This window comes from Podarcis raffonei, chromosome W (genome assembly GCF_027172205.1).
Source record: "Podarcis raffonei isolate rPodRaf1 chromosome W, rPodRaf1.pri, whole genome shotgun sequence".
Classification (NCBI taxonomy): Eukaryota; Metazoa; Chordata; class Lepidosauria; order Squamata; family Lacertidae; genus Podarcis; species Podarcis raffonei.
The window spans coordinates 23,569,454-23,640,919 of NC_070620.1; the positions used below are offsets into that span (position 1 = coordinate 23,569,454).

Consider the following 71,466-nt stretch of genomic DNA (forward strand, 5'->3'; position numbering starts at 1 on the left):
ATTCTTGTCCCAATCTTTTATTTATAAGTAATTTTCTATGTGCTCTAGTCACATGCGTCTCTTGTAGGCAAATCAAGTCCAATTGGTCTTTTTTTAATGCATGAAATATACTTTTCCTTCTTCTGGGGATATTTAGACCATTACAGTTCCAAGTTAGAAGTTGCAGAGCCATGATGGGGCTATTTACTCTTTCCTCCTACAGCTCCTAATTGTTGTTCCTCTTCTGTCGGTGGTTCCGTACCCGTGTCTAATGATCCCTTGCTTAAAGGAAGTGGCCCTTGTCCCGGAAACACCTCCTTCTGTAGGTCTTCTTCGTGTTCTCCTAAGAACTTGTCTTTATCACTCACTGTCTTTATTCTTCTTTTCTTCCCCTTATATTTGAGAGACAAGCCTTGAGGAAATTCCCACCTGAATGGTATGTAGTTCCTTTTCAGCAGTATCACCAAGTCCTTATACAGGCCTCTTGCGTCTAAAATGTATTTAGGAATGTCTTTAAAAATCTCAATATGAAAATCTTCAATCTGAAGGGTTCTTTGGTAATGCAAGTTCAGTATTTTGTCTCTCTTCTCCTTTGATCTCAAAGTTATTAAACAATCTCTCACTCTGTTCTTCCTCTGCCTTGTTCCCAATCTGAATGCACTCTCTATCTTAAATTCTTCCTTATCCAGTTCCTGCTTCCAAAAGTTAGAAAATTCTTTTGTCAAAAAGTCCACCAAGTTGTCTCCTTCACTTTCCGGCACCAGTCTAATTCTTAAATTCCTCTCCTTCCGTTGCATCTCCAGCATAGACAGTGCCAAATCATGCTCATCCAGTTTCTTGAGCACCGGTGGAAACTTTCCCTCAGCAGCAGTTGCAATTTCTTTAGCATCCTCAGCTATCTTTTGCGTAGTAGATGATTCCTCCAGTAATTTTCCAATTGCTTCTCATTAGAGTTCACTTTATTTCCAAGGTCAGTTATACTTTTCATATTTAAATCAATTTTCCCTGAGATTTCTTCAATTTTCTTATTTGTTTCAGCAACTTGTACCTTAGTCTCTGCTCCTTGCTTTTTTAGCTCCTCCAAGGAGTCATTTATTTTCCCAAGTGCTTTAGCAAGTGCTTCGTCAGAGAACATAGTTTTCACTTTTGTCTTTGGGACAGCTGCAGTTCCAGAGACTCCGGATGCAGAAGCCCTTCTTTGCTTGGAAATATCAATTTTGTATTGTCTGCCGGATCTCAAAGTTGTTTCCTGTGTGTCTCCTTTCTCTTTACCATCTGCCATAACAAAATCTTACAGTCAAGGTCATTCCCACACTCTTGTGCTGTCAGACAAAAGTTCTAAAGTTTTGAAGTCCAATTGTTGCTGAAACAATTCACAAATCCTCTAGAGGGCGCAGAGCGAATTCCTGCATTCGAACCAGTCCCACAATCTACACAAAAAAACACACCCTCAGAGCCCTCAAAGTCCCTTTCAAATGGTTTTAAAAAGATCCAAAGCAATACTGTCCTGCATAAGTCTTTACAGTGCAACAAAGTAAAGTGTTTCCAAGTTGAGAGTTACCAAAGTCAGTATCTCAGTTACTTTTTTACCTTCATGTAGCAACAGTCCTTAGCCGGTTTTCTTTTCTCCGGCAGTCCGATCCCAGGTTTAAGAGCAGCGGTATACAGTCCAAATTCTTTAAAAAAGCAGGGAAGTACTGTAAAATTTTCTTTCCCCCTCTCCTGCCTTCGGGGGGGGGGAGTTCTTTTTCCTTTTTAACGGTGGATTCCTTAACTCCCACCAGTCTCCTGTATAGGGTTACAGCTTAGATGTCTTTTGCTTTAATCTTACTGCAGAACGGAAAGCAGACTTCCTTTTTAGTGCTTGTCCGTCTCGGTGCCCAATTTCTTCAGTTTTAGCGTCCAATTAATCTTTAAACTTTAATCCTACTCACGGAAAGTTGTTTCTTGTTAATCCAATTTTCAGAAAGAAATCAGCGCTCTCCGCTAATGGCGACGCGGCTTCACTTCGTAGGCTGGGTGAAAAACGACTCTCAGCAACGCGCCGCACACCCACAGCTGTTCCGTAGCCTTTAAAAAGGCTCCTTCACAGCGTCGGGGGGGGCGCAATGGTGCCCACCGAGTCTCCGGTTCACAGGCTTCGCGCCTGTGATTTTTAAGGGTCCCCGCTCTGCCGTAGCCGCAGGACCCGAACCCACGAAGCAGATCTCCCTCGGGAACTCCGGGGAAAATCCGCCATTAAGCGCTGGCGCTGACCGGAAGTCTGTGTGTCATTGCTTTGTTTGCGGCTCTGATCGACACCTGCATCAAGAGTGTCCAAGGAGAGCAAAGGAATCTGCACAGGATGCCTCCAAGGCTGTTTCCCATGGCAACCAGATAAGAGGGGGAGCCCAGCGTGGGAACGCGAGGAGAGGACGTGACAGAGGACGTGAGAGAGACAGCACTTTGCATCATCTTGCTGCATCTATGGCGATGATGATAGACAGCTCCAGTGAGGTCAGCATGCTGCGCTGGATCATCGACAGTGGTGCCAGTCATCATCTGCTGCTCTCTGGTGGCCGAATGTGAAACTGCAGAGCTGTTTCGACTGGAAAAGCAGTCACACTTGCAGATGGGTCGCAGAGTCAGCTAATGACTGTTGGAAATACCTTTGTTCCTTTTTTACAGGCGGAACTGGAAGCCTATGTTGTGCCAGGAATGCAATGTTGTCCGCTGTCTGTTTATTCTCTTGTTACAGATGGCTATAAGGTTAGATTTGAAAATGATGTCTGTTCTATTTCCAGGGGTGGGAAGCACCTGGTTAGTGTTGAATGTCAGAACAAGGCTCTTTGTTCTGGAAACACCTCAAGCACGTAAGGGTGACACTGAGACAGCACAAGCCCAGTGTGCTAACGTTCCCACTCACAATATGTGTCAGCATTTGTGGTACAGGAGAATGTCGCACAGCAATTGGGGGTATGTCAAGAAGCTGCCAGAATGCACTGAGGGATGCAAAATAAAGGCATGTGATAAGTTCCTGGGTTGAAGAGCTTGCAAGAAAGCTAAGGTTAAAACGTGCACTTATTCCTACCTCTGACAGGGTAACCACAAAACCTTTTGAGCTGGTCCATGCAGATTTATGTGCCCTATGCCAGTTGCAAGTCTGGGCGGAGCTAGGTTTGTTCTCACTCTGATTGATGATTTCCCCCAAAATGGTTGGTTGATAACTCTTAAGGACAAGAGTGAAGCTGCCAACATGGTAAAAGAGAGGATCACTGCAGTGGAACTACAATTCCCCCTGAGGGTGTGTAGTTTTCAATCAGATTGCGGTGGGGAATTCCCTGGGTCTGCTTTGCAGGGTTTCTTTCGCCAGAAAGGGATACACCACAGGCTGACAGTCGCAAATTCTCCACAGGAGAATGGGGTTGCAGAACGTCGGAACAGAACACTGCAGGCAGTGGCAGAAGCCATGCTGTTTGATGCAGGGTTGCCACAGCGCTTTTGGGGGGAAGCGTGGAAAGCTGCAAGCTTCACGCTGAACCGCTCATACAGTTCAGTTGTAGGGAACATGCCCTATTTCCTGCTGCACAGTAAGAAGCCCAAGGTGCATCTTTTCCATTTGTTTGGGTGCAAGGCTTGGGTTCTTGTGCCAAAGGCCCAACGCAGGAAGGGTGGCCCAAGGTCTTGGAAAATGATCTTTTGTGGGTATGAACCAGGGACTAAGGGCTGGAGATTTGCCTATCCAGAAGGCAATCAGTCAAGGGTTCTAGTCAGCAGGAGTGCTGAGTTCTGTGAGCAGAGTGCATGGACACGCATCCATGGGAATCCTGACATTCTCTCAGAGAGTCTGTTTGACTCTGCTGAGGAGGGAGAGGTAGATACTGAACCTGCTGCTGAGGATCTGGTCCCTGACCAGGAGCAGGAACAGGGAAGGGCATCTCCACAGGCTATTAAAAAAGAACCTCAGAGTGCACCTTCATCTCCCACCAGTCCAGTGCAGAAGTTCAGAAGACGCGGTAAGTCTGAGGTGGAGTCTTCTGATGACAAGGACGCACTACACTAGCTGGCCCCAGTGGGTCAGAGGAGGCACCTGAAGTAGTGCTAAGGCGTTACACACACACTACTAAAGGTAAGTCACCCGAGAGGTTTGAGGTCATTAGTGTGTGGGTTGGTTTGGTGCAGTGCGAACCAGAGAGTTTTGAGGAAGTTCAACAGTTGCCTGAAGCAGAAGCCAGGAAATGGCAAGAGGCAATGGGAAAGGAGTTGAACTCAATGAGGTCTTTAGGTGTGTTCTCCACCACGAAGCTGCCAGCAGGCAAGCAGGCCGTGAGCTGTCACTGGGTTTACAGGATTAAACCCACAGCGACTGGAGAACCACAGTACAAGGCTAGGCTAGTGGCCAGAGGGTTCACGCAGCAGAAGGGGCTGCATTACACTGAAGTGTATGCTCCTACTTCCCGGAGTGAAACTGTGCATGCTTTTAACAGTAGCTGCACAAAGAGGTCATCATGTGGATCACTTTGATGTGGATGTTGCTTATTTGAACTCAGACCTGAAGGAGGATCTGTACATGCTACCTCCTCCAGGGTTTGAGGGCAATGAGCCAGATGTAGTGTGGAAGTTACACAAGTCCATTTATGGCTTGAAACAATAGGCCAGTAATTGGAACATGTGTCTGAATGATGCTCTGCAGAGCATGGGTTGCCAGAGAAGTCTGGCAGACAGCTGCCTGTACCTGAAAGGGTCAGGAGAGACACAGGAGCTGGTCTTGGTGTTTCTGGATGACATCGTCCATGTGGCACAGACAGGGAAACAGGTGCAAGGTTTAAGCTCAAAAACCTTGATCCAGTGAAGGTTTACCTAGGTGTCCAGATAGATAGGTCTGAGGATGGAAGCTTTTTGTTCAGTCAGAAAGGCAAGATTGAGAAGTTGCTTGAGAAGTTCAGGATGTCTGAATGTGCAGGGGTCAGAACACCCATGGAGACAAGCTACGTGAAAGACAGTCCGCTTGGGGAATGTGCTGAGTTTGAAAACGCTGAGATCTTTCAGTCAGCTCTGGGTAGTTTGCTTTATCTCTCCCAGTGGAGCAGACCAGAAATAGCATTTGCTACCAATCTGCTCAGCAGGGAGGCTACAAAGCCAAGTGTGAGTGCCTGAAATGGTATCAAGAGGGTGCTGCGTTACCTGCAAAATACCAAAGATTTCTGTCTCAAACTGTCAGCTGAGGGTGAAGCACAGCTCACGTGCTGGACTGACAGCGATTGGGCAAATCTTGGAGACAGGAAATCGGTGTCTGGGATGGTAGTGAAGTTTGGGGAATCTCTAGTTGGGTGGAAGTCCTAAAAGCAAAGTCTTATTGCACTTTCCTCTACTGAAGCTGAGTTCAGTGTGCCATCAGAACTCTGTAGGGAACTAGAATTTTACCGGTGTTTGGTCTAAGAGATCTGTGGGGATTGTTGCCTGCCCATCACTGTTTGGGAGAACAATCAATGCTGTTTGAAGTTGGCAGAGTCTGGACAGTTTAAGTCCAGAACCAAACATTTGGACATACGTTTCCAGAATGTGTGTCAGAGTGTCCAGACAGGCTTGGTGAAGCTGAAGTACTGTCCAAGTCAGGAGAATCTGGCAGATGGGCTTACTAAACCTTTGAGCTTCCAGCGTCATGGGGAGTTCTGTGAAGGGTTGTGTTTGGGGTAAGTGGTTGTACTTACAGTTCCCCCAGTGTACAGAATGAGAGGGAGTGTGAGGAGAATCAGAGCTTACAGGGTTAATAGTTCTATGTGTCGTCCTGCCCACTGGGAGGTGTGTTTTGTTCACATATGGGGAATGTTCTTTGTGTGTGAAGTTACTTTCGGTTTACATCTGATGAGAGGGCATTCCACAGGGCGGCCCCAACTACAGAGAAGGCCCTTTGCCTGGTTCCCTGTAACTTTGCTTCTCGCAGTGAGGGAACCACCAGAAGACCCTCAGAGGAGGACCTCAGTGTCCAGGCTGAATGATGAGGCAGGAGACGCTCCTTCAGGTATATTGGACCAAGGCCATTTAGGGCTTTAAAGTCAACACCAATACTTTGAATTGTACTGGGAAACGCACTGGGAGCCAGTGAAGATCCTTTAAGATTGGTGTTATACGGTCCCGGCAGCTACTCCCAATCACCAGTCTAGCTGCTGCATTCTGGATTAGTTGTAGTTTCTGAGTCACCTTCAAAGGTAGCCCCATGTAGAGCGCATTGCAGTAGTCCAAGCGGGAGATAACCAGGGCGCACACTACTTTGATGAGACAGTCTGAAGGTAGGTAGAGTCTCACCTGGCGTACCAGGTGGAGGTGTGGATCACCCTTGTTGATTCTAGGTAGCCTTAGGCAAGTCACTCTGCCTTGGCTCCCTAGCAACGTGGAGACAATGAAACTGATTTCTAACCTGTTTTAGGATTCCTGATATAATTTGCATGTGAAACACCAGCATTGTGCTTATACAATAATGTTATTAATGCAATTGCCTTCCCTCATTGCTGCAGGTGGAGCACACGGCAGTCTCGAGTAGCGGCGGCAGTGCCCAAGGGTTTGAGGCAGAGGGCACCATGGAAGAGGAACTTGAACCTACACTTAAGGAGCAGCCCTGCGAGCCAGACTGTGATGAGAAGGCCTTGAAGGGCAGCGATGCCAACCCAGGCAAAGTTAGGGAGGGTGGGCTCACAAGGCCAGAGAGCAGTGGCAGCCCGGACGGTGCACGGCTGTCTGCTAAGGAGGCGGCAGAGGTCTCCCCTGCTTTCCCAAAGGCTCTGGAGAGCGAGTATCCAGGGAAGGAGAAGAGCACCGCAGCTGCTGGCACAACCCTTACAGCTGCCACAAAGGCTGCCGCCACCATGGCCACCAACAGCTGCAGCACTTTGACCTCTGCCCCAGCCACCTTCACCTTGAAAAGCATCTGTTTCTCCACTTCTCAGGCCCTTGCTATGCAAAAAATGGCCCTCTCCTTCCCACCCGGAGCAGTCCTCACCCCCAGCCAGCCCCTGGTTTACCTCCCACCTCTTCCGAGCCTGCTTGGGGTCCCTTCTGCTCTTGCTCTGCCTATCATGCCCTCCTTCCCACAAGACCCCTGCCTGCCTAGTCTTCTCTCCCCCTCTGAGCTCTGCTCTTACCCGTATGCCTTCTCCGTGGCTAGGCCTTTGGCCACAGATCCCAAAGTGGCCCCTGTGGAGACAAGCCAGCTGAACTGCCCTGCCCCGTCAGGGGAGAGCAGGACCCCTGCGGTCACTGGACCCTCCTCTGCTGTCGATGGCTCGGACCTCTTGCCTAGCACGCCTGCCTCGGCAGCGGCAGGTGCCAGCACTGTGCCACTGTCAGTCGCCACCAGCGTGCTTGCCAGGGGCCCGGCAGGCCCAGAACAGCTTCCCTTGGGCATCCTGGCCTCCATCTCCCCACTGAAATCCCCCCCACAGCTGGAGCATGAGATGGTCTCCCCTGAATGTAGCGAGATGCCCCTTGACCTTTCCGCCAAGTCAAACCACCAGAAGCTGCCTCCTCTGAGCCAGCGAAAGATGGCCCCGATGCCTGTGTTGACCCCGGTGCACACCAATGGCAAAGCACTGCTCACCACAGTCTTCTCCAAGCCTCAGTGGGTAGCTCAGGCCATTGGCGGCCCAGGCACCACGTCACCCTTCGTCATCTTCCTGGAGTTCCTCCGCAATAGGGAGCAGGGCTCCTGGGTGAAGAACTCGACCACCCTCATCAGCACCATCCCAGGCACCTACGTTGGGGTGGCCAACCCAGTCCCAGCTTCCGTGCTGCTGGGGAAGGATTCTGGCACCTGCCTTGGCAGGGACTCCCGCCATCTCGCCAAGAAGGAGCTCATTTCCATTGTTGACCAGGGAGAGCCTCGCAGTGGCGGGCTGCCTCCCGGGAAGAAGAGTGGTGGAGAGGGGCCGCCTGACTCCGCAAGGCAGCTCCTTCATGCCTGGGGTGTCCCAGGGGCCCAGTTGCACCCTTCAAAGGAGCTTGCCATTTGGAGCCCCAGCCAGGGAAGCATTTACCCTTGGTGCTCAGTCAACGGGAAGCCTGCCAGCCCCCAGCTGCTGCCCTTGGGGTGGTCGCCTTACCATCAGGGCCCTCTGCTTTCCATCGGCATCTCAGCAGCCGGGCAGCTGTGCCCGAATCAAGTTGCCCCCTGCAAGCCAGTTGGTGCAGGTGAGCTGGCCACGTTCCCTGGTGTGCAGCTGATAGAGTCCTCCGCAGTGGTCCAGAAAGCCCCCGAAGCTCCCTCTCAGGGCAAGGGTTGTAAGGCAGCCTTGCTGAACACTGCCAGCCCTTTGTGCATCTCACCAGCTCTTCAGACCAGTCTCCCAGACACAAGGGGTTCCGAGGGTCTCATTCCAAAATACGACTCTGACAGACTCGAGGCTGACTCAGCAGCAGAGGCCACCCCGCAGCCCAAAGCTCCCCCAGAGGGCTGTAGCCGCAAGTGCCCCGGGGATGCCAAGCCTAAAAACCAGGTCTTGGCTGCCTACCTATCTCATGGCCTTTCCTTAGCTAGCCAGCCAAGTGTGCGGACGACATCTGAGACGCCTCTCCCAGGGAGCAAGCGCAAGGACTGGAAGTGCAGCAACGTACCTCGGGATCAGCTGGCGGCAGAAGTCCCTCTCCGCAGTGTGCACCAGGTTGATCTCAGCCGCGTGAAGAAGGAACGAGTGGAGCCAGAGGTGCTGATCACCTCTGCCGCTTGTCTGCATGCTGGGGCTGCCTCGAGAAGCCCTCCAAAAGCCAAGCTCAAGGGGGTGGCCCACACTGAAGTGGAAGAGGGCTTCCCCTGCAAGTCCAAGCGGCAGCATGACGGGCCAGACCGCCTGACCCACAAGAAGCAGAAGTGCAGGGGCAGTAAGGAATCTCAGGCTCCCTGCAAATCGGACAGCCAGAACCTGCACACCCGCAAGGTGAGTGACTTGCCCTGATGTGAAAACAGGGCTCACACCCAGTGTTTCCTGGAGCAGCATCTGAGGGGTGGCATGGGTGAGATTGGGCTGAGGGTTAGGGAGTCCTCCGGGAGGACTAGTTTCTTGCTGAGGACAAGGAAAAAGATGAACTAGGATTGAAAGATGTTGGAAGTAAGCTCCTGTAGTGCTGATGGAGTTCCTGCAGAGCTGCTTCCAATACTACAGGAAGGAATCTTGCCTGGACAGCAGACAGAACCAGGAATTTCATGTGATACCACTGTGCATCTTAAATTATTTTGTGACTCTCCCTCATGAGAAGTGCTTGTTTGTTGCATGAGAGCACTATTAGGATCAGTGTCCATTGTTTACACGAATGTCCTGGTTGGTTATTTTTTATTCAGTTTCTTATTTTCACTGTATCTTACCTAAAAGACAGAACGGATCCAGGGAAAATAATTACATGACGAGATGCCTCTGATATTACATTTTAAAATGTAGTTTGTCCTCTATACTTTAAAAAAATGTAGCCAGGTTGAATCTCTGTGTTGGAGGTGAAGCTGATGTGTGAATCCCAGATGTGGTCTTGGAAGCGTTTCTGGTTTTGTCTGGTGGTTCCAACCTTACCAGAATGCCTTGGGCTTTCCCCTGTGTTAGACTTTACTTGCATCAGAGGTTGTTTTGTGCAGCTAGATGGAGCATGTGACATCAGAAGAGGCTCAGAGGCACTTGGTTGTGTCATATGGCTTAGGGCAGGTCTGTTTTAATTGCCCCAAGTGTGTTCCCTGTTGCCAGCAGCTGCTTGATTGAGACACAGCCATTAAGAAGCCCTGGCTTCTGATTCCTTTCAGAGTTCAGTTCAAAGTGGCCCGTGCTGATCATTTTAAAGCTCCTGCATGGCTTGGAACCCAGATTATCTCTTAGACTGTCTTCCTCCATACCACTGTGACTGAAGTTCACTTCTGTAGCCTTTCTGAGGGTGACCTGCCCTTCAAAGGCTAAGTGAGTGGCAATAAGGGCAATGAGAGACCTTTTCAGGTATTCCCCTGTGTGTTTGTGTGTGTGTGTGTGTACATACATATATACACACACATATATATATATACACACACACATATATATACACATACATACACACACAAACATATACAAAGGTACAAACTTAAGTAAAGGTAAAGGTACCCCTGCCTGTACGGGCCAGTCGTGTCCGACTCTAGGGTTGCGCACTCATCTCGCTTAAGAGGCCGGGAGCCAGCGCTGTCCGAAGACACTTCCGGGTCACGTGGCCAGCATGACGAAGCTGCACCAGCGCCGCACACGGAAACGCCGTTTACCTTCCCGCTATAAAGCGGTACCTATTTATCTACTTGCACTTAAGGGTGCTTTCGAACTGCTAGGTGGGCAGGAGCTGGGACCGAACGATGGGAGCTCACCCCGCCGCGGGGATTCGAACCGCCGATCTTACGATCAGCAAATCCTAGGTACTGAGGTTTTACCCACAGCGCCACCCGAGTCCCATATATATATATATAAACACACTTCTCCCCAGGTGGCACCTGATTTGATGTCATTTCAGCACCAGCTAAGTCCTTTTCCATTTTCCCAGGTTGTTTTAATTTTAGTTATTTATTTTTTTACCTGTTAAGCAGATTGGGGTAGTGATGTCACTGCTGTGCTTTTTAAAAATCTGCTGGATCTTCTTAGCATTTCGGTTCCAGAGTTTTATTAAGTTTCATTTCAATTGCAAACAGCCCTGGGGACATGGGAGTGCTGGAGGTGCGGGATGTTGTTGTTGTTGTTGTTGTTATTTAGTCGTTTAGTCGTGTCCGACTTTTCGTGACCCCCATGGACCAGAGCATGCCAGGCACTCCTGTCTTCCACTGCCTCCCGCAGTTTGGTCAAACTCATGCTGGTAGCTTTGACAACACTGTCCAACCATCTCGTCCTCTGTCGTCCCCTTCTCCTTGTGCCTTCCATCTTTCCCAACATCAGGGTCTTTTCCAGGGAGTCTTCTCGTCTCATGAGGTGGCCAAAGTATTGGAGCCTCAGCTTCAGGATCTGTCCTTCCAGTGAGCACTCAGGGCTGATTTCCTTAAGAATGGATACTTTTGATCTTCTTGCAGTCCATGGGACTCTCAAGAGTCTCCTCCAGCACCATAATTCAAAAGCATCAATTCTTCAGCAATCAGCCTTCTTTATGGTCCAGCTCTCACTTCCATACATCACTACTGGAAAAACCGTGGCTTTAACTATACAGACCTTTGTTGGCAAGGTGATGTCTCTGCTTTTTAAGATGCTGTCTAGGTTTGTCATTTTTTTCTCCCAAGAAGCAGGAGTCTTTTAATTTCGTGACTGCTGTCACCATCTGCAGTGATCATGGAGTCCAAGAAAGTAAAATCTCTCACTGCCTCCATTTCTTCCCCTTCTATTTGCCAGGAGGTGATGGGCCCAGTGGCGACGATCTTGGTTTTTTTTTGATGTTCAGCTTCAGACCATATTTTGCGCTCTCCTCTTTCACCCTCATTAAAAGGTTCTTTAATTCCTCCTCGCTTTTGCCATCAAGGTTGTGTCACCTGCATATCTGAAGTTGTTGATATTTCTTCCGGCAATCTTAATTCCGGCTTGGGTTTCATCCAGCCCAGCCTTTCGCATGATGAATTCTGCATATAAGTTAAATAAGCAGGGAGACAATATACAGCCTTGTCGTACTCCTTTCCCAATTTTGAACCAATCAGTTGTTCCATATCCAGTTCTAACTGTAGCTTCTTGTCCCACATACAGATTTCTCAGGAGACAGATGAGGTGATCAGGCACTCCCATTTCTTTAAGAACTTGCCATAGTTTGCTGTGGTCGACACAGTCAAAGGCTTTTGCATAGCCAATGAAGCAGAAGTAGATGTCTTTCTGGAACGCTCTAGCTTTCTCCATAATCTAGCGCACGTTTGCAATTTGGTCTCTGGTTCCTCTGCCTCTTCGAAATCCAGCTTGCACTTCTGGGAGTTCTCAGTCCACCTACTGCTTAAGCCTGCCTTGTAGAATTTTAAGCATAACCTTGCTAGTGTGTGAAATGAGTGCAATTGTGCGGTAGTTGGAGTATTCTTTGGCACTGCCCTTCTTTGGGATTCGGATGTAGACTGATCTTCTCCAATCCTCTGGCCACTGCTGAGTTTTCCAAACTTGCTGGCATATTGAGTGTAGCACCTTAACAGCATCATCTTTTAAAATTTTAAATAGTTCAGCTGGAATATCATCACTTCCACTGGCCTTGTTATTAGCAGCTTTCTAAGGCCCATTTGACTTCACTCTCCAGGATGTTTGGCTCAAGGTCAGCAACCACACTACCTGGGGTGTGCGAGACATCCATATCTTTCTGGTATAATTCCTCTGTGTATCCTTGCCACCTCTTCTTGATGTCTTTTGCTTCTGTTAGGTCCTTACCACTTTTGTCCTTTATTATGGTAATCTTTGTACGAAATGTTCCTTTCATATCTCCAATTTTCTTGAACAGATCTCTGGTTCTTTCCATTCTGTTGTTTTCCTCTATTTCTTTGTATTGCTCGTTAAGAAGGCCTTCTTGTCTCTCCTTGCTATTTTTTGGAAATCTGCATTCAATTTCCTGTATCTTTCGCTATCTCCCTCGCATTTTGCTTGCCTTCTCTCCCCCGCTATTTGTAAGGCCTTGTTGGACAGCCACTTTGCTTTCTTGCATTTCCTTTTAATTGGGATGGTTTTCGTTGCTGCCTCCTGTATAATGTTGCGAGCCTCCATCCATAGTTCTTCAGGCACTCTGTCCACCAAATCTAAATCCTTAAACCTGTTCCTCACTTCCACTGTGTATTCATAAGGGATTTGACTTAGATTGTATCTTACCGGCCCAGTGGTTTTTCCTACTTTCTTCAGTTTAAGCTTGAATTTTGCTATAAGAAGCTGATGATCTGAGCCACAGTCAGCTCCAGGTCTTGTTTTTGCTGACTGTATAGAGCTTCTCCATCTTGGGCTGCAAAGAATATAATCAATCTGATTTCGATGGTGCCCATCTGGTGATGTCCACGTGTAGAGCCGTCTCTTGTGTTGTTGGAAAAGAGTGTTTGTGATGAGCAGCTTGTTCTCTTGACAGAACTCTATTAGCCTTTGCCCTGCTTCGTTTTGAACTCCAAGGCCAAACTTGCCAGTTGTTCCTTTTATCTCTTGATTCCCTACTTTAGCATTCCAACCCCCTATGATGAGAAGAACATCCTTCTTTGGTGTCACTTCTATAAGGTGTTGTAAGTCTTCATAGAATTGGTCAATTTCAGTTTCTTCAGCACCAGTAGCTGGTGCATAAACATGGATTACTGTGATGTTAAAAGGTCTGCCTTGGATTCGTATCGAGATCATCCTATCATTTTTGAAATTGCATCCCAGTACAGCTCTCGCCACTCTTTTGTTGACTATGAGGGCCACTCCATTTCTTTTACGGGATTCTTGCCCACAATAGTAGATATGATGGTCATCCGAACTGAATTCGCCCATTCCCGTCCATTTTAGTTCACTGATGCCCAGGATGTCAATATTTATTCTTGCCATCTCATTTTTGACTACATCCAACTTACCCAGGTTCATGGTTCTTACATTCCAGGTTCCTATGCAATATTTTTCTTTACAGCATTGGACTTTCCTTTCGCTTCCAGGCATATCCGCAACTGAGCGTCCTTTCGGCTTTGGCCCAGCCGCTTCATCAGCTCTGAATCTACTTGTACTTGTCCTGCTGTCAGCTTTGTTCCGGAGCTGACAGAGGCTGGGAATCTAAGCAAGCCGAGGGGGATAAGGACACTGGAATGCGGACTGGAATGTGAGAGGGAGGAGGGGCAGCTGAGTGGCAGAACTTCAGAGAGCAGAGAGCAAGCAGAAGATAAAAAAGCTCTAAACACCAATCTTAGCTTTAACACCTCCTGAAAACTCTTGGGCTCTGCAATTACACTAAACACATTTGCAGTATCTGGAGAAAAACGCACCGGAGGCACTCCTTTGTTTTGTCTTTTAGATCTTCTGGGAGAAAATTTTTCTTCTGACCCACTTTCCTCCTCAGAACTACGACCTCTCTTTTGTTGCTTAGCAACTGGTCTCTGGCTAATTCCACTTTCTTGAGAGCTCTTATCTGAACTTTCCTCCCCCTCAGACTCTGATTCTCTATGTTTACCTTCAGAGTCATGAAGCTCCTGGGAAGGTTCAAACCAAACCTCAGTATTGGCATGTAGTCTCTCCCAGCCACTATGTTCACAAAAATTGGCATTCCTGGAGATCACAATGCCATTTGTCCCTTCAGCAAAGCGGAAACCTTTTCCCAGCTCCTGGTAACCCACAAACACTAACTGTTTGGTCTTAGGATCTCCCTTCTTTCTCATTTGTTTTGAAATTAATACCCAGGCTTTTGATCCAAACACATGCAAATGGTCAATTTTGGGGTTTTTCTGAAACAATTTAAAGTACGGAGTTGTACCTATTGTTTGATGAAAGAGCCTATTTTGGAGATAACACGCGGTGAGCATGCTCTCCCCCCAATAAGACATGGGCAAATCAGCATCATCAAGCATGGCAAACATCATATTTTGTAAAGATCTGTGTTTTCGCTCTGCAACGCCATTCTCCTCTGGGGAAAAAGCGTTCGTTTTTCTATGCCCAATGCCACGCTTTTGTAACCAATCTCTAAAAGCATTTGACATAAATTCACCACCTCTGTCCATCTGAATCCTTCTGAGTTTAATGGACAGAAATCTTTCCACAGATGCCACCCAGCCTTTAAACTTAGTGAACACGTCGCCCTTATTCTTCATGGGAAAAACCCAAGAGTAACGCGTGGCGTCATCCACAATTGTTAATGAAAAACGCGATCCACCCCTGCTTACAGCAAATGGACCAATTACGTCCATGTGAACCAGCTGTAGCGGTGACTCACTAACTCTGTCACTTCTGGGGTAAGAGACTCTGTGGGTTTTAACCTTTTTATAAATATTACAATCAAGGTACTTGTTACTGTTGGGATACTGCCAGGGAGATAAAGTCCATCTGAGCCCCCAAGCTCGGTGCCGGACGATCCATCGACCTCCCGTAGTCACGCAGTTCCAGCAATTTAGCGACACTAAGCCTCAGGCTTAGTGCACACTCTAACAGCAGAATTCACACAGCAAAAAGTTGCACAGCATGAGAGCAGAACAGCATATTTACAGGTTTTATTTGGCGTAGGTCAGAACATGAGAAGACATGACCGTCTGCTCCGACTGCTCAGGCAAAACAGCCGAAAACGAAAGGAACAGACAACATAAACATCCTGTGAGACAGGAAATGCGCAGGCTGTTATACAAACATCCTGCTCCCTTTTAAGGTGGAACGGAAATATCCTAACAGTTACAACTCTTTAAATTACCCCCATCAGCCAATTCAGACATTTTTAGTACACTTTTCCAGCCAGCATGCCCCATTTTCCTATGCAATAAGTGCACACAGTTGTCATGTATAGCTTTGTTATTCACTGCAGGCTGAGATTTACTGACTACTGCTGCAACTTGAGATCCTGCTTTAAGCCAAAACAAGCCTCCCTCTGACTTAGCAGTGCCTAAAATCTCACCAGCCTTCTTAATAATGCAACTGTCTTCTTCAAAATGCACTTTAAACCCAGCTTTTAGCAAACAATCTACAGACATCAGATTGCTCCTTAATGAAGGCACACAAAGTACATTTTGCAGGCATTCACGAAGACAAGGAACAAAAACTGCACCCCCCAAAATCACTTCGGAAGTACTTCCGTCTGCTAGAGCCACCTGGCTGCGCTGTGCTGAGTTCTTGGAAACAAACAATTCATCTGAAATTACGATGTGCCGAGACGCTCCCGAATCGACCACCCAGACAGCTTGTTTCTCATCAGCAATCTTGACCTCGGTGGTCACCAGCTGAGCCGACTGTTTTCGTTTGAAGAATTTCTTTTTGCGCTGCTGCTGCTGCTGATCTCGTCTCTGCTCCTGCACCGGCCACTGAGACTTGACCAACTCCGGACATTGTCGTTTTAGATGCGCTGAAGACCCACATCGGAAACAACGCCTAACAGCAAACGCTGACTCCTCACCGGTACGCTGCTTTTGCTTCACCTGCCTGTAGCAGCCTCTGTAGCAAACGACCTTTCTTGCCTCTTCTGCCATTCTTCAATCAAACGCCCAGTAACGTAACTGATTGATAAATCACGCTCCTGTATGCCTTCTAGAGACAAAACTAAATTATCCCAGCTTTCCGGGAGAGAACTCAAAATAATAGCCACCTTCTCCTGCTGGTCTAACGCACAGTCTCTTTCCTGTAGCGCAGCAAACTTTAACTGTAAACTGTGTAGGTGTTCCTGCATTGTAACCCCAGGCTGTAACATTGCCTTGTACAATGCCTTGCGAATGAACAGCTTGGAAACTGCTGTCTCACGCACATGGAGTTCTTTAAGTGCTTGCCACACACCTCTAGCTGTCTTGATTCCCCTCACATACGGCAACTGGGAATCTTCCAGCCCCAAGACAATTGTGGCCCTTGCTCTTTGGTCTTTATCGAGGTCTTCATCATCAGGCTTCGCAGGAAACTTACTCACCACTTGCCAGAGACGATCCCTCTGCAACACTGCCTGCATGCGTTCCGACCACAGCAAGTAATTGGAGTCATTCAGACGCTCAAAAGCCATCTGAACTGGTTGTGAGACCATCTTGAGAGCGATGTCCCTGGAACCCGGAACCAGCTACTCACGACCACCGAGAGAGAAAACAGGAACCACAGCACCCAGCACTCACACGCTGCAGCTGTTGTCCTTGTGTCCACTGCGTCACCAGCTCACAACAGTCAGGAACCAGCCAGTGTCCATCTGCTGCACCAACAGGAACAACAACTTCTGGAACTACTGGAACCAACACCGTTGATGCTGACACCACCACAACTCAGGCTGGCAGCACGATACCCATAACCTCATGGAACTTTGAAGTATCAGGCATAGCTCTAATGGCTTTAGCCCAAACGTAGCAGAGTTTTCCTGCACAGCGAAGAAGCTAGTTGAGGTGGAAATGACTAGTCAGCTAGACTCAGAATAACTATTTACAGGATTTATTAAAAGGAAAAAATAAAACCAGCAGAGTTTCTGCATACAAAACAAAGCAAAATAAATCCTTTCTTTCTCTCTCTCTCTTAACCATACACAGCACTCCTACTCCTAACACACCAAACCCAAACTGTGCTAGCATTCCTAGATAACAGAGTTGAGTGCTGGTCGTTAACCAATCAGAGTAAGTAGTTTCTAGGTCAAGCAGACCTTGGCTTTCTGCCAAGAGTAAATTGACACTGCCTTGAGTTAATTGTGTGAAGCCAGAATCTGTAAGTTTTCATGAGAATCAATTAACAGAAACTGAACAGGAGAGAGGCTGGGAATAGCTAACCGAAAGACTCGAAGGCAGGAAAAGGTCAGTAAGAGGAGGGAAAAAGAACAGAAGCGGAAGGGTCTTTTCCACTGTTGGAAGAAGAGGAAGGGGCGGAGTTTAGACTTGGCAACTGCTAACTTGGAGTCAGACATGGAGTGAAGGAGCTCCGGAGTGATTTTTGTGTTTGAGCAATAAACCTGAGATAATTACTGCTGGTTTCTCGCTTCTGTGGGAGAGCCAAGCCATTACACCTCCGCTCTTCCTCAGTAGCATGTTGGATGCCTTCTGACCTGAGGGGCTCATCTTCCAGCATCATAACTTTTATATGCCTGTTGTCTTTGTCCATGGAGTTTTCTTGGCAGGGATACTGGAGTGGCTTGCCGGTTCCTGCTCCAGGTGGATCACGTTTGGTCAAAACTCTCCACTATGACCTGTCCATCTTGGGTGGCCCTGCATGGCATAGCTCATAGCTTCTCTGAGTTATTCAAGCCCCTTTGCCATGGCAAGGCAGTGATCCATGGTGCGGGGTACAAACATGGAAAAAATAACGTGGAACAAATCTGGCAAAGACCTCTTGCTTCTTCTCACTGCCAGTGTGTCTCTTCTGTATCCACAGTGGCGGAAGTATCACCGCTCCCACGAGGTCAGCAAGCAGGAGAGCCAGTCGGGCTCCACAAAGGAGCATGGCAGACCTCGTGTGAAGCGCAAGCGCCGGAAGGCAGCTCCAGGGCATCATGGGCACAGCTGCGAAGAAGGTACAGGAGCCGGGTCTGCGCTCTGACGATTGCCTTTCCTAAAAGTGTCCAACATCCATGGAAGACTCTTTTACGCTGGTCCTGTAGCCAGCAAGGGTCTCTCTCTGCTGGGCACAGTCCATCTTTGCCTACCTCTTGAGAGAGGGATGATCAAAATGGGTGTGAGCCACCCTTAAAGGGCAGAGCTGCTACCTGCAGTGTGAGGAGTTTCTGTCCACCCTCTCTGGGATATATGAGGCCCGTTCTCTGAATTTCTGGCTTGCTTCCTTAAAATACAGTAGCGTACCTACATCAAGCCTATTAGATAACTTAAATGTAGGTTTTTATTTTATTTATTTAATTTTTTTGCAATGTCATCTACCTCAGTTTTTGTTTGTGCAACCACGGCAGGACCACTTGCCTGCTGAGCTGGGCATGAGGGTACAAGCTGATGATAATGCAAATCAGAACACAACTGTCCTTTGGGTTTTGCAGCTGTTCAAATTTTGCAATACAGCTCGTAGCTAAAAATAAATAAATAAATAAAGATTTTTTTTGGGGGGAGTACCAAAATATGTTTTAAATGTGTATTTTAGGTGACAGGAAGGGCAGGATAGAAATGAAAATTTTAAAGTATATTTTCCGATTAATGTGGAAGTGGGACAGAGCAGACTGAATGACTGAACCCATGCACAGTTTGATCTGTTGTGCCCTAATCTCGAGTTGTGTGTCTGAAAATCCCCTTTTGGGTTTGTGGGCTCACTTTCCCAGCTTCACACCTGCTCGTGGCTAAGATCTCTGGGGATGGGGGCAGGACGGAAGATGTACAGTTTCCCTGGACCAATAGTTGTATTTTTCCAAATGGCAGTTTAGTTTTCAGAGCTCTCTTCTTTTTTCTTTTCTTTCCCCCCAACCAAACAATCCTCCTCAGCTTTTGTTGAGAAGAAATCAAAGAACAGTTTCCGGGACTTCATTCCTGTGGTGCTGAGCAGCCGCACATACAGCCAGTCAGGTGAGTGGCTGATTCCTTCAACCTGGGGTAGGGGAACCTGGCTATTTTTCAGGGAGTTGTGGTCTGTCTGAAACATATGCTTGTGTGTTGTGTAAAATCTTCTTAGCTTAGCTGCCTTGGTCCCCCAGTCCCTAAACAACCATACAGAAAGAGACAAGCAATATCTGTGCTTTGGGTCAATTTAATTTTGAAACCAAGTGTGCAGGCTTTTGAGTTACACAGGTCTCTTCCTCAGAGTGAATTTGGAAGAAAAATCAGCACCTGGATTTGCTAATTGTTTTGTTGTTGTTGTTACTTGTGAAATGAATTATATATTAGGGGATTCTGAGAGGAAAAATTGGGCACAAAAGAGGGAGGTGTTGCTAAAGCTGAGATCCCGAGGTGTAGTGCTTAATTCTGATTCAAGAGTGGGGGGGGGTCCTTTCCTTTCCTTCTTCCTGTAGGAAGCATGGGAGGCTCTTCTGTTAACATGTTGGAGGAGTGTGGCCAGGAGATTCTACTGCCGGTGGAAGAGGAAGAAGAGAATGTCGAGGGAGAGGATGAACTCACCCTGAGGCATCGCAGGCTGAGAAAATCCCACCACCTCTCCCCCCACTCCGGCTGCAAAGACAGAGAGCAGTCGCGGTCAGAGAAGAGCAGTTTCCACTTGCACAAGGGTCAGGGGATGCTGTTGCAAGTGGATGCCACTCAGCAGCTGTGGAGCTGCAAGGAGGCGGAGGAGGAGAGCGGCCACATCATACCTACGGGACTGCCTCTCCCGGTATGCCCCACGGAGAGCCTCAAGGTCCATAAATAGCAACACCCTAGACATCCCAGGCCCTAAGGAAGTCAGATTAGCTTCAACCAGAGCCAGGGCCTTTTCAACACTGGCTCCGGCCTGGTGGAACGTTCTGTCTCATGAGACCAGGGGCCTGCAGTATCTGATTTCTTTCCGCAAGGCCTGTAAGACAGAGTTGTTCCGCCTGGCCTTTGGCTTGGAATCAACTTGATCCCCTCTCCCTCTTTCATTTTTCCTTTCTCCTTCTGTGATGGAACTCCTATTTGGGGACTGCCCTGGTTTTTTTCTGGCCCACGTAGGACCAGTCTGGATAGTTGGATAGTTGAAGATTTGACGTTTTTATCCCCAAAAAGTTTTGATTTGAGTTTCTACTGAAATGAGGCTGAATTTTAATGTTGTATTTTAATCTTTTGTTTGTTTGTTTGTTTTAAATAAATGAATTTTATTAGTATTTTCCACACAACAACAACAACCCGAAAGATATCAAAAGATAACAATACACAACTCACAAAAATCAACATTCGAAAACTAAAAAAGACAACAAAAACAAAACAAAAAAACAAACAAATCCATATTGTCAGAGCTGCCCTAGGTCCCAGCTCACAAAGGACCAACGCCGCTTCTTTGTTAAGTATAAAAGTCTTTATTGAAGTTCAGTTTCACTTCCACAGCCGCAGCGCGCAGCCCTACGTCTCAAACTCTAGACCGCGGAAGCTCCATCTGAATCTCCTCCCCCCTGACACCAGTTTAAGATTCTAGCCTTGCTCCACCTCTTCCTTTGTTCTTTCCTCCTCTGGGTCCGCCTGTCCGTCGGGGTCTCGCCCTTCCTAGACTCTTCTGACGCTGAGTCCCCTGAATCTTCCCCCTCCCTCCGGCGGGCTTTAGGACCTGGTTCCCAATCCGGGTTTCCTGCTGTCCCGTGCGCCTGTACATTTGAACTTGGCGCGCGCGCCCAGCCTGCCACCTTCCTTCTGACCATTACACTGCTGTCACTGCTCCCCCCTTCGGGGAGGCTAGCTGGAACTGACCCCCCCTCCGTTTCCCCACTTTCCGATGGAGGTGTGGTCAGCCCTGACTCACCTTCTCTCTCTCTTTTTTTTTTTTATTAAATATTTATTGGTATTTTCAAGAAACATGTAACAATCAAAAACAAAAAATAAACAAAATAAAAAAACACAAAAATACACAACAGAAAAAAAGAAAAAACACATAAAGTTTCAGATACTTATTTTCCTTAACCTTATTTCTCAGACCTCCTCACACCTCCCCTTCTTGTATTCCAATTTAAATTGACAATTCAGCAAGTCCTTAACTTATTTCTTCACTTTAGCTTGAACATTTGTTCTAACATACTATTATTTTACTTTACTTCTTTTTTCCATTCCCTCAATTAATTTTTACCAGCCTTATTTTCAATTAATTTAAAAAAAAAAACCAATTTTACCTTATCAAATTTACACATCAATACTTATACCTCATTAATTATTCTTAAACCTTTTTCCTAAAGTCGACCAAAATTTCCCTTCCACGATTTTCCCAATTTCCGTACAGCTAACAAAATATAAAAAAAAACAACAAAGCAGATTACACTTATGTACCCTTTGGATTCCCAACCTCCACCCACCCCTTTCCCGGTTCCAGTCCCCAACCAATATCCATCAGTCTTTATGTTATTTAGCCTGGAGATCTCACGTCCGAGGCCCTTATATCTCTCTCAGTTCCTTTCTGCCGGTCTCTTTGATAGTCCTTGATGTTAAACCCCAAGTCTCGGAGAGGCTCCGGCCCAACAGGATCCATGTTGCTTCCAGCCAGACCTCCGTACTTGAAAACAAAGCCTATGGGGTACTCCAACTCTTGTTTCAAATTTCTTTCAAATCCACATGTCCCCAAAGCTCCAACTTTCACCTTCAGCAAATCTGTAATCCTCAGGTCTTCAGATCTCCTCCAAAGGAGATCTCTCCATTTTTCAAACTCCCATTCAGGCCAGGCTTTCCACATCCACTTTTTATTATCCTTTTTTATCATCATGTCAGGCCTCATATTGCAACTCTCCTTTGACTCCTGCAGAATTCCAGCTCCTCCTTCATTTTCTTCAAAAACAACATATTGCTCCATCGTGTCTACACTTTCAGTTTCCTTTATTTGTTCAGTTGAATGGGCTTCCTGTTTCAAGTCCTTATCAGGCTCAAAGCTCTTATTTACTGTCAAGTGTAGTACTGAAACCTCTGTAGACAAAGCATTGTACTCATCTTGTAACTTTCCCAGGAGAACAAATGCTCTGTCCAATTCTGCTTGAATTTTACATGCTCCAGCCATTTTTGTAGTGTAATGTCCCTAATACCCCTCTAGGGGGATTTTAGTTCCTTAATATTCCTTTCAGCTCAAAACCAAAAGTCCAGTTATTTTGTATCAGCCCTCCTTATTTTCAACAAGTTATACCGAATAAACCAGCAGAAACAGCAGAAACAATGTTCTCTTTTTCCAGCTGACAACTAGCTGACTGACAGCTAACTTGACAGCTGTCAAGCTCTTCAATACAGCAGGCTTTCTCATGGGACGTTCCCGGGTCTAGGGGGGGGTGAAACTTCAGCTCCCAAAATTCTTTTTATCCTCCAGTATATCTTCTTATAATGTCAAAACCTTGAAGTCAAGATCTTTTATTAAAAAACAAGAAACAGATTCTCTCGACCTTAGCTGCTCGGTCCTTTGCTTTAAATTGTTTACAAAGAGGGGGGGTGGACTTCCTTTTTAAACCCTTCCCGCTCGTTCCAGATCCAAAATAAAATTTTTTTAAGGTTCCAATCTCCGTATTACTCACGGGTTGATGTTTTAGAGTCCAATCGATCCAAAGAAGAAGCTGGCGCTCTCTGTCAATGGCTTGCGGCTTCACTCCGTAGACGAGGGAGTACTCTCAGCACCACGCCTCACCCTGTCCCCGTTCCGAAGCCTTTAAAAAGGCTCCGTCCCGGATTGGGGGGGCGCAAATGGTGCCCGCCGAGTCTCTGTGTTCACAGGCATCCGCGACTGTGATTTTAAGGGTCCCCGCTTCGCCGCAGCGGCCAGACCCAGACGCTACGGAGCTGATTCCCTCCGGAGCTCGGAGGGAATCCGCCATTAAACAATGGCGCCAACCCGGAAGTCCTCCCTGACTCACCTTCTCTCCCCGCTGGAGGAGACGCTGGTCCTGACACATGTGACTCTTCCCCCCCCCCACTACGCTCTGGTGGGGAAGCTGGTCCTGATCCCCCGCTGCTGCTTTGGGAGTTCCCGCTGGCCCCTTGCTTCTGGTGCGTCCCCCCTGGGACCCCCCTTGCCCTCACCATCGGCGCCCCCTTCTGGGAATCTTCTGATTCGCTGGAGAAGCTCATGGAATCTCTCGGGTCACTGTCATACTCCCCTACGCTGCCCTCGGATTCCTCCCCTTCGCTCTCCATTTCCTCTCTCCCCTGTGCTTCTGCTCCTGAGCCCCTGACACATATCTTACAAGTTAATATTATAAACACTAAAACAACAACAACATGTGTAATGGTTCTAGGGGTTGCTCGTGCGTAAGCCGGCGCCAACACCTGGCTGGGTTGCCTGAGTGAACCTTTCCTGTCTGGACAGCCACTCACCCATGGCTGTCTCAATCGCTGGCAGAATCCGTCAGTGGGCGTTTCTTAAACTTCTTCCAGCAAAGAAGCTCTTTGACGCCCAGTCTCCTCCTACTCTCCCTGCGTGGAAGCCTTCTGCGCAAGGAGGGCATAGGCAGCGGAGGACCCTTACTCTCCCCGCTGGTCCCCGGCAAGGAGTCATGTGACCGCCTCGCTGATTCCCCCATCCGCCCCCCTTCTCCACTGGAGCTACGCTGATTCCCTTCCCCAGAAGATGGGCTGCCTCTCCCAATCCCGGGACGCTCTCTGGGATCCCTCTGGAGCTTGCTCTCTCCCTCCGTCACTGATGGCAGTTCCCTGACAACATGACATTGACTTCCACCAATCCCACAGTACCTCCTTTATCTCTCATTCTGTCTTCCTGATTTCCTGTTTTCTTTATCCTCTCTATCCTAACATCTAGATATAAATCCTTCTTTCATATCCTTTCACTTCACAAGGTTATTCCAGACTCAGCCAGATTTCTGCCCTCGAACCTTGACTTTTGAGGTATTCATTTAGGCACTCCCATTATTTTTAACTTCATTTTTTGGTTTTTGTCTTATTATATCTGTCAATTTGGCTAATTCTAAGTATTCTGAGAGCTTACATAGCCACTCTCCCCTAGTGGGTAGCTGATTCCCTTTTCAGTACTTAGCCACCAGGATTCTTGCTGCAGACGTTGTGTATAAGAAAAATCTAGTTTTGTCTTTTGGAATATCGTCATTTAAAATTCCTAAAAGGAATGCCTCTGGCCTTTTACTATATGATATTCTTAATATTTTCTTTATTTCTTTGTGGATCACGCTCCAAAATTTCCCAATTTCGGGACATGTCCACCACATATGGTAGAAGGTTCCTTTTTGTATCTTGCATCTCCAGCACTTATTATTATATGTTTTATTCATTTTTGCAAGACTTTCTGGTGCCATGTACCACCTGTGATACATTTTCATATAGTTCTCTCTTATTAGGTAACATGCTGTAAAATTTATATTTTTTGTCCATAGTCTTTCCCATTCATTATATTCAATTGGGTGGCCCAGATCTTGTTCCCATTTTTTAATAGCGTCTCCTTTTTCCTCCTTTTCTACTTCCCCATTTTGTAACAGTTTATATATTTTTGAAAGAGTCTGTTGGTTGTTATATAAAATTTCTTTTTCCCATGCCGAGATTTTTTTATCAAACCCTTAAGCTTACTATCCTTCTCAAATATTGTTTTTAATAGAAAATATTCTAACCAATTCACCCCCCTCTCTTTTAATTCTTCAAATTTCTTTACTGTTGGGCAATCTTTTATCTCTTCTATGAGTTCCCTATATGTTAGCCAGCTATCTTTCATGTTGCTTCTATGCAAGGCTGATGACTCTATAGCTGATAACCACCAGGGAGTTTTGGCTGTTACTATTGTTTTATTTCTTTCCCAGACTTCAAATAGGGCCTTTCTCACCAAATGATTAGTGAATCCTCTATGTGCTTTTATTTTATCGTGACCCAGATAGCCATGCCACCCGAAAACTTTGTCCCAGCCCTCCAGGTCTAAGATTTCAGTATCTGTCAGTAACATCCAATCTTTTAGCCATGTCATGCATGCAGCCTCAAAATACAGCTTGAGGTTTGGGACTGCGAACCCGCCCCTTTCTCTAGGCTCCATCAGTACTTTGAACCTTACTCTTGGCTTCTTACCTTGCCAGATAAAATTAGAAAGATCCCTTTGCCAACCTTTAAAACATTTTGTCCTGATAATTATTGGGATCGTCTGGAAAAGGAAGAGCATCTTTGGTAGAATTGACATTTTTATCAAGGATATCCTTCCCCATAAGGGCAAGTTCAATTTATTCCATTTATTTAGATGTCCTTTTATTTCCTTCCACTTCTTCACATAGTTATCCTTGTACAAATTGGTACAGCGGTGCCTCGCAAGACGAACGCCTCGCAAAACGAAAAACTCGCAAGACGAAAGAGTTTTCCATTTTTGAGTCGTTCCACAAGACGAATTTCCCTATGGGCTTGCTTCGCAAGAAGAAAGCCCATAGGGAAATCTCCGGGGACCTCTTTTAAATGCTGGCGGTGGGGAGCAAAGCCTTTCGCCCCCCTCCGGCCTTCAGAAGAGGTCCAGGAAGGCTGGCGAGGGCCGAAAGGCTTTGCTCCCCACCGCCAGCATTTTAAAAGCGGTCCGGGATAGCGCTGCGCTTTCCCGCTATCCCGGACCGCTTTTAAAATGCTGGCCATCGGGAGCAAAGACTTTCGCCCACCGCCGGCCTTCAGAAGAGGTCCTGGACCGGGACCCCCAGCATTTTAAAAGCCCCCGGGACAGCGGAGACTTCTCCGCTGTCCCGGGGCGATCTTAAAATGCTGGCGGGCGGCAGCGAATCCTTCGCTGCCAACCCCCAGCATTTTAAAAGCCCCCGGGACAGCGGAGACTTCTCCGCTGTCCCGGGCGATCTTAAAATGCTGGCGGGGGGCAGCGAAGCCTTCGCTGCTGACCCCCAGCATTTTAAGATCGCCCCGCTGTCCTGGGGGGCTTTTAAAATGCTGGCGGTCGGGAGGAAAGCCCTCCTGTCCCCGGAGCTTGCGGGGTGGGAGGTGGGGAGAAGGGCTTTTCTTCCCACCGCCAGCCTTCAGAACAGCCTTCTGAAGGCTGGCGGTGGGAAGAAAAGCCCTTGTGTCCCCCCCCCCCAGCCTTCAGAAGAGGTTGGGGGACAGACTGTCCCCGGACCTGGTCTGAAGGCGGTTTCCATAGGAACGCATTGATTGATTTTCAATGCATTCCTATGGGAAACCGTGCTTCGCAAGACGAAAAACTCGCAAGAAGAAAAAACTTGCGGAACGCATTGATTTCGTCTTGCGAGGCACCACTGTATTTTTATTTGTGATCTAGATCCCCAAATACTTAACTTCCGTGGTAATTTTAAGGCCTGTTACTCTCTCCAATTCTTCCTGATCCTTTACCCCCATATTTTTCGTTAATAATTTAGATTTTTCTTTATTTAACTTAAAGCCTGATACTTCTCCATACTCAAACAGTTTCTTTAGTGCTTCTGGTATACTTTCTTCTGGGTTTTCTGTAGTAATGATTACATCATCCGCAAACGCTTTAACTTTATATTGTCTATTACCTAGACTAATCCCCTTGATTTTTGGGTCCTTTCTTATCGCTATTAGGAGTGTTTCCAGCGTCATAATAAACAAAAGTGGGGATAGAGGGCATCCTTGTCTGGTGCCTCTTTCAATTTAGAATTCTTCAGTTATTTCATTGTTAATTATTAACTTAGCTTTCTGGTTTTCATATATCGCTTTAATACCATTCGAAATTTTGTTCCCAAGTTTCAAACTTTCCACAGTGTGGACCAGAAAATTCCAGGCCACACTGTCGAAGGCTTTCTCCGCATCTACCAGTAACATTGCCACCTTCTTGCTAGGTTTCATATCAATATATTCTAGAAGATCAGTCACTATTCTTGTATTATTTTTTATCTGTCTTGTTTTTAAGTTGTATTTTAATCAATTGTTTTTATACTTGGTGTTAGCCACCCTGAGCCCGGAATTGGTTGCGGAGGGCGGGGTATAAATAAGAAAAGGAAAGGAGAAAAAAAAGAGAGAACGAAAAGGAGGAGGCAGAAAAGCTGGAAGTACCAGACTGGAGAGTACTTGATAGAGCGGGAGAAAGAGGAGCACACGAGATGTTGCAACAAGTGGTGGAAAATGCAAGCAGGTAGCGAAGGGGAGCCACTGGGAACGGCTGCAGGGCAGGGATCCTCAAGGCGGCGGCCCTTGGTGCAACTTCTGTGCTGTCAGGCTAGTGTTACTTGGCCCTGTGGCAGCTTTGCATTTAACAATTCACTTACTTGCCATGGGCAACCAGGAATCCCATGCAGGCGAGTGAGTGGACTCACAAAGGAGGCATGGACCTTTCTGCCTCTTCTCTGCCAACCTGCTTTGCAGAATGCAATTTTTAAAGAAAGCATTGCCAGTGTTTCTTGCTGGCCATGGGGCAGGCTGGTAAATAAAAAACACAAATTTGTGGGCTGTGCCAGCCCATGCCAATACCTGTGACTGGGAGGGTTGTAAGGGACAGAGAGGGAAACATCGTTCACCCTGTGTGCCCCCACTGCTCACAATGGTTGCCAGCACTCTTAGTTTGCCCACCATGTTTCTGTGCATGTGCAGTAGTTTCCCATGGAAACAGTGTGAACTTGGGACTGGCAGTCTCCCTTCCTCGGGTCATCTGAGGTTTTGCCAAGCATTGACCATGCATTTTGAACCATGTGGTGCAGTCTGAAATTTGTGATCCTGCGCCAAGTGCTGCACACAGCCCTGTCTGTGCCTGAAGCACCCCTGGTGGACACCCATCCAACTTCACCTCCCTAGAGGTTGTCCAAAATAGACCTCGCCAGCTTCTTAGCCTGCTTATTTGTTGCTGAACGGCTGTGAAGTCTATGGAGTGCCCTTTGAACAGCTTATGCTGCAGCCGTCTCCTCCCTAGAATTTAAAAGGCAGTGCTTTACCAGAGAGGAAATAACAAGCAATTGTTGTCCCTCTTCTTTCTGGCATCTTTTTTAAAAAAACAAAAACAAAACCCTTTTAGGCCATTGGAAAGAAGAGGGACAATTGCTTTTGCAGGCTTGCCAAATTAATCCCACTGTCGGTTGCAGGAAGGCATCCCTCTTCAGCCTGAGTGAGGACAAGTCTTCCGTAGTGGCACGGAGCAAGGCACAACTGTCCAGTTTGCCAGCTGCGGTAGTCACCAGGGCTTGGGCTCTGCTAGCACGGGTGGAAAAAGCTGCAGAGTGCTTCGTGAAGAGCTTAAAGGCCTGGAAGCCTTAAGGGAGGACAGGGCCGCATGTATTGTGGGAAAGTTCATTAAGCAGGAGGAAACCACGTAGAACTTCAAGCACAGCTTCCCTTTGGGGCGATTGTGGACGTCTGCAGTGTATCTAACGGTGTGTGCTGCCAGTGGTCCACCAGTCTACTTCTCTCTTCGCCCTTGTTTGTATGCTAATTCTTTGCTTCTGGTCAAAGGTATCAGTTTCCCAGAATCCTTTGCTTTTGCGGTTCTCTGGCCCTCTGACCCATCTTCCTTTCAAGTTGTTAGCAAAGGATCATATACGTCGATGGCATAATAATAAATTCAATAAAGCTATGGAACTCACTGCCACGGTAATGTGGCAGTGGCTCAGAATAAAAGGGAGCTAGGGAAATAGGTGCAGAAGTTGTGACGTTAGTGCCATTTCAGTTGGCTAAAATGGAGCAGTTGCTTAGCAGCACACCATAGACTGAGGATGCTGGACAGCTTCCTCTGATGTACCCACGGCTGGCTGATAGTATGCAAGGGGAGCTAACCAAGAAGCTTGCTCTGAAGCCTCTGCTGTTCCTTTCTTTTTCTACTCCCCACTTCTGTTTGCATGTTCAGGAGCTGATGTGTGCATTTGAGCCCAGGGATGTGTGCATTTGAGCCTCCTTTGTGCTGTTTAATCCCCCTCTGCCTTGCCTTGCAGACTTCAGGTACCGAAACCACAAGGATGCTGTGCCGAGCAAAGGCTCGGACCTGTGCTTGAGGAGCAGGCTTTCTCCAACCCTCCAAGGACTCCTGGACTTCCACAATGGATTCCTCTTGGATCACCCCAACTCGGCTCCCATCCAGGATGTGCTAGAGAAACCTTCCGGGAAACGCAAATGCAAAACCAAACACCTCTCAGGCATCTGTGAAGAGGGGAAGGTACAGTATTGCTTAGGAGATGCTGGAGTTGATTTCAGGATAGGGTTAGACGGGTGCTGCACCCAGGGCTCTGTGGGAGTCTGAGCTACAAAACCAGGCTCAATCGCCACTTAAAAGGTTTAGCTAGCAGATGCTGGGAAATAACTTCTCTCGGTTGCCTGGGGCTTTGGGAAGTTGCCACTCGGCATCACAGACCAAGGATGGGCAACCCGTCATCCCCCTGGCTGGGGTGGGAGGGAGCTGAAGTGCCAAAGGCAGCACATCCCTGTTGTCAACAGTACTAATTTAAGCAAAACAAAGAGTTTCATCCTGGTGTACAGCTGCTTCCTCAGTTCCCGTGAATGGATCTGCCAGCATTTTTCATTTTATTTTAAAGGGCTCTCAATATGATCAGAGCAGAAGCCCTGTGTGTATGTGTTCAGAACCCAAATCAGCAATCCGCCCTGGGTACGCCTGCCTGTGCACAATGCAAAGGCCGAATGGATTACTGGGAGCAGAATTCAGCATTTGAGAGTCTCGGTTTTCTTTTCTTTTTTTAAGATTTTAAAAAATGTGAGCGATGCCTGTGAGATCCCAGGAAACTGGGCTAGCGTGGTGTTGGAGAGTGTGATTTACACAGCTGAGATTTCCGGACTTCCATATTGTATATCATCTTCTGCCCTTCTCCACAGCTAGCAGAAGCAGAATTGAGTGTGCATACAAAAGTAAATGTGTTATTGATGTAAACTGTGACGTTGTGGAATGCAAGCTTTTTTTAGAGGTTCAGCATTCTTCTTCACTTAGCCCTGTTCTGACACTAGTCTTCTTCCTCCCCAATCCCCCCAATCATTCTCTGTGTTCCTTTTTTTTTTTAAAGGCCAAGGCACGCCTGAGCCAGTTCAAGATACGCTCTCCAAAGAAAGCTCGGGAACCCTGCTTGTTGAACAAGTCCCTGCAGCACAAATCAGAAAGAGCCCCTGAGCCCCCCGCAGCCCCGCCGGTGCCCCCTGAAGCTCGTCGACTGATAGTGAACAAGAATGCAGGGGAGACACTGCTGCAGAGAGCAGCCCTGCTTGGCTACAAGGTGGGTGCCACTTCTTGCAAGGGGGGGCGGGGCGGATAAACAGCAGGAGACTGTGGGAGCCAGAAAGCCCTGGCAAAGGTTTGTAGTGCCACCTGGTGTCTTGCTGACCCAGTGACCAGCATGTCTGTGCCTTACAATGTATTAGAATTGTATTGACCTTAAAAGGAGTTGTGTTTCCTCTGGGCAGTGTTGACCCTATATGGTGTGGGTGGGTTTAAGCTTGGCCAGATGAGGTAACATGAGACACTGGCAAGCAGCCATGCGGCTGGAGAGAACAAAGGGTAATAAAGTGACCGGACTGGAGAGGAGAAGATGTCTGAAAGAGCTGCTCCATCAGTACAAGGAAAAATACTAGCTCTCTGCGTCTTTATTTTATGCTAAAATAAGCGCCATTTGTAACGGCTGGCCCGACAAGTGGTGCCCCGTGTGAGGCTGAATAAAAGATACGACTGAGGTTTTTAAAAGAGAGCTAAGAAGCAAGATTTGATGCAAACAGTCTGGACCAGACTGTGAGAAGATTTTTGATCCAAGCAGTGGATATTCATCGACTTACCTCACCTGGAAAAGGTTTCAAGCGCTATTCATCTACGGATCCAAGGTGAGTCGATCCCTTAAATATTGATTTTAGAAAAATGGGCAGCTCTTTGACTACTCCCCAACAGAAATTTTTAAAAGACTTAAAATTTCTCCTCTCCTGCAACAAATTGGAAGTTCCTGAGGGAGATTTGATACAGCTCATTCTGGCAATTGATGAACATTGCCCCTGGTTTCCTGCAGAAGGAACTTTGGAATTAAAACATTGGGACAAAATTGGAACACATTTTCATGGGCTTCCCAGAATTGGTGTTCGGAATTTAAATGCATGGTGCAAAGTTCGATATGCTATGGATTCATTATCACCAAAAAATATCTCCATAGCTGCATTGCCAACACAAGCTCCAGCTTCTTTAATTCAGCCTGCTGTCCTGCCATGTGTTCCAGCCCTTGCTTTGCCTGCAGCCCCAGATCCCAAACCTCCAGACTGCAGTTCCTCACCAGAGAACCCAATCCTGCAAAAATACCGTGGTCTGGCTGGAAATGACTCTGCTTTTTCAGCAGCAGCAAAAGCAGCTACCCCTTTGCAACGTGCAGTATTTGCCTGTTCCTTAACTCAGGATACTATGGCATTCCCTGGTGTTCCAGCAGGAATTCAAGCCCAGCTTTTGGTTCCAGATGAATTCAAGCCTTTGGCACGTACAGTTTTACCCCCATCAGCTCACGAATGGGAAATTGCCTGTGGTGCTTATGCTCCTGCTTTACTGAACCAAGTCAGAGGAAATAATCCTAATCTTACCCTCGCAGATGTCATAGATGCTATGATGGGGCGTGAGCCCTATGCTCAGGCTTCAGTACAAGCCACACTGCTGCAGATCTTATTGAGGGATACTGCTCTTGCTGCTAAACAAGCAATGAGAAAAATCCCAGAACCTAGAGAATCATATCCTTCCTTTATGGACAGGCTGATTACAGCAGTGAGTAGCCAAATTGAAAATCCTGAAGCCAAACAAATAATTATCAAACAATTGGCCTTTGAAAATGCCAATGAGGATTGTAAGGTTGCGTTGCGCCCGATAATACACCTTCCTGCCATTGATACAGCTACGATGCTACGCATTGGTCAGTCTGTTGGTACAGCCACCCACAAGGCTCATTTGCTGGCAGCAGCGAAAAATAAAAACCAACCTGTAGCTATCAATACAGCGTTTCCAGCGTGGCAAACCAAGATCACTGATACCTCAGTGTGGGTAGAACAGTGGCCTCCACCAAAAGAAAAAACCGCAGCAATGGCACCATCTCGTTTCTGAACAGCTTATTTCTGAACAATTGACTTTGGCCACATTGAAACATTTTTATCCCACTGGATCCAGCAGACAGGAACAGTTTGCTTTTACATTGCCAGTATATAACAATTTGCAATCCACCCAGTGATATCAGTGGATTGTTCTGCCACAACAGCATGCGGAACTCCCCTACACTTTGCCAAAATTTTGTGAATGAAGCATTGAAACCTTTCCGCATGCGCCATCTAGAGGTGCTGAACACAAGCTGCATCTGGCAATATTTGCTACACCATTGTTGTCAACAGGAAATTTATATGCTCAGATGGACAAGAAGAAGACTATCAGCATTATAGAATGGTTACATTTACCTCATACCCCTTTGAAGAACATTTATTCTGTAATTGAATCCACAACATTGTTATCAAAGGACGTTCACGTGCTATAACCTTGAGCAGTTTTGATGTTGCATCAATTTATTTGCCATTTTCACAGACTGAACAGCAGCATTTATTGATCACAAATGCTGCCGTGCAAATTGTTTTGGCTGATTTTATAGGTCATCATTTTTAATCCTCCAAAGGATGATCGTTTGACATTTCTGACACAGGTCACCTATGTTTTGACAAACCCTTTTCATGGATGGAACAAAAAATAGGGGGGTGGTGACATGGGAAGAGGGAGGAAAATGGAAAAGGTTATTTACCTCTCCACAGTCTTCTGCCCAGCGAGCAGAGCTAGCGGCTGTGATTCTTGCCTTTCAATCCTTTCCTACTCATTCTTTCAATCTTATTGTGGATACTCAGTATGTATATCGCCTTTTTGCTATTTTACCAATATCTTATATAACTCCTTCCTTGGATTCTGACTTGTTTTCCTTGTTTCTTGCCCTGCAAGCCTTACTTCAGCATAGAGAATTCCTTATTATGTTGCACATCTTCGCTCCCACACATCACACCCAGGGTATTTAGCAGAGGAAATTCAAGAGCAGATTCAGCTCTGAATAACATTTCTGCCTTTTCTCTCCTTTCTGATCCTATACTAGGTCATAACACCTTTCATCTCCCTGCGAAAGCATTGGCTAAGCAGTTTTCTATTCCTTTGGCCCAAGCTAGGGATATAGTTTCCCAATGTGCTTCTTGTTCTAAATCTCAGCTGGCCATTCCTTTTGATGCTGTCAATCCTAGGGGCACGTCTGCATTGGCGTGTTGGCAGATGGAAGTCACACACACACCTGTGTTGGCTCCATTCTCCAAGGTTCACCTCACGGTGGACACCCACTCTGGATTCATATGGGCTACGCCCATGAGGGGGGAAACAGCTCGGCATGTCATTCAGCACACTATCCGCTGTTTCTAAGTCATGGGTAAACCTACGCGTATCAAAACTGATAATGGTCCAGCGTATAATTCTAAAACATTTTCGGAAATTTGTATGTTGTGGAATGTGAAATTAACTCATGATATACACTTTAACTCCATGGGGCAAGCGATAGTGGAAAGGGCGCACCTGACGTTCAAAACACTATTGCTAAAACTGCTTGGCGGCCGAAGCATTCCGACAGCACTCATTCCTTCAGCTGTTCACCAAGTTCTTTTTGTGTTTAACCATCTTTATATCCAAATACTAGGACCCATACTCCCGCGGAATTGCATTTTAGGAAGGAGGAGGCACTCCCCCACCCCTTGGTGGTGTACAGACGCTTGCCTGATCCCGCATGGCATGGACCTGTCCCGCTGATCACGTGGGGACGAGGGTACGCGGCAGTGGACGTCAAGGACAAGCCTTTATGGGTTTCAGCTCGATGCGTGCGGCATGGCAAGTCCCTTCAACTGTGGAAGTGCTTCCTAACCATTTGCCTTGCCATCCTTTGCTGCACCATTATACAAGGAAGAGAAGCAGACGACACAGTCCAGTTGAAACCACCATATTTCACCTTATTGGCTGGCAAGCAGCAGTTGCCTGAATCCTACACTGGCTGGCAGTATTCACGGCTCAGCCACTCTCGAACTAGAAGGACAGTGTTGTTGAATAAGACTTTTAAGGGTGAAAATTATCATAAGATATGGAGGAATAATATTTTTGTACAAGTTATGATTAAGTTTACTAGTTTATTGCATGCTTCTAAATGTTGGGTATGTATGCCTGCCCCCAGTTATTTTCAAATTAAAGAGGGGAAAGAATCATGGGGCATATATCCAAACTGTCAATATACATTGAAATTCATGTTTAATAGCTCTTGTTCTCTTACAGGAACATACAGTGACCAATCTCAGTGCTATAGAAGCGATACCAGTGCATGGCTAATAAACTAGAAAGGAAGCCTACCATGCAGCATGGAATCAGAATTCTTATATTCTTAGCTTCCAGATGGAAGTTGGCTTCGACATTTATTGATTATAGTGATTATTATAGTAGTTATTTGCATTATTTTGTGTTGCTATATACAATGTATTCATTCTTTAATTTCTGTATGTACTGCATGGTTCTCCAGTCCACGGCCCGCTTCCGGTGTCAAAAGAGTCGCTTCTCGCGCTCGACAAAGCCATTGGTACTGATATATATGATTATGATTAAAATATAAAGAAAGAGGGCATGTGGGAGCCAGAAAGCCCTGGCAAAGGTTTGTAGTGCCACCTGGTGTCTTGCTGACCCAGTGACCAGCATGTCTGTGCCTTACAATGTATTAGAATTGTATTGACCTTAAAAGGAGTTGTGTTTCCTCTGGGCAGTGTTGACCCTATATGGTGTGGGTGGGTTTAAGCTTGGCCAGATGAGGTAACATGAGACACTGGCAAGCAGCCATGCGGCTGGAGAGAACAAAGGGTAATAAAGTGACCGGACTGGAGAGGAGAAGATGTCTGAAAGAGCTGCTCCATCAGTACAAGGAAAAATACTAGCTCTCTGCGTCTTTATTTTATGCTAAAATAAGCGCCATTTGTAACGGCTGGCCCGACAGGAGACAACTGCTGCCATTGTTTACTAATCTTGGGTTGGGGGTTCTTTCGCCAGGATGTGGTGATGTACTGCCTGCAGAAGGAAAACAACAATGTCAGCCACAGGGACAACGCAGGCTACACAGCCCTGCACGAGGCCTGCGCTCGCGGCTGGGTGGACATCCTGCAGCTCTTGCTGGAGCATGGTGCAAACGTGAACTGCAGTGCGCAGGATGGCACCAGGCAAGTCCACCGCTGCTGAGGAACCACAGTTGCCAGGGGCTTGGCCAGGGGCTAAGTGGTCCACTGAATCTGGGCCTCAGGTGGCCCGTTTTAGCTTCTGAATCTGTAACATTGATGAGTTAAGCCAGTGAGAGCTGCTGTGGTGCAGTACTTAAGAGATTTAGGACAGAGGAGAGTCAGGTTCCATTGCCAACTCTGCCACTCTCTGGGTGATCTTGGACCAGCCATACCCTTCCTACCTAACCTACATTGCACGTTTTTCATGAGGGTAAAGAGATGGGGGAGACCACGTGAACTTCCTTTAGATCCTTGGGAGGAAAGGTGGGGTGGCATTTAAATAAATAAATGCAACCTACCTTGTCCGTGTGCTCTAAGACGGGCATCTTGCACTGAATTTCTTTTTCTTTTCTTTTTTGCATTTGCTTTCCTTTTTTTAAAAAAATTATTAGGCATTTAAGCAAAACATATTATCCAAAAACATGTCTTCCTTAATATTTTCCCCATTTTCCTCCCTCCCCCCACCCTCCCCTAAAAAGCCCACCCCCTGACTTCCCTCAGTTCCAATCTTTGGTTTCTCTATGAATGCTATTCTCTGCATGTTACAAAGTTGTATAAATCCTTAAGTTGTCTAACTGATTATTGTCAATAAAGAGTTTGTGAGTGTTTATTTAAAACTTGCTGAAGAGTCCAATTCACTTTGTTGCGTCTTCAAATAGTTTATAAAGGGTTCCCATTCATCTTTGATGTCACAGTTATCCTTGTCCCGTAGCTTATGTGTCAACTTTGCCAGTTCTGCATAGTCCATCAGTTTCTCTTGCCATGATTCTTTAGTTGGGATTTATTCAGTCTTCCATCCTTGTGCTATTAAGACTCTCGCGGCCGTTGTTGCATACATGAAGATGTTTTTCAGCTTTTTTGGCAGGTCTTTCCCTACGATCCCTAACAGAAATGCTTCAGGTTTTTTAACAAACGTTAAGTGGAACCTTTTCTTCGCTTCATTGTGTATCATTTCTCAAATTTTTTTTTATTATATTACAATCCCACCACATATGATAAAATGTCACCTCCTTTTCCTTACATTTCCAACATATATTTGAACTAGTTTTGTACATTTCCCCTAACTGCACTGGTGTCATATACATCTTCTTCATATAATTCTCCTTCAACAGGGAACAGTCTGTAAATTTTATTTCAGTTTTCCTTAACTTTCCCCAATCTTCCATCATAATATTGTGGCCTACATCTTGTGCCCATTTAATCATGACTGATTTTACCTCTTCATTTTACGTCTCCCATTCTAATAGTATGCTGTAAGCGGCCTTCAGTAATTTCACTTTCCCTTCAATCACTTCCGTTTGGAATCTAGGTCTTGTGTAGCTAAATCCTTTCTTACTGTCTTCTTTATATGTTTCGTATAATTGTTGCTAGTGCAACCAACTCTGAAAATGATCTTTGATCTCGTCATAATCTCTTAATTTCCATTTTCCATCATGATCCTTTAATAGATCAACATATGTGAGCCATTTTCCTTTCTTTCCAAGTGGTTTGAGCAGTAATGCTTCATGTGGTGAAATCCACCAAGGGATCTTTTGTTCCAATAAATCTTTATATCTCTCCTATACTCTCATTAATGATTTCCTAATTATATGGTTATAGAAACTTCTGTGAATCTTCCTTTTCCCATACCATAAATATGCATGCCAACCAAATCTATTGTCATGTCCTTCTAATTCTAATGTGTCTTGCTTATCCAACCTCATCCAGTCCCTGATCCATACCAAACAAGCAGATTCATAATACAGTTTAAGGTCAGGATCTTGCACTGAATTTCAGCAAGTTCTGCAGGTTGAGAACTGTCTGCTGAAGTGGAGCTGCTCTCTCTTTAAAAATCCCTGCACATAGAAAAATAGCATGCTAGGGAGAAGGCTCAGCAAGAATCCCTCTGTGGTCTTGAAAGCAGTCCAGTCCCCTCACCCCATGAGAAAGATGCAATGGATGGGCTGTCTGATGCACTCATCTACCCTGAGGGGCATCGGTTCTGCAATGTCCCAAGCCCAAAGTGGCAGTGCCTGGATCTTTTATCAAGTAATTCCGGGGACTAAATTGTTGTCCCGTGTACTTGAAAGGCATGTGCTTTGCCATTGAGCTGTGGCTCCTTCATGTCTGGTACTTCTTAAAATCTTTGCAGCTCGGGATAATTATTTATTAATAATACGGTCGTTGCTCAGTTACCAAGGACAGACCAACAGTGGACATTTCTCCATATTAATTTCTCCCTATTTAAAATATGTAGCAGAGGACTTCCGGGTTAGCGCCAGCGGCTAATGGCGGATTCCCTCCGAGCTCCGGAGGGAATCGGCTCCACAGGATCAGGGTCGTACCGCTGCGGCGATGCGGGGACCCCTAAAAATCACAGGCGGTGAAGCCTGTGAACCTGGTGACTCGGCGGGCACCATTTGCGCCCCCCCAACCTGCGAAGGAGCCTTTTTAAAGGCTTCGGAATGGGGGACGGGGTGAGCGGCGCGGTGCTGAGAGTCGACTGCTTCTCCTGTGGAGTGAAGCCGCGCTGCCATGGCCGGAGAGCGCTGACTTCTTCTTGTGATTTGGACTTCAAAATAACAACCCGTGAGTAGTACGGAAATTGGATTCTTAAAGAAATTTTTTTTTGGTGAATTAGGTACGATCGGGGAAGGCGCAAACAGGAAGTCCGCCTCCTCGTCCTGTAAACAACCTAAAGCAAGGACCTGCTAACTAAGGTCGAGAGAATTTTTTCTTTTATTATTGGGCAAAAGACATTAATTTCACGATTTGGCACTAGAAGAAACCTTACTGGAGGATAAGAGCTAATTTTGGGAGCTGAAGTGCCACCCCCCCCCCCCGTTGAAGGTATTGAAGAGTTTGACAGCTGTCAAATTAGCTGTCAAGACGGAAAAAGAGAACTTTGTTTCTGCTGCTTCTGCTGGCTATATTTGTTACAATTTGACTATACTTTGTTGAAAACAAGGAAGAACTGATACAAACTAATTTGATTTTTGGATTTGAACTGGAAAGAATACTAAGTAACCAAAATCCCTCTAGAGGGGGTTTTGGGACATTACAAGAATGACTGAAGGAGGGGAAATTCAAGCTGAATTGGACAGAGTTTTTGTTCTCTTGGGAAAGCTACAAGGCCAAATTGATGTTTTGGCTACAAATGTTGCAACTCTGGACTTAACAGCAAACAAACTCATTGAATCTGATAAGGAATTGACTCAGGAAGCCCATGCAGCTGGACAAGAAGAGAAACTTGAGAGCTTTGAGAGTGTGAAGAAAGAGATATATGTTGTTCCTGAGGAAAAGGAAGGAGGAGCTGTAATTTTACAGATGATAAAGGAGAGCCAGAGGCCTGACATGATGGCTACAAAGGAAAATAAGAACTTGATGGTGAAAATTTGGTCTGAATTGGAGACTGAAGAATGGAGAGATCTCCTTATGTGGAGATCTGAAGACCCAAGGATTACAAATTTGATCAAGGTGGAAGTTGGAGCTTTGGAGACATTTGGATTTGAAAGGAGTAAGAAACAAGATTCAGGCTCCACTTTTAAGTATGGAGGTCTGGCTGGAAGAAACATGGACTCTATTGGACTAGAGCTTCTCCGAGATTTGGTGTTTAATACCAAGGACTATCAAAAAAACCGGCAGAGAGGAATTGAGAGAGAATTAAGAGCCTCGGATGTGAGGTCTCCAGGCTGATAGTAGATTGATTGATGGACGCTTATTGGGGATTGGAACCGGGAAAGGGGGGGTGGAGTTTGAGAATCCAAAGGGTGTATAATTATAATCTGTTTTGCTTTTTTCTTGTTTTGTTATTTGTATGAGAATTGAGGAAATCGTGGAAGGGAATTTAGGCCGACTTTAGAAAAAGGCTTTAAGAATAAGCACTGATGTATAATCATTGATGTCTACAAGGCAAAATTGGTTTTTCAAAATGAACTAAATATAAAATATAAAGTATAAAAAGGTTAAAAATTAGGGACAAGAACTTGTTGAACCAACAATTTGAATTGGAATACAAGAGGGGGAGGTGTGGGGAAGTCAGGGAAATATGTTATTGAAAATAAGGATTCTGAATTCTATGTGTTTTTAAACTTTTTTGTTTCTTCTTTTTTGATTTTTTTATGTATTATAATGGACAATTTTAATAAATATCTTTTTTTAAAAAAAAAATATGTAGCAGAGCACAGGACCCTTCCATCCACCTCAGCATATTGTTCGCACTGGCTGGCTGAGGCTCTCTGGTTATTCAGACGGGTCTCTCCCAGCCCTACTTGAAGCTCCTAGGGATTGAACCTGGGACCTCTTGTAGGCAATCAGATGCTGAGCTTACCGCCTGTCATTAACAGAGAGTACACAACACTTTACAAAGGCAAACAGGAGGGGTAGGGTCCCTTGCAGGTTCCTCAAGGGTTCCCTGAAGGGGAAAGGCCAGGGAGGAATGGGTGAACCCTGGTCAGCTCCAGCCTTTTGACTCTGTGAAATCCAATTTAAAACTCTTTGTCTCTTGGCAGGCCTGTCCATGACGCTGCAGCAAATGACAACTTGGAGATCATGTGGCTCCTGCTGTCTTACGGTGCTGACCCAACCCTGGCTACATATTCGGGGCAGACTGCCCTGAAGCTGGCCAGCAGCGAAAACATGAAAAACTTCCTTAATGGTAGGTTTCCATTTGTCAAAGGTAAGACAGCAATTTTATTCCCCTGCACACACACCCCCGGCCATTGGATACTAGATATGACGTATGTGTTGCTGCAGTTGAAAACGCACATGGGTTTTGCAGGGAAAGTGCTTGATTTGCACTAAAGGACATCATTCTGCAGGATATATGCATGCTTCAATGGGTTGATTCTGGTGCTTAGTTTTCCCTCTAAGGAGGGCTTTGGACGGATTCATGTTGGAGGGCTCTACCTTGAAAACATTAGACTAGAATCCTACATGAATCTTGCTAGAAGGTACCTGTGAGCAAAAGACGAAGATTTTTGCTCTCATTAAAGGCTTGCAAAGTTCAATGTGGATTTATCATAACATCACAATATTTTGTGATAAATCCACATTGAATTATCCCTTTAATCCAGGGTTTCCCAAACTTTGGTCTCCAGCTGTTTTTTTGGACTACATTTCCCATCATCCCTGACCACTGGTCCTGCTAGCTTGTGGTGATGGGAGTTGTAGTCCGACAGCTGGAGGCACAAGTTTGGGAAACCCTGCTTTAATCAGTCTTTATGGCAAGGATTGTGGAGCCTTCATCCTGCAGGCCAATCTTGGGTCCAGTTTGGCCCATGAGGCCATTTCCTCTAAACTGTGCCCCCTCTGGTCAGTCACCTGACATCACTTTGATGGGTGGGTGAAATCAGCTGATGGGCTGTTCAGTTCTGCATGGGCTGTGCCTGCCTGTTCCCCACATGGAGCTGGTATGCTTAGCCAAAGCATCAGTATTTTAAGTGCCCACCCATCACCTGATGAGAGAGAGTTCAGTTCTGCTCCTTGCTGCTTCCTGGTGACTTTTTCCTTCTGCAAGTTAACTTAAACAAGTGGGCAAGATTGCCTACTTAATGGTCACCCGATGGCAGATGGGTTGCCTCTGCCTACCTGTAAAAGTTCAGCCACAAGGATGGGGAGAGATAAAATATCTGGCACACCAGGTCAAAAATTCCCCCATCTTACTCTCTGGGAACCTTGCCTAAGCACCTGAAAACACATTGACATCTCAGCTTCCTTTATTCCATTTTATCTTCTTGCAGATTACCTCTTGGATCTGCAGGGTCGAGCTGAAGGGGACCCCCATACAGCCTGGGATTTTTACAGCAGCACTATATTAGGTGAGTAGACCCCACCTACCTCTTTTCCCTGCTCCCTGGAACAACAAGTAGTGGAGCTGATCAGCTTCCCTCCATCCTTAGAGGCAGGATGTTTGGAGCAAGGGAATGAAGTGCAGGGCATTTTTTATTTGTTTCCCAAGCACTCTGTCTTTTGGTCTTAAACCACTTGCTCCTGCAGCGTACTGAGTGGAGGAGAGAGATCTTCAAAGATGTGTTTGAACCATTTTCTTCAAATGGTGGGTGATTTTGCTCAGTTACTGCCCTTTGAAGAAACTGGTTTGGTTGACCCTTCAAGCTCAAGACATATTGGTCTCACAAGTGCACCTTGGGATGTTTCTGTTGGGATACTGCCAAGGAGACGGAGGCATCAGGCAGGCCCCCAGTCGCCTCCGGACGATCACCGGTCTCCTGTGGAACAGCATCAGTCAATTAGCGACACGAGCCTCAGAGACATTCCAAGGCCCGTGCACACCCTTTCAGCAGTCTCCACAATGAAAGATGTAGACAGGAGAGCATATTTACAGCTTTATTCAACGTAGATCAGAACAAAGGAAAAACATGACTGCTTGCCTCCGTGTCCAGGAAAACAGCCAGAACAAAAGCTATATACAAAACGGAAGTTCCCAGTGAGAGCTGGAACGAAACAGGAATGTGATACACAACAATCATGCCTGACCATTTAAGGTGGAATGAAACTATATCCTAACATCCTCCCCCTTTCCATGTAACCTGTAGTACCTGTGGTTCAACCCAATTGCAACATCTGTACATAAACCTTAAGTTGTTCTCTGTTAACAACCTTAGACAACAGATCAGCAGGGATTTCATTTCCTGGCATGTAGGACACCTGAATGAGTCCTTTCTGAATACACTCTCTTGCACAATGTAACTTAATCTGTAAGTACTTGGTTCTTTGCTTGCAACTCTCTGAGTTCAGCAAAGCCAAACAGGATCTATTGTCTTGATACACCTGTATAGGACATTTCACAGAAACTGATGTCCTGAAACAGTTGCATCAACCATTCACAACCCATGAGTGAAAATGACAGGGCATTGAGTTCTGCTTCACAGGAATTTAGGCTTACTGTCGTCTGCTTTTTGCATAGCCAGTCAAACAGACAATGGTTGTACATGTAGCATACTCCAGAAGTGCTTGTACCATCCGTTGTGTCACTTCCAAAACTAGCATCTGCAAAGATTTCAAGACCTGCAGTCTTCTGACTGGTGAACCTCAGCCTGTAGTGCAAAGTCCCCTTCAAATAGCGGGCTATGCGCTTCAGAGCTTTCCAATCCTGAACAGTAGGATTGTTGGCATGTGTGCTGGTCCCAGGGGGAAGGTTACCGTTGACGTAGTCGAAGTCCGGTCCTGGGTCACTAGCCTGGAAACAGTTCGCAAGGAGTGGGGCGAGGTCCGAAGCAGGAAGCCGAGCAGGGACAGGAACACTGGAGGGTTAGGTCTGGGTCCGGACAGGAGCAGGTACTCAATGATGATGATGCTCCCGCAACCTGGGACCGGGCTGACTGGCCTTTATCTTCTCTGAGGCCAGGGGCGGTCCCGGCCCCCAGGAGACCCGCCTCTCCTGGCCTTAAGGCGAGCACTCCTCCTGGGAGAAACCAGTTCCCTTCGCCTCTCTGCCCTGAGCCTCTGCAGTTCAGGAGAGGCTGAAGGGTTACTGGGCCCAGGGGGAGACTCACCTGTAGGCACTGAGTCCTCAACTACCTCTGGAGCCAGAATGGATTCACCTGGTGCCTGCTCCTGAGGATCCGGCACAGGTGCAGGTGCATCAGAATCAAGGCCCTGCCCCAGTTCAGCCGGCCCTGGAGGCGGGGACTCCTGTGCAGGCTGGGATTCCTCCGGTTCATCCTCTGAATCGGATTCCCAGGCCATCACACCACCACCCCTCCCAGCCCCCCCCTCAATCGAGGGTCTGGACCCAGCTTGCTGGGGTACGCTGCATGGAAATCTCGGAGGCAGGCAGGCGCGTGGACGTTGGCTGCTGGTTCCCAGGAACGGTCCTCCGGTCCATACCCCTTCCAGTCTATGAGATACTGTAGCTTTCCCCTGTGGTATCGGGAGTCCAGAATGCGTTCCACCTCGTACTCACGCTCCCCCTGAACCAAAACTGGCTGCGGTCGGGGACGATTCGGATGGAACTCGTCGGGTGGGGCCACCGGACTCAGAAGGGACCTGTGGAAGACCGGGTGAACCTTCAGGGTTGCGGGCAACCGGAGACGGAATGCCACAGGTGAGACTTGGTCCACGATAGGAAATGGGCCGGTGAAACGGGTGTCCAACTTCCGCGAAGGTCGAGAGGGGTGGAGGTGGCGAGTGGAGAGCCATACCAGGTCACCGACGTGGAGTTCCGGGCCCACCTGGCGGTGGCGGTCAGCCTGGGCCTTGTACGCCTCCTTGGCCTGGCACAGTTGCTCCATCAATAGCTGTTGCTGGGCCTGGAGCTCCTGAAGCCACTCCGTCACCGCAGGGACCGCGGATGCCGGCAGCACATCTGGAAACAGTTGTGGATGATAACCGTAACTGGCCTGGAACGGGGTCTGCTGGGTGGACGCATTCACCGCGTTGTTGTAGGCGAACTCCGCCAATGCTAGGTGGTCGACCCAGTCATCCTGCTGGTAGCTGCAGTAACACCAGAGGTACTGCTCCAGCACCGCGTTCGCCCGTTCTTTCTGGCCATCGGTCTGTGGGTGGTAGGCTGACGAGAGACAGACCTCTGTCCTGAGGGTCTGATGCAATGCTCGCCAGAACCGGGATGTGAACTGAACACCCCGGTCGGACACCACACGCTCAGGTAGGCCATGCAGGCGGAAGACATGCTGAAGGTACAACTGAGCGGTTTCCTTAGCTGTGGGTACTGATGGGCAGGGGGCACAGTGCACCATCTTAGTGAAATGGTCGGAGAAAACTAGAAGACAGGTACAGCCACGATATGGGGGTAAGTTCACTACAAAGTCTAGCGAAACTGTGTGCCAAGGATGTGGTGGGACTGGCAATGGCTGAAGTAGGCCGGGGGGTCGCCCGGTAGGGCCCTTGGCCCGCCGGCAGACATCACAACCAGCGACGTAGCGATCCACGTCAGCCTTCAGGCGGGGCCACCAAAACTCACGGCTTACCAGATGGGTGGTCCGATACCGCCCAAAGTGCCCCGCTGCTGGAGCATCATGGGTCATCTGGAGAACCTCAGCCCGCAGTGGCCCTGGCGGGATGTACAGGCGACCGTGATGCAGCAGAAGGCCCTGATGCAAGACTAGCCCCGGATACTGAGGGCATGACCCTTCGGCCAGTTCCCGGAGTCGTTCCTGGGCCCACGCGTCGACCCGCTGCTGTTTCCGCACCCGAGCCTGCAGTGGCTCAGCCTCCTGGGTGGCCAGGAATGCAGCCGGTGGTAGGATCGTGGTGGGTACTGCCTGCTGTACCGTGTCTGCGTTGTCTTCAGGTTTCCAGGACAGGGCACCCGCCTTCTGGTTTTGGGAGCTAGGGATGTAGCGGATTCGGAACTGGAACCGGGAAAAGAACGACGCCCACCGGATCTGCCTTTGGTTCAGCTTGCGGGTGGTCTGGAGGTACTCCAGGTTCCGGTGGTCGGTTCTCACCTCCACCGGGTGTCGTGCCCCCTCAAGATGGTGGCGCCAGACCTCAAAGGCCACCTTGATGGCCAGTAGTTCCCGCTCCCATACAGTATAGTTACGCTCCGCTGGAAGGAGCTGGCGGGAATAGAAGGCGCAGGGTAAGAGTGGCGCATCAGGTCCGTACTGCTGAGACAAGATGGCACCGAGAGCCGTACTGGAGGCGTTGGTCTCTACCACAAAGGGTCGAGAGGGATCAGGATGTTGCAAGATCGGCGCTCTCTGGAAACAGGCCTTCAACCCTGAAACGCCTCCTCTGCCTCCTTGTCCCAGGAAAACGGCGTCTTGGGGCGCAGTAGCCAGGTCAACGGGGTGGTGCGATGAGCATAATCTGCAATGAAGGTCCGGTTCTCCTGGGCCAATGCCACCAGCGTAGCTGCTTGGTCGGCCATGGCTTCCAGCTCAGTAAGGTTTTTAGGCCTTGCAGCAAAGTCTGGCTTGCTTGCTCACAAAGTCAATTCTCCCATGGAGATCTAGGACTTGAGAGGCTATGCTGGATTCCCTTCTCAGTCAGGAAAGCTTCAAACTGCTGAGAAGTGAATTCACCAGACGGAGACCCGTAAAAATCACAGGCGGGAGAAGCCTGTGAACGTGGGATTCGGCGGGCACCTTTTGCGCCTCCCCTACTCGTGGGGAAACCCGGTTTCGGCGATCCAGAGTGACGTGGGGTGAGCGGCGTGGTGCTTCGAATCGTCTGCTTCTTCAATGGAGCGAAACCGCATAGCTGTTGCCGGAGAGCACTGACTTTTTCCTGTGGACAATTGGACTCTAAAGTAATTACCCGTGAGTAGAGCTGAAGTGGGAGAATTGGATTTTTAAACGTTTAATTTGGCATCGAAACGGGGAGGTTCAAAACAGGAAGTCCGCCTCCCCTTTTGTAAATAAATTAAAGCAATGAGCCTGCAAGCTGAAGTCTTGGAAACCCTTTTGTAAAAAGACTAAATCTCCATCGGCAAAGAACTAAACCCCCCCTTTGGAGGCAGGAGAAGAGGGGGGAAGTGGTGGACTGAATATGCCTGTAGGAGAGAGTCAAGAGAGTTAAAATACCGCCGATCAGTCCCTGGAAACGGGCTGCTAGCAGGATCGATGTCTTTTGGAATGTGCATTGACAGCGTTTAGAACGTTCATTGACAGGTAGCTAAATAAGAGAATACATTGTTTCTACTGTCTCCGGCTGCTTTTAAAGAGGAGTAAAAGTAACTGAAAACTCAAACTAACTTTGGATTATTGGAACATTGTTTAAAAGAGGACAGTACTGACTAATACAAATAGAAACTGTTTCCCCTAGTGGAAGCTTTTGAAATTGTTTGCTCTATAGGAGCTGGGCTAGGGGAATTTCCAGCTGCAAGATAAGAAGTGTGAGACTCTGGGATTGACCTTGAGTCTCTTAAGTGTTATGGCAAATGGAAAGGAAAAAATAGACGGAATGTCGACAGAAGAGGCCTTAGCGGTCATATTAGGGAAAATAAACGTTTCGCTGGAACAGCTTCACAAGAAAACAGACGTGATGAATGTGAAAGTGGATGCTGCAAATATTAAAATAGAGTTAATGGTAGAAAGTTTAAATAATCTGGGACAAAAGGTGAATACCAATACAGAAACCATCCAGAAATTGATACAGGAATCTACTCTGATACGGCAAACTGCGGATGAAGTCAAGGAGAAAACCCTTGCTGATGAATTTAAAGCAATTCAACTGGAGAGAGAGAGAGCCCCATCCATACAAGGACAACTTGACGAACATAAGCTGACATTTGTTATGATTGAACTTAAAGAGAAACCGATGAATTTGAGGATCAGAGCCCTACCTGAGGAAAAGGAAAGCTTGACAGAGTTTCAGGAGGAGACAGGACTAACATCGGTTGAGAAAGAGAGGTATTTGGGGGTTAGTATGACCGCCGGAAATGTGAATTTATTCAAGGACAACTGTGAAGGACATTGGATTGAAGAGAAGGGGGATTTGGAAATATGGTCAAATCTGAAGTTGTTATTGTTGGGCCGAGTTGCTGTGGTGGGGATGAAGGTGGCTGTGTTGTCGGGGATGTTGCTTTTGTTTCAAACATTGCAAGCTTTGGATGGGATGGATTGTTTCAGGAGGTGGCAGAGGGACGTCTCTAGATTTGTTTGGCAGGGCAGGAAGCCACGAGTAAAATTTAAGATATTGACGGATGCCAAAGAAGGAGGTGGACTTGCCCTGCCAGACCCCTAAACTTTGTTGTGAACCATCTGCTTTTTGCTGGCTGAGAGAATGGTTGCTTCTTGAAAGCAATGAAGTGTTGGATAATGGCAGATGAAGTTGATGGACTATATGGAATTGGCGGAAATGATTGGCAAGACCCGGGACCAGGGAGAAGAGTCGGGGGAAGAAGACTCGAAAAAGTTTATAGACTATTTATAGAAATATGGTAAAATTAATGAATGTTAGAAGAATGTTGGAATGAAGTTATATGGCTTTAGTAGAAATGTTACAAGGAATTAAGTATAAATAGATTAATAGAAAATTAAAGGAAAAAATAAGGCAAGAATGTGTTAAGATAATTATAGGATAGAAAACAGAGGAAGATGGAAAGGAATTGCTGAAACAATTAATAAAAGTGGAATACAAAAAGGGAGGTGTGAGGAGGTCGTTGGAAATAAGCGAATGAAAGATAGGATATTGAAAATGTTTGAGGTGTTTTTAAATTGTTTTTGTTTGTTTTTGTTTTGTTTTGTATGTAGCGTTTTTGTATTGCATTTGTATTGTTCTTTTTTTCTTTTTTCTTTTTTCTTTTTTCTTTTTTCTTTTTTCTTTTTTCTTTTTCTTGTAGTGTTGTGTTGAAATTGTTTGAAAAGTAATAAATATCATTTTAAAAAAAGAGAGAAGTGAATTCACCACCTCGATCAGAAAATAAACAGCCAATGCGTTTATTGTGAGCATTCTCCAACCAAGCACAGAACGCCTTGAACTTAGGAAACGCTTCTGACATCTGCTGGAGCATAAACACACGAATGTACCTGGAAAAAGAATCAATTAAAACCATGAAGTATCTTGCTCCACCCAAAGAGGGTGCAAGTGGACCAACCAGGTCTGCGTGGACTAGCTGATACGGTTTGGAAGCCTGTCTCCTAGACACCTTGCCTTTCGGTCGGCGCCAGCGATTAATGGCGGGTTCCCTCTGAGCTCCGGAGGGAACCGGCCCCGTGGAGCGTGGGTCTGGCCGCTGCAGCGAAGCGGAGACCCGAAGAAATCGCAGGCGGTGAAGCCTGCGAACGTGGAGACTCGGTGGGCTCCATTTGCAACCCCCCCCCCGACTGCAAGGGAGCCTTTTTAAAGGCTTCTGAATGGAGTGGGGGTGAGTGGCGCGGAGCTGAGAGTCGCGTACCATCGTACCGTCTTCGCGGGGCGAAGCCGCAAGCCATTGTCGGAGAGCGTCGATTCCTTTCTGGAAATTCGGTCTGAAAACAACTACCCGTGAGTAGGGGTAAGAAGAGAAATTTATACTAAATTTTTAAGCAATTTGGCACTGAAAAGGGGAAGTACCAACAGGAAGTCTGCTTCTCCCGATTTGTAGACAGAATTGCTTCCAGAAATATTTTAAACAACTTTATGCACAAGGGCCACAGAACGAAATGGATATAGACCAATTTTTGAAGACAAATGGATTACAAAAAATTTCACAAGAAAGTAAACTTATGCTGAACTGTAAGATAACCGACCAGGAGATAGAAGGTGCCATTCTAAGTATGCAAGTGGGCAAGTCTCCAGGACCGGACGGGTTGTCTTCCTGCTACTACAGATTGTTGAAAGAGTGGCTATTGCAACCATTGAAGGAAGTTTGTAATGAAATTTTGGAGGGGAAAAGGGCTCCAGAATCGTGGAAAGAGGCCTACATTACACTAATACCAAAAACAGAGACTGAAAAGACTCAACTTAGGAACTATTAAATGTGGATTACAAAATCTTTGCTGACATATTAGCTAAGAGATTGAAAAAAGTGCTGATTGAGGAGATTCATAAGGACCAGGCGGGCTTTCTCCCGGGTAGACATCTGTCGGACAATTTAAGGAATATAATTGACATTTTGGAGAAGTTAGAAGTGAATATAAACACTAAGGCTGTTTTGATATTTGTGGACACGGAGAAAGCCTTTGACAACATTTCTTGGAGCTTTATGAAAAAGAACCTACAGGGTATGGGGGTAGGCCATGGTTTTGAGAATGGTATTGGTGCAATATATTCAGAACAAACGGCTAAACTAATTGTAAATAATGTGGTTACAGAACAGTTTAAGATAGACAAAGGGACACGACAGGGATGCCCAATCTCCCCTCTGCTTTTTATCTCGGTCCTGGAGGTTTTGCTGAACATGATTAGAAGGGACCGGATGGTTAAAGGTATACAGGTCAGAGCCAAACAGTTTAAATTAAGAGCGTTTGCAGATGATCTAGTCTTGACACTACAGGAGCCAGAATCTAGTACTAAAAGAGTTTTAGAACTAATTCAAGAATTTGGTCAGGTGGCAGGATTTAAATTGAACAAGTTAAAAACTAAAGTTCTTGAGAAAAATTTAACACCGATAGAGAGAGAAAAGTTCCAAAATCAACACTAGACACATCAACAGCATTGTCATCATAAGTTATCAAGAACAAGCCATCTATAAACTTCGCATGCAAAATGTCCTCTTTGCCCTTCCTGATGACACAGACGCTCTTCTTGAAGGAAATCTCAAAGCCTCGCCCAGTCCGCTGTGGGACGCTGAGCAAATTGTCTGCAGAATCTGGAACAAAAAGTACTTCACTAATGGTTGTGTGCAGACTTGCCAGTTTCACTGTCCCGACTCCTGCAACTCTCAACGTCTTTCCATCAGCCTGTTGGATCTCTCCATCTTGAGGCGTGAAGGAGATAAACAAGCGTTGATTTTTCGTAATGTGCCTTGTGGCTACAGAATCGACAACAAATCTGGCTTTGGCCTTTGGAGCAGCAGTGCCAGCAAACAAAACCTTGTTTTCCACCAGCCTGGGCTGCTGCTTGCCCCCCTGCTCCTGGCCATCTGCAGGCTTTTGTCTCTGTTTACATCTCGCCTTCTGGCCTCTGCAAAGGCGACCTTGGTTCTCACAGGAAACAGAGCTCTCTCAACTGCCGACTCCTTGGCTCCCCCTGGAGGCTAGAATGCTGTCTGGGATGACGTAACAGTCAGCTCCCCCTGCAGCTTGCAATCGGTGCCCTCGGCATCCCTGCAATCACTCTCAATCTGGGAAACAGCCAGGACCTCCGAGGCAGTCAAACTCTGTGCTGGAGACGCTGTCAGATGGGCTACTTTCAAAGCATTTCACATCTGACTTGCTGTCATGTTGCCAGCCAGTGTTACAATTTCCTCCAGAGAGACGGACAAGACGATCACGTCTATGGCCCTTGAATCATCGGCCCTCCATCTATCTGTCAGAGGAACTGGAGGGGCTTCAGAAACAGTGTGCCACACTCCAAACTGTCTCATCTGGCCCTCGCAGTACCTTGCCCAGGTCTGATAGTTGTGGCCATTAAGCTTTGGGCACGGAACCCCATTTTAGGCTTGTAAAAGCTCCATTTCAGCTCTTTACTTCGGCCATGAGCCTTATTCCCTTCAAAAGCTCCTTATCTTTGGCAGGTTGTAAATTACGAGGCCTGCTTGCTCTCTCTGCCAGCCTAATTAGTTGGCTCGGACTTCAAAGACTCTGTTGCGGCACAGAAAAGTCTCGCTTTTCTCCACATACCTCTCGCAGTCTTCAGCAGTCTTACTCTCCTGTAAGCACCGTGAATCTGGGCCCATAACCTGTTGTTGGGATACTGCCAGGGAGACGGAGGCATCAGGCAGCCTACACGTCGTCTCCAGACGATCACCGGTCTCCCGTGGAACTGTTGGGATATGAGTACAACGCAGCTGCAAACAAGCAGCTCGATGTTTACATCACATGATGTGGCTAGTCCTGGGAAAGAATGTACCAGGCAGTTCACAGGGATTTGTTCTGTGTGTAATATGAGACCTTCCTGTTGCATGTATGAAGGAAGTCTTAGTCAGTTGCTTGGAGGAGACTGAACTGAACAGACATGTTTTTGTACAGATGTAAAGTCAGAAATAAACCGTAGAAATGTAATAGACTTTCTGACTATCTTCTTTCTCCTGCTGGTATGCAAGGGGAGAAGGGGGTGTGCATCTTCCACGCTGGGGGATGTCGCCTATCAAGACCTCTCTGGACTGCCGTGATACCAGCCGGAGTAGGTCACCGGAGACAAGCCCCGGGAGCCAGCTGACAGACTGTTGGATTTTTATGCTTGTAGCTGAGAGCTGACACTTGGAATCAAGATGGATGCCAAGCAAGGGGTGGGTTTGTCTTATCCACCCCCCCAACTAATGACAATTATTCCTCATGGTCTTTGAAAATGAAAGCCCTACTTCAGAGACAGAGAGTATTTGGGGTGATTGAAAATCCCATCCCAGCAGCTCCCACAAGAGCTTGCAATGAACAGAATGTGAAGGCCAGGTCGGCTATCATCTTATGTGTTTCTGACCATCAACTTGTGCATATTGCGGATTTGGAATTCGCGCGTGAGATTTGGCAAACGTTACCGCGAATTCATCAGAGAGATGCCGCTGGCACTGCGCTGCTGCATTTTGAGAAACTCACAAACATGAGACTGAAGCCTGATGGCGATGTGCAAATGCATTTGACAGAGATGAAATTTCTACGCCAGCAGATGGCGCAAAGAAATTTTCCTCTTCAGGAAGAAATATTCTGTTTTATGATTATTAACAGCTTGAACCAGACTTACAAAACCGTTGCAAGTCAACTTGGTTCTCTACCTGCCGCGGATCTTACGGTGGAGAGAATTTGTTCCGTGGTTCTGAATGAGAGAGACCGACTTGCTGCAATAGCTGTTGCTGATGGGGGGAGTGAAGCTCGGAGTTCAAGCACCCCCACTGTTATTGCTACAGAGGAGCAGACTGTAGCTTTGAACGTTGTTCGTTCTTACAATTGTGGCCAGCCTGGGCATATTCAGAGGAACTGTAAAAGGCCACGTCAACAGAAAGGAGCCAAAGGGGGCTCTGCAAAGCCTGAGGCTTCAGGCAAGGGTCGTGCCAAGTCGCAGGCAAGACCAGCAAAGGCCTTGATGTCGCCAAAAGCCACATCATCGGTAGAAAACGCGTTTATTATCGACGCTGGAGCGACCAAGCACCTCACGTCACGCCTGGAATTGTTTTCTACGTTTGAGAAGCAACGCTTCACTGTGATTCAAGCCAACGGTCAGGAGATGGAAGCTACCGGAATTGGAACTGTTTATCTGGAGAGTCTGAACTTGACTATAAGTAATGAGTCTGAACTTGACTATAAGTAATGTTTATTACTTAAAGTTCAATTTGTTGAGTGTTTCTCAGATGACAAAGAAAGGGCTGATGTTGTCCTATGATAAGCAGAGTTGCAAAATCTTTAAAGACGGAGAGCTGTAGCTTTCTGCCAGAGAGAAAGATGGACTGTATCTATTGATTTTTGATGAGAATGATTACAAAATGTGCACTGCATGTGAATCTAAAATGCTTTCTCTTGCAGGTGTATTGAAAGAAGCCACGGGAAGAAAGGCAACAAAAATTAACAGTGTTTTTCAGCGAGTGTATGCTGATGTAATTGGTCCTCTAGCACCATCTAGAGGCAATGCTAAATACTATCTTGTGTTTGTTGATCACTATTCTCAAGATGTATGGATATATGTATTGCAATCACCAAAAGAAACCTTAGCAAGGTTTAAAGAGTTTTGTGATAAGGTTAAGACTGTTCATGATGCTAATATTGATTATCTTTTCACAGATGAAAAGCCAATTTTTCTTTCACAGGATTTTCAGGATTTCCTGGAGAAACGAGGGATAGAGCATAAGATTGCTGTATCTGAAGCTTCATGGAACAAGAGTGTATGTAAAGGTGAACAAAGAGTTGCAAAATGGCATGAGAGCACAATTGCTGAGTTCACATTTGCCACATGAGTTCTGGGCTGAATCTTTATCCTCTTTTTGTCACACTTGGGTGAGAAAAGTTTCAAAAGGTATGGAAAGTTCTCCTTTTGAGAAGCTCTTCCACAGGAAACCTTCTGCAACACATTTTAAGGTTTTTGGATCTCACGTCCATACAGAAACTCCACAAGGGGTCAGAAATGCCAAAGGCATTTTTGTGGGTTATGAAAAGGGTCTCTACAGAGTAATTTTGTCTGAATCTGGTCAGGTCGTTCTCACAAAGTTTCTAGAGAGCACTCTGAGACAGGAGAGAGAGGGTCTCCACACATTTCCCACTGATGACAATGCAGATGAGTACTCTGATACGGAGAGTGACAGAGAGAGCTCAGAGAGTTCTGCTGACACAGTCATTGAGAGGGGTTCACACACAATGTCTAGTCCTTCACAGGTTAAGGCTGAACTAGAATTGACTGAACCACTGTTTACTGTTGGGAGTGGTTCTCCAAAAAGTCCAGAGGAAGAACCAGTCAGCAAGGAAGATCTGCACCTCATACGCAGGTCTGAGAGAATGACAAAGGGCATACCACCCAAGAGGTATTCTCAAGAGTTTGCTAACTCAGCTGTTGCATGTGTTACTATTGTTGACAACTCAAGCCAGGTTAAAGGTATGTCTAAGTCAAAGACAAAAACACAACTGGGAGTTGCAAAACATAACACTACCTTGGAAGATGGCCGACAATAACATCTCTCCGGCCCACACGAGGTAATTAAGAGGCTGTTATGGGAGTATGCAGCCTCCCTTGTTGCCCCAAGGGAATGGGGAACACTGCCCTTGCCTGCTGTGCCCATAAATAACCCCCGGATTCGAAAGAAGGGGGTGAGGGCACTAGGCAGAATGCCCTTGTGTGGACTCCGGCTCTCCTGGACGCTGTCTCTGATCGCGCACTAGCTGCAGCAAATTGAAAATAAACAATTAGAAAGAAGCAAATGCACATATTTCAAGTGAAGAACGGGAGTGAAGACTGCTAATTGAAGGGACCTCTGCGAAAGAAGAGCAACGGGTTGGATCAACAGGAATATATCATGAAGAATACATCAAAGGCTTGGAATGTCGGCAGCGGGACTGGATGGGGGGGGGAACTCTTTTTATTTTCTTCTATGTGATTAACCAATAACCCCTCCTCAAGATAGAACCGTTGCTTAACTGATCCAAGCAGGATGATTAAGAACTGTGTGGAAATGAATTCTAATTCTAACCAAAAGTTTGCTTTACGGAGATTGAGAAAAGAACAAGAGCTTTTGGAATGCCGCAGCAATAAAAAACAGAGTCGCCATGTTGGCTGGTTTTGTCGAAAGATTTATGACCGGGAGGAGGAATGGACTTGTTTTCATACTGGATTCCTAGTGAACCTCCTCAAAGGACTGAGAAGAGAGCGACAGACCAGTGAAGATTAACGACGGTAAGAGAGTTTTTATTTATGGAAGCATAATATGGAAGCGATGATATACGGAAGCGATGATATACGGAAGCCGTCTGATATGGCTCTTGGATGAACGGAAAAAGCCTACACAGGATTACAAATTGTCTTAACCCGCTTGTGGAGACCATCAGAGGTCACAAAGAGAAAGGAAAAATATATGAAAACAACAAGAAGAGATGTGGAAAACAACAAGAAACAACAAGAAAGGATTGGATAGAACTGTGAACATTATTTGGACAGATTTGTGGACTTGAAAGCAGCAGCAAGAAGATGATTGGATCCCCTTCGGAACTTGAAATATGGGTACCCCCAACAAAAATTTAAAATTTGGCTTTGCAATTTGGAATTTATGTGATTTGATTTGATTGGTCGGTTAATAAAAATTATTTTTTTAAAAAAAAAGAGAGAGAGAGAGCTGGAACGAAACAGGCATGTGATACACAACAATCATGCCTGACCATTTAAGGTGGAACGGAACTATATCCTAACAGTTTCCTCCATTCTTTGATCCTTTGCTGGTGCCTTCCCTTCTTCAGCCTAGGCAGGGACAGGGAACCTGTGGCCTTCCAGGTGCTGTTTGACTTCCGCTTCTGTCATCCCTAACCGTTTGCTTGGACTGATGGGAGTTGGGAGTCCAGCAACATCTGGTGGGCCACAGGTTCCCTGTCCTTGCCCTAATGGCAGCTCTGGGCAAGCAGTAGGCAGCAAGAGATGGGTGACTTTTGGCATACCTTGTGCCAGAATTCCAGCCATTCTCTGTGGGAGAAAAGAGCCTGCTGCTCCTGTGCCTCAGGAAGTTGGTCTCTCCCATCCTGAGAGTGGAGAGAGTGGGGAAATGAGAGGCAGTATGTATCTAAGACTGTTTGTACTCTCTGTTTAAATGTGGGAAAGAGGAACCCAGCATTTTTGCATCCATGCAGTCCAGAAGAGTTGAATTTTGTGCCTGCCAAAAGTAGCCTCCCCTCACCTGGTGCCTTCTAGATGCTGCATGGTCCCAGTTCCCATCAACCCCAGCCAGCACTGCTGACAGTCATGAGTAATGGGAGTTGTAGTCTAAAAACAACTGGAGGGCACCACATTGGAGAAGGTAGCTCTAAAGGACAAGGATTGAGCACTGTGCATAAGTTCCCTTATTATGCACAATTTATTCCACTGTTTGGGGTTTTTTGTATGTCTGTCATTTATTCTACCTTTGCTGATCCTGGGAGGGGCTGATGAGCTATGCACCCCAACCCCTGGAAATCTTACATTCCGACTTCTGAAACATCAGGAGACCCAGCTTACTTGCACTGCCAGATGCTTCTCTGCACCTAAAAAGGCTAGATGCATGGGGTTTTTCAAAACAGGAGCTGTCATTCTTGCAGAGCTACATTCCTCACCCAGCCTGAGCCGTCTGCACTCCTGTAGCATTGCAGCATAACACAGCCCCATAGTGGTCTCTAAATTTCTATCGGCTTCTGCCAGGTGTTCCTCCAGGCATCTACATGCTGGGCTTCTTTTGCAGCCCGTGGTTGGGTTGCTATGGTGATGGCTGCCCAGCAAGTGAACTGGGCACAGGGAAGGCTAGGGAGCAAGCTTGTGCGTGCAGAGTTCTTTGAGCCCGTGGCATTTCCCCTCCCTCACTTCCCTCTCCATTTCCCGTATCCCTTGTTTCAGAGGGGAAAGAGAAAACTGGCTGTGACCTTCTGCTCAACCCTCCCGGGAGCTCTGATCAGGAGGACGATGAGCAGGACTCGGGCCACCTCATGTTTGAGTTCTCCAACAAGCCGTTGCTCCCCTGCTACAACCTGGAAGTGTCTGTCTCCCAGGGGTGAGTAATGGCGGCATCTCCTTGTTGGGAGAGCTTGGGGAGCTTTTGAGAATGGGCCAAATTGTACCACCCCACTACTCCCTGGGAGAAAGAGGAGCCCTGAAGTCCGAAGGCCAGTGTCATTGGAAGGTGGTGAGCAGGAGGGAAGGAAGGATGGGTCTGTTGCAGACAACAGCTTTTGAGAGCCTTGGAGAAAGGATGAGGAGACATGCATTTGCTTGCAAGTCAGCTTTCCCTTTCCTTCTCCAGCTCACACAGGCACAGCAAGGTTTTGCCAGCTTCTCAAGGAGGGGAGGGGCATTCAGAGAGCCTGCTGTGACAAATGAGAGACTGGCAAACCATGACAAAATAACAGGCTTTGGGGGGGGGGTATATGATGCCTATTCTGCATATTAAGCATGGAAGTGGTGGGAGCTCCATGGTTCCAAAAGGATGGGGGTGAAGGCAGGCAGGGTCATGGCCAAGATCCTGCATCTGCAAAAGCACCATTCCAAACTGCTGGTGCTGCAGTCGTTACAATGCTGTGACCCAGATAAAGGATGCAAAGGAAGCAGATCTCAGAATGTCTTGTGCTTTTGCGTCATTGGTTCTGTTTTTTATTAGGCAGAAGCTGGGGGAGGGATGGGGGAGGGCCGCACAGCACAGAGTCAAGCTACCCACTACCTGACCCAAGTCCTGCCTCCCCCCTCCTCTGCCCAGCCAACTGCTGAGATGTCAGTAGGGACAGGCTGCAGTGTATTCAAGTTAATGGGCACCCATGAGGGTTAGAAGCATGGTGTTCAAAAACAAAGCACTACCATCCTTTTCACTTACTTGCACCAGGCAGTTGTAGCCGTGGGTGATGTGAGGTGGGTGCTAACGGCTGGGGAGAGAGGATGCGTGGAGTTGCAGCGCGAGCACTTTTTAAGCTAGCAGGACCAGTGGTCAGGGATGATGGGAATCATAGCCCCAAAACAGCTGGATACCCATGTTTGGGGAAACACGGCACTAGAAGATAGGGCAGTTGCTCTGAGTACATTAGGGATGGGGAACATGTGGCCCCCTAGATGTCATTGAGCTCCAACTCCTGTTGGCCCCAGCCAGTTTGGTCAGTGGGAAGAATAATGGCAGTTGTGATCTAGCAACATATGGGGAAAATGGGCTTCCATCAAGATGGGATGGTGTCGCTTATGGGTAGGTTTCAATCCTTGCATTTCAGCTTTTAGAACTTTGACTGTGGGGGTGGGAGGGGGAGAGTGAAATGGAGAACAGGGGAGTGATGGGCACAGAGAGCATGTCCCTACTGACCACCACGCTTCTCCCCTTTGCCCAGGCCCTGCAACTGGTTCCTCTTCTCGGACATGCTGAAGCGGCTGAAGCTCTCGTCCCACATCTTCCAGGCCCATTTCCCACACTTTGAGGTGACCACCCTGCCCAAGGTGGAGTTCCAGCGCCAGGTGTCGTTGAGCCAGGTGCCAGCCCCAAAAGAAATCCAGGAGCACATGGCGCCCCCCTTGGCTCTGGGTGCTGCAGAGACGGTGGAGCTGGTGCGCCATGAGCTGGAGCTGGCTCAGCTGCTGGGCTCGGAGGTGATGTTGGAGGCCTGGAGCAGCTGATGGGGGGCTGGGCATTCCCCTCTGTCGGCGTCAGACTGCACTGCAAGGCAATAATCTGGACCAAGGAGAGAAGGTGGCCTTCTCGAGGGCAGGGCTTCTGTCTGCCTGGTCCTCCCTGACGAACTGCAACGGGTGCTCACTGCCTGCCCTCCTACCTTCCCACGAACCCTGAGGGTAGGAAGCTGCCGTCACCTGTGCCCTGGACTCTGCACTCGTTCACCTGCTGCAGGGCCACGGTGGCTTGGAAGCCTCTCCATGGAACTGCATCTCTTTCCCCACCCCCAAGCTCTCCGAGAGTATTTATTTAAATTAGTATTTAATTTGTGGTGTTCTTTTTCTTTTTTGTTCTTGCTAAGTCTGTATCACTGTGATTCGGGGGGGGGGGGAGTGGAGAGACAGGGGACAACTTCCTGCAGCCACCATCGCCTCTGGGATTCCCCTGATTGACTAAGCTGGGCCTTCCTTTCTCCTGTCCTCCATGAAATAGCGAGAGGGAGGCTATTGTTTCTTCTCCCCCCTCTGTTTTAGAGACACCCAGCTTCTGTTGGGTGAGTAGGAGCCAACCTTCAGTTTCCACAATAAATTATTTGAGGGGCCGCCCCCCCCCCAAAGTTGAGGAGCATAATCATTCAAATGGTGTGTGGTCATCACGTCTTGTGATCAGCTAAGCGATGCGACACCTGCCCCCCCCAGTACTTTATTCAAGTTGGCACCCCTGGTTGGGTGCATTTCCCTCCCTGCCCTTTTTTATCATATTATTTTGTTTCTGATGTCCAGCCAGCCACTTTTCGAAACAGAATGATTACACAGCCAAAGGCACCTGGTGGTCTCAGCTATTTTATTTGCACACACCCCACTCCCTCTTTATAATTTCATCCTGGTTCAATCAGTTTGGCTGGCAAGGCAATACGGTCTTCAACGGGGTGGGGGCAGCAGAGAAAGAGAGAGAGAGAGATCATTTGGAGGGTAGGGGGGCAGGGTGTGGGGGTGTGCGGTACAGTTTTATTGTACAGGTGCTAACAAGGACTGGACAATCTCTTATTATTTTGGCTCTTCCCCTGCTCTGGGGAGGTTGTTTTGGGTGGTGACATTTTTGTTCTTTTGTGTTGTGTTCCCCCCCCCTTCCCACTCGGGGAGCTGCATTTCCTTGCACGGCTCCAAAATCAGTTTTCCAAGCAGGCTGCCTCTTCTGGCCCCCTTCCTTGGAAAAAGCAAACAGCGTTCCCTTCTCTCCGCCACCATCTCTCTCTTCCACCAAGGCTTTGGGGCATGTGCTGCAGCTGCTGCAGCTGCTGCTGCTTCTGATTTGTTTTAAGCAACGCTTTGGTGTCAAAAACACTTATGTACAGAAAAACCTGCATCAGAGCCTCAGTCTCCTGCCTCGTCTTTTGGGTCCGGCCTCTTACTTCTGAAGCCTGGTGGATAGGGCTGTGGGTGGGGGTGGGGGGGAAAGCAACCCCATCATAGAAGCACTTCTGCTCTGAGGGGAAAACGGGTGTTATCTATATGCCGTAATGGCTGCCTCTTCCACCCATTTTTGGCAGTGAGTTGTGCAGACTAAAGAAGGCCGTTTACAACTTCCACTTGATGCTTACCTGTACAATAACAGTTGACTTTTGAAAACAGTTTCTTGCCATATCCCTCCCAGGACAAAGCAAGCTGTTGTTGGTTGAGGGAAGAGAGTGCTGGGCTCTTAGTCCCAGTACGGGCCGGCCAGTAAACCAAGATCAGCAAGGAAGGGAGATGGATTTTGGCTCTGATACTGTTGTCCATCACCTAAACTGTTGAACACGAAGGCATTTTGAAGGACAGTTTTAATTTGAGAGCCTGCATTGTGTTTTTTGAAGGTGCATCATTTAAGCGACTTGCATTTTCCTGACTGGAATTCCCATTCCACTCACCCCTCAGCTAAAGTTGCTGTGATTCCAGTTGTGTAAAACAGGGTGTGAGGAAGTTGAAAGGGTCAGCCTCCATGTACACTTTCTCTCCCAGCTCTATCCAAACCCAATGTTCTAATTTCTTTAAAGGAGTCAAGTGCTCTGTTCACACAGCTGGTTTTTTAGGACTTAGCCCCCTTTGCCTCCTCTTTAAACCAGGAGTGGGGAACGTGTGGCCCTCCAGATGTTGGGGAAACTCGGAACACCCCAGCCAGCATGGGCAATGGCCAAGGACTCTTGAGAGTCACAGGTTCCCTATACTCACTTTAAACAGTACCAGAGTATAATTATCTGCTGCAGAAAAATCTTAAGGCACTTTGCTGGGTTATCCCTCATACCATTCAGCTAAGGTGGGATTTGCTGCAGCAGCATCCTGTCTTTGCAAAAGTCTTCCCTGTCAGTGCTGCGCAAAGGGAAGGACTAGCTGCAGGGGGGCAGGCGGTCTGTTCAACATGGAAGGTTTTGTCCTTGGACAGGAAACCTGTGGCCCTTTGGTTGCTGTGGGTGGACTTCAACTCCAAGCACTTCCAGCCAACTTACCCAATGGTCAGCAGCAGCTAAGGTGTCCACAGGTGTTTCCTATCTCCGATCAGCTCCATCATAGCTTAGCTGTACACAAGGTTTCTATTATTCCTGGGAGGAGGATCGGTTTGAAAAATCTGTCCTCCCTAGCTGGGATTATCTCCCACTTTGTCTTCAGCAGTTAGGTTGGCTTTCTAGTCAGGAGTGTTATGTGGGACTGTCGCCTCATTTCCCAGAATCTCCTGGCACGGGCAAAGAACTGAGGGTGGAAAGTCAAGGCACTCTTCTTTGATGCAGGTATTGGGCAGAAGGCACAGGCATTCCTGTGTTTTCCACTCCATCCTGAAGCCCACTCAGAAGGTAAAGCAATTACCTCGTCACCCGTTACTACTCCTTTTCTCCAGCAAGAACTTGGGGTATCTCCTCCATCTTTTTTTGACAACAACCAACTTACAGTAGCAATATTTCACTCCCTTGCTCTCCTACAGCAAGGGAAAGAGGTGGGTTCTCTCCTCAAAGCAGAGCTTTTACTGGCATATCAGGCTGCTTTCCTGGTGCAGAGAGGAATGCAGCAAGCTGGTGAATTTCTGGAACCCCCTGAATTGTGCCTGCTTTGTTTTGTGTTGCAAGTTATGATGCTGGGCTGGGCTCTAGGGGACTAGGGTTCATTCCTCTCCTGTGCCTGCTTTCCCTTTGACATGATACCTGTTCCCTACCCAAGCCTGGGGCATGGAATGCCTGGATGAAAGGAGATGCTGTTCCAAACTCAAGTGGGATGCACACACAATCCTTGTTGGGCACAACTGTAGCTCCTGGGGGACAAATCTTGTCCTTTAATCTAGAAAAGCATTTATTGGCTATTCACTGAAACAAGGAGGCATGGTCCCTGATGTTAGGATATTTCCGTTCCACCTTAAAAGGGAGCAGGATGTTTGTGTCACAGCCTGCGTATTTCCTGTCTCACAGGATGTTTATGTTGTCAGTTGCTTTCGTTTTCTTCTTGTTGCCTGAGCAGCCGGAGCAGGCGGTCATGGTTTCTTTGTTCTGACCAACGCTGAATAAACTGTAAATATGCTCTCCTGCTGTGCATCTTTTGCTGTGTGAATTCTGCTGATAGAGTGTGCACCAGTCCAAGAATGTGGCTATCTATTCTTGAGGCTTCGTGTCGCTATTGCTGATACTGCGTGACTACGGGAGATCGATGGATCGTCCGGCAGGAGCTTGGGGGCTCAGATGGACTTTGTCTCCCTGGCAGTATCCCAACAACAGGTTTCGGGCCCAGATTCACGGCACTTACAGGAGAGTAAGACAGCGACAGACTGCTGAGGTATGTGTTGGAAAAGCGGAAGCAGAGGCTTTTCTGAATGCCGCGGAAGAGCTCTTTGATGTCCGGCAAGACTAATTGGCCTGGGAGCCGAGCCAGAGACATCGTGATTAATGGGCTGCCGAGATAAGACGTCTTTGAAGGCATAAAGGCTCACGTAAAAAGCTGGAATGGAGATTTTCCAAGCTTCTGAGGCCACTGAGTGCCCAAAGTTAAATCGGCACAATTATCAGACCTGGGCAAAATGGTGTGAGAGTTTGCTGCGTCAGTTTGGAGTCTGGCATACTGTGTCTGAAGCCACTCCAGTTCCTCGGACAGAGAAATGGAGTGCCCAGAATTTGAGGGCCATAGACGTAATAGTCTTCTCCGTCTCTCTGGAGGAATTAAACACGCTAGCTCGAAATACGACTACACGTGAGATGTGGAATGCTTTGAAAGCTGCCCATCTGCCAATCATCCCAGCCCAGAGTTTGAATGCATCGGAGGTCCTGGCTGTTTCCCAGAATGCGAGTGAATGCAGGGATGCTGAGGGCACCGGTTGCAAGCTGCAGGGGGAGCAGACTATCACGTCATCCCAGGCAGCATTCCAGCCTCCAGGGGGAGCCAAGGAGTCGGCAGCTGAGAGCTCTGTTTCTCGTGAGAACCAAGGTCAAAGCCTTTGCAGAGGCCGGAAGGCCAGATGTAAACAAAGGAAAAAGCCTGCAGATGGCCCGAAGCAGAAGGGGGGTGGAAAGCCCAAGCCAGGGAAAAACAAGGCTTTGTTTGCTGGCACAGCTTCACCAAAGGCTAAAGGCACGTCTGATGGCCAGGAGCAGGGGGGTGGAAAGCCCACGCCAGTGGAAAACAAGGTTTTGTTTGCTGGCACAGCTTCACCAAAGGCTAAAGGCAAGCTGCAAAAACCCACGCCGGTGGGAAACAAGGTTTTGCTTGCTGGAAAACCTGCTCCAAAGGCCAAATTTATTGTGGATTCAGGGTGCACCCGCCATCTTGCGAAGGACCGCCATCTGTTTATCTCCTTCACACCTCAAGATGGAGAGATCCACCTGGCTGATGGGAGGACTTTGCAAGCTGCAGGAGTTGGGACTGTGAAACTTGCAAGTCTGCATACTACCATCAGAGATGTACTTTTTGTTCCAGGAGCTGCGGACAATTTGCTTAGTGTCCCACAGCTGACTGGGCGTGGTTTTGAGGTTTCCTTCAAGAGGACTGTCTGTGTCATCAGAAAAGGCAAAGAGGACATTTTGCATGCAAAGTTGATGGATGGATTATTCTGTATAACTTACGATGACAGTGCTGTTGCTATGTCTAATGCTGATACTTGTTGTGTTGCACAAACTAACAAGGTTCTTCATGCAGGATGCATTCACGATGCACATCGAAGATTTGGTCACCTGTCTTGGCAAGCGCTGGCCAAGATGCCTGGGTTGGTTGAAGGTTTGAACATCAAACCCTGTACATTTCACATGAAGTGTGTATCTTGTGCAGAGAACAAGGTGAAGGTTGCTCCAAAAGGCAAGGAGACTAGCAGGCAGGCTTCCAAACCCTACCAGCTAGTGCACGCAGACCTGGTTGGTCCTCTTGCGCCCTCTTTGGGAGGAGCAAGGTACTTCATGGTTCTAATTGATTCTTTTTCCAGGTACATTCATGTGTTTATGCTCGAGCAGAAATCTCAAGCATTTCCTAGGTTCAAGGCATTCTGTGCTTGGTTGGAGAATGCTCATGGTAAACGTATCGGCTGTCTGTTTACTGATCGGGGCGGGGAGTTCACTTCTCAGCAGTTTGAAGCTTTCCTGACTGAGAAGGGAATCCAGCATGACTTGTCAACGCCTAGATCGCCATGGATGAATGGGCTTGCGGAGCGAGCAAATCAAACGTTGCTGCAAGGAATGAAAACCTTGTTGCATGATGCCAATCTCCCTGACAAGTTCTGGGGGGAGGCTTTGGCGAATTTTGTTTATTCTTTTAACAGGAGACTGTCATCACCTATTGGTTGCACTCCCTACGAGAAGATGTTTGGTAACAAACCTAACGTCAAACACATGAGAATCTTTGGTTCTGACATGTGGGTACACACCCCACAGAGCAACAAGCTTGGGAAGCGTGGGGCACATGGTTTGTTCATGGGGTACGAAAAAGGTGCATACAGGGTATGGATGACTGACTCAAAATCCATAAAGTTCACAAGGAGTGTTGAGTACAATCCTAAGTGGGGGGGAAATGTGGGAATTTTCCAGAGTTACCCAGAGGAAGATGTAGGTGATGTGAAGAAAGCAGATCATGCTGAGAAAGCTGAGGAAACTGAGGATGATGATGATGATGATGATCAGAGTTCGGATCCCAGTTCAGTGGGTGGCGCTGCTGCTGGTGTCAGTGACAGTGATGACACAGCAGACTACAAGAGCACAAAGGCCTCATTCAGACCATCTGATGCATCTGACAATGAACTGGAAGAACCACTGTTCACCATTGGTCACTTTTCTCCTAAGAAGGAGGAGATGAGTCCAGAAGACTTGCGTCTAGTTCACAGGTCTGAAAGGGCGACCAAAGGCAAACCTCCAAAGAGATTTGCTGATGAGTTTGCTAAGACAGCAACTGCTGTTCTTAGTAACTCAGAGAAGGTGTGGGAACCTTCAAGCTTCAAAGAGGTTCAGGAGTTAACCTCTAAAGATGCTGAGCCTTGGCTAAATGCCATGAAGGCTGAAGTTGATTCCTTGAACAGGAACCAAACTTGGGAGCTGGTACCGGTAGTCCCAGGGATGAGACTGGTTGGCAGCAAATGGGTCTTCAAGGCCAAGACAGACCAGAATGGCAAGGTTGTCAGACACAAAGCCAGATTGGTTGCCAGAGGTTTTTCACAGGTACCAGGACAGGATTACCACGAGACCTACTCGCCCACCGTCAAATATGAGAGCATTCGTCTGATGCTCAAGATAGCTGCGGAGGAGAAACTGCATGTTTCCCATTGTCAGAGGCTCAGGAGCAGAAGAGCAGGGGAGAGAGCAAATAGAGAGCGGAGGAGAGGAATCAGAGGGGAGCGTAGGGGAATATGACAGTGGCCCGAGAGATTCCATGAGCTTCTCCAGCGAATCAGAAGATTCCCAGGAGGGGGCGCCTATGGTAAGGGCGAGGCGAGTCCCAGGGGGGACGCTCCATAAACAAGGAACCAGAGGGGAGTCCCAAAGGAGTAGCGGAGGATCAGGACCAGTTCCCCCACCAGAGCACAGTGGGGGGGAAGAGTCACATGAGTCAGGACCAGCTTCTCCTCCAGCGGGGAGAGAAGATGAGTCAGGGGTAACCACGCCCCCATCGGGGAGTGGGGAAACGGAGGGAAGGCCAGGTCCAGCTAGCCTCCCCGAAAGAGGGAGCAGTGACACAAGTGTAACGGTCAGAAGGAAAGTGGGAGGCTGCGCGCGCGCGCCAAGTTCAAATGTGGAGGAGCGCGGGACAGCAGAAAACCCGGATTGGGAGCCAGGTCCTAAAGCCCGAAGGAGGGGGGGAGAAGAGTCGGCGGACTCAGCGTCAGAAGAATCTAGGAGGGCTGAAACTCCGACTAGCAGGAGGATCCAGAGAAAGAAGGAACAGAGGAAGAGGTGGAGTAAGGCTAGAATCTTAAGCTGGTGTCAGGGGGGAGGAGATTCAGATGGGACTTCTACGGTCTAGGGCATAGACGTAGCGTTGCGCGCTGCGCGTCTGGAAATGAAACTGAACTTCAATAAAGACTTTTTTACTTGAGGAAGAAGCAGCATTGGTCTGGTGTGAGCTGGGACCTTGGGCAGCGCTGACACCCATCATGACATTAATACAGCTTTTTTGTACGAGATTTTGGGGGAGGAGCTGTACATGCTTCCACCTGACGGGGTGCAGATACAGAAGGGAATGGTCTGTAAACTGCGGAAATCCTTGTATGGTCTCAAGCAGAGTGCCAGGTGTTGGAACACAAAACTCACTGAGACGTTGCTTTCTCTAGGTTTTCACCAGGGCAAAGCTGATCCGTGTGTGTTTGTCAAGGAGGAGGGGCAAAACAAACTGTATTGTTTATGTATTGTTGACGATCTTCTGATGTTATGGAAGAATCAGGCTTTTTATCAAAGCACCCTAGCTCAGCTGAAGGAGCACTTTGACATGAAGGATCTTGGTGAGGTATCCAACTATCTTTCTCTGCAGGTGGAGAGGGACCAAGCAGGTAATTTTCTGGTACACCAAACACAGAAAATTGCTGATGTATTAACCAGGTTGAATTTGGTTGATGCAAACCCAGCAGACACACCGATGGTGACAGGTTACCAGGTAGATAGTACTGCTGAAGCGTTTTCTGACACAACGCTGTACAGATGCATTCTAGGCAAGTTGAATTTCATTGCTAGATGTTCAAGACCTGACATTGCTGTAAGCACTAACCTGCTTAGCAGACATGCTAACAATCCTACTGTTCAGGATTGGAAAGCTCTGAAGCGCATAGCCCGGTATTTGAAAGGGACTATGCACTACAGGCTGAGGTTCACCAGTCAGAAGACTGGAGGTCTTGAAATCTTTGCAGATGCTAGTTTTGGAAGTGACACCACGGATGGTACAAGCACTTCTGGAGTATGCTACATGTACAACCACTGCCTGTTTGACTGGTTGTGCAAAAAGCAGACGACAGTTAGCCTAAGTTCCTGTGAAGCAGAACTCAATGCTCTGTCATTTTCACTCATGGATTGTGAATGGTTGGTGCAACTGTTTAAGGACATCAGGGTTTCTGTGAAATGTCCTATACAAGTGTATCAAGACAATAGATCTTGTTTGGCTTTGCTGAACTCGGAGAGTTGCAAGCAAAGAACCAAGTACTTGCAGATTAAGCTACATCGTGCAAGAGAGTGTATTCAGAAAGGACTCATTCAGGTGTCCTACATGCCAGGAAATGAAATTCCTGCTGATCTGTTGTCTAAGGTTGTTAACAGAGAACAACTTAAGGTTTACGTACAAAGGTTGCAATTGGGTTGAACCACAGGTACTACAGGTTACACGGAAAGGGGGAGGGTGTTAGGATATTTCCGTTCCACCTTAAAAGGGAGCAGGATGTTTGTGTCACAGCCTGCGTATTTCCTGTCTCACAGGATGTTTATGTTGTCAGTTGCTTTCGTTTTCTTCTTGTTGCCTGAGCAGCCGGAGCAGGCGGTTATGGTTTCTTTGTTCTGACCAACGCTGAATAAACTGTAAATATGCTCTCCTGCTGTGCATCTTTTGCTGTGTGAATTCTGCTGATAGAGTGTGCACCAGTCCAAGAATGTGGCTATCTATTCTTGAGGCTTCGTGTCGCTATTGCTGATACTGCGTGACTACGGGAGATCGATGGATCGTCCGGCAGGAGCTTGGGGGCTCAGATGGACTTTGTCTCCCTGGCAGTATCCCAACACCTACTCTGTAAGGCAGGGATTGGAAACTTGTGACCTGGCCATACTGCCCAGGGCTGATAGGAGCCAGGAGTCCAACATATGGCCAGTCACAGGTTCCCCATTTCTGTTGGAAGAAAGGATATGCATGCCAGATGATAAACTGCCCAGTAACCTAATCATGGATGTGAGCCTCATTTAATTTTTTCCCTCCTAACTGCTTGGGATCCAAGCTGGGGCCTAGCATGAAGCTGTAGCCAATTATTATTACATGGTAGACTAGAATCCCCCAATTGTTTCTCATACAGAGCAGATGACTGGATTGGGTGGCTGCAAGGCTTGAGAGGAAATTCAAGGACGTCATGTGCCACCAGCAATGTGGAAGGAGGACACAAAAAATAAACCACTCCCCATGCCCCGTATCAGTCAATGAGCTGCAAGGGAAAACACTGGTGTGTGACAGGCTCAAAGGGGGCATGGCTTGTCCTCACTGGTCAGTCTTCAGTATATGACAACAAACTATATATCTGGAGCCAGGTAAAAACGGGCCCTTGGGCAGCTGCAGTAGTTCACCTGAGCTCATGAAAATCCTTCATTTCATGGAACATTTCAAAATAAGGGTGTTGAACAGCAGAAGCTTAAGTGTAATCTTAAGAACTGAAATGTGAAATGGCTGATCGCCTACCAAAAGTATGCAACACCCTAAGATCAGCCTCTGTGCTTGAGGTCCTAAAGGTAACACAATTTTTTAAAAAAACATAATTGGGGAGCTGCCATGAAATTACAGGCCAGTTAGCTTAACATCTCTACTGGAAAAGCTATTGCAGAGCATTATTAGAGGTAGAATTACCAAGTGTACAAAAAAGAGAGCCTTGCTGAAAAATAGCCAGCACAGTGTGTACATCTCAGAAACCTCCGTACAACTCACTCACTCCCCCTTTGCAGCAACAACAGGAAGGTCTCAAGTTACACTGAGAACACAACCTTGAGAAGAGCGAAGAACATCCTGTCTCACGCTCAGTAACATCAGATGAATCACATGATGTAAACAATGAGCTGCTGGTTCGCAGCTGGTGAGCACTCATATCCCAACACATCTTGCCTCCCATAGCAGTTATTTTAAGAGCGTCAATAAGTATATCTGCGGAGGTGCTGTGGTAGATACTGTATTTTCAAAACTTTTTGATACAGTTCCTCACCAAAGACTAATGAGTAAGCTTAGCAGTGATGAAATAAAGAGGATAAGGTCTTATGGATCAGCAGCTGGTCAACAATCAGGAAGCAAAGGGTAAGAATAAATGGGCTGTTCTCACAATGGAAGACTGTAAGTAGGGCCCCCCTAGGATCAGTACTGGGACTTGAGTTTTGAACTATTATACTAATAACCTGGAGTTAGGGATGAGCAGTGAGATGGCCATGTTTACAAATGGCACCAAATTGGTCAGGGCAGTAAGAACAAAAAGGATGTCTCCAAACTGGGTGAATGGGCATTCAAATGGCAAATTCTATTCAATGTAAGTAAGTGCAAAGTGATGTCCATTGAGGCAAAAAATCCTGGCTTCAACTGTACACTTAAAGGGGCCTGAGCGAGTGATAGACTGACCAGGAAAAAGGTATTGGAGACATTCAATGGAAGCATCAACTAGTGTGCCACAGCTGTGGAGGTGAATACCATCTTATGGAACATTAAGAAAGGGATTGAAAACAACTGTCAGTATTGCAACACTACTATACAAATCTGTGGTGATACTGCACTTTGAATACTCTGTACAGATCTGGTCACTGTCCCTAAAAAATACATTGTAGAACTGGGGAAAGGTTCAGAAAAAGGCAAGCAAAATGATCATGGGACAGGAACAAATCCCCTCTAATGAAAGGATACATTTGTAATGCTGGAAAAAACAGTGCGTGTGGGAACATGTATACAATTATGCAAAATGTGAAGAAAGTGGGTAGGCATTTTCTCTCTTCTAATGCTACAAACACTTCCTCCAACCCAAGATGACTCTTCAAATTCATGAGGACTGAGTGTCCCACCCAAAGCCTCAGTCTGGGATGCATTTGGAAACTGGAGAGATGAAGGCCTAGGCACCAGGCTGCGTCAGCTCGTCTGCTTGTGTGCCCCCTCCCTGTCCTGCCCACCACAGTATATGTGAATATTTGTGAATGTTTGTAATTGCCCAAGACTTGGGCTCTCTTTGCACCATAAATAAAACCAGATTCTAAATAGCAATCAGGGCTGGCAACCTCCCTGCTGCTGACTGGACACTGGCAATGCTTTTCTTTCTTTCTAGAGAAATAGGTGCTGGTACTCACCATGAAGTTGTTACAATAAGTGCCACACTTTTTAAACAACAAAATGAGGTGCTGGTACTGCATACCCTTGAGTACCCCCTGCGAAAAAAGCACTGAGCAATGGTCGTGTGAAGGTTAAGGCTGGGCAGTCACGGTATAAAACAAGCCACTCCTTTCTGACATCAGCCTTTGAGGGGAAACAACTGTGCTGGGTAGGAGTGAAAATCAGGAGCTTCAGAGACCAGCTGCAACAGTATAGGAAACTTCTGGTCCTGCATATGATGTTGGATTCCAACTCCCATCAGCCTCAGCCAGCATGGCCAATGGTAAGAGATGATCAGAGTTGGTAACAGCTAGAGAGCTGCTGGTTCCTCATCCCTATAGAAAAAAGACAGTCACGGAACTGAGAAATTGCACAAAACAAATGAAATACCGTGAAAATCCCTGAAACGAGAAGTAATCTACTAGAAATATTATCTTGTGGAAATAAACTAAATATTAAAAATTAAAAAGCTTAAGGAAAACATTAGAAAAACCTAAAACAGAACAAAGCCTTAACGGGATGCCGGCTACAAACCTCGTTTCACTGAACTATTCAGTTTCCTCAGAAGGAAATAGAAAAATCATAAACTTTAAATGATCAAAATTCAAAAAAGGGTAGAACCCCCCAAAATTCTGAAGTATTATAATCCTAGCTTGACCTAGGTAAAGCAAAGCGCAGTAATAAAGGATTGAGGACTCAACTGTGAAAATTCTAGTGCTGCTTTTACAAAAGGTTTAAAAACTTAAATGGCACAAATTCAAAAAAAAAAAGGGAACACAAGATAAGCTGTTTTAGATTTTAAACAAACTCAAGAACAGGGCTGAAAAGCTCCCATGGTCTAGATGTTACTGCTGATGTTAAAGACTGATACCGGGTGTTTCCAATCACAGGTTTATATAGTATAGGGTGAATTTTTTTTTTAAAGGGACAGGCCATCTTGTTAAAACAATGGGTGGGGTTGGTAAAGTTTGGAAAAAATGACTGAAAAACCTCAGGGTTTTGGAACTCAGAATGATCCCCAAGTTGACTGTCCTTCACGTAGCTTATCTCCATGGATGTTCTGACCCCTGCACAGTCAGACATCCTGAACTTCTCAAGCAACTTCTCAATCTTGCCTTTCTGACTGAACGAAAAGCTTCCATCCCCAGACCTATCTATCTGGACACCTAGGTAAACCTTCACTGGATCAAGGTTTTTGTTTTTTTTTTTAAATAAATATTTATTAAGGTTTTACAAAACAAAAGATTCATCATTTCAAAATGTATCGTTTCCATACATAAAGCTCATATAAAAAGCAAATACGTCAAAAAAAACCACAAAAATATATAACAAAAAAAGAAGAAAATAGGAAAGAAGAAAAAAGAAAAACACACTTTCTTGAATTTATAAAGTTCCATGCCCCTCTGTCTTGACCTCCTCACATCCCCCTTTTTTGTGTTCCACTTTATTCCAATCAAATTCAGCAAGTTCAAAACCTTGTTTAAACCATACTTAATTTTATATTCTAATTATTATGTCCCCATTTTCCATTATTTTAGTCCATACCTCATCTTATATAGTATGACATAATAATGTGCTGTTCATAACCCCCTATCCTTTTTAACGTTCTTCTTTTCATTCACATTTAACCAAAGTCACACAAATCCTGTTGCCTTCACTTCCCACATCATATTAACACTCAAAGATTTTACAGTATTTTTGTAGATAGTCCTTAAACTTTTTCCAGTCCTGTTCCATCAGTTCTTCTCCCTGGTCACGGATTCTGCCAGTCATTTCAGCCATCTCCATGTAGTCGATCACTTGCGTCTGCCATTCCTCCACGGTGGGTAGATCTTGTGTCTTCCAGTACTTGGCTAGAAGTATTCTTGCTGCTGTTGTTGCATACATAAAAAATGTTCTATCTCTCTTTGGCACCCATTGGCCAACTATGCCCAAAAGAAAGGCCTCTGGTTTCTTAGGAAAGGTACTTTTAAATACCTTCTTGAGTTCATTATATATCATTTCCCAGTAAGCCTTGACCCTTGGGCATGTCCACCAAAGGTGAAAGAATGTTCCCTCAGCTTCTTTACATTTCCAACACTTATTGTCAGGCAGGTGATAAATTTTTGCAAGCTTGACTGGGGTCATGTACCACCTGTAAATCATTTTCATAATATTCTCCTTTAAGGCAATACATGCCGTAAACTTCATACCGGTGGTCCACAACTGCTCCCAGTCAGCAAACATAATGTTATGACCTAAGTCCTGCGCCCATTTAATCATTGCTGATTTGACCGTTTCATCCTGCGTGTTCCATTTCAACAGCAAGTTATACATCTTTGACAAAATCTTAGTTTTTGGTTCTAACAGTTCTGTTTCCAATTTTGATTTATCCACCTGGAAGCCAATCTTCCTGTCCAAAT

General features: G+C 46.9%; 1 protein-coding gene across 1 annotated transcript; it reads left to right on the forward strand.

Moving 5' to 3' along the window:
• Positions 1–6,491: 6,491 nt before the first annotated feature.
• LOC128406087 (BCL-6 corepressor-like protein 1) lies at positions 6,492–58,503 on the forward strand. The gene is made up of 10 exons (XM_053373130.1): positions 6,492–8,885; positions 17,913–18,051; positions 18,962–19,042; positions 28,951–29,171; positions 30,028–30,234; positions 35,064–35,230; positions 39,778–39,923; positions 41,008–41,085; positions 55,823–55,976; positions 57,289–58,503. The coding sequence occupies exons 1-10, from the start codon at positions 6,537–6,539 to the stop codon at positions 57,569–57,571; spliced, it is 3,825 nt and encodes a 1,274-aa protein (XP_053229105.1). The 5' UTR covers positions 6,492–6,536; the 3' UTR covers positions 57,572–58,503.
• The last annotated feature ends 12,963 nt before the right edge of the window (positions 58,504–71,466 follow it).

Coding starts and splice junctions, on each gene's coding strand:
- LOC128406087 (XM_053373130.1), top strand. CDS start 6,537: ATGGAAGAGGAACTTGAACCTACACTTAAGGAGCAGCCCTGCGAGCCA. Junction 35,231..39,777: donor AGTGCGCAGGATGGCACCAG/GCAAGTCCACCG, acceptor GTCTCTTGGCAG/GCCTGTCCATGACGCTGCAG. Junction 41,086..55,822: donor TTACAGCAGCACTATATTAG/GTGAGTAGACCC, acceptor CCCTTGTTTCAG/AGGGGAAAGAGAAAACTGGC.